The sequence below is a fragment of the Nerophis lumbriciformis genome, linkage group LG10 (genome assembly GCF_033978685.3).
Source record: "Nerophis lumbriciformis linkage group LG10, RoL_Nlum_v2.1, whole genome shotgun sequence".
Lineage (NCBI taxonomy): Eukaryota > Metazoa > Chordata > Actinopteri > Syngnathiformes > Syngnathidae > Nerophis > Nerophis lumbriciformis.
This window is the reverse complement of record NC_084557.2, coordinates 12,705,868-12,771,592: the sequence shown is the minus strand read 5'-3', so window position 1 is coordinate 12,771,592 and position 65,725 is coordinate 12,705,868. Positions and strand designations below refer to the sequence as shown.

Below are 65,725 nucleotides of genomic sequence, written 5' to 3'. Positions count from 1 at the left end.
TTAAATGTGTCAATCCCAAAATATTGCATCTAATCCCTTTTGGGCAACCAAGAGGGGTAGACCAAACCAAAAAGGGGTAGGATTGTATAAGCCCTGCTTCTTCCTACTCCTTTTCGGACGTGCTGAAATGAAAACATTGTATCGTATCCATGTTCGAAACAAACTGAAACTGAACTGAACTTGTAAAGTAAAATTAACAAAAAAGCCATTTTTTGAAAGGTCGAAGCTGTGAAAGTATCAGCTTCCTCTTTTATTTTGAAAGGTGATTGTTAGAAAGGAAATGGCGTATTCCAATCAGCGTTTGGTCACCGGCTAAATTATGCCTATTACCGAGATAATGTCACTAAAAGGTCTAACGAACAGCTAAATGTGTTTATATTTCATTGAAATATAATAATACAACATATGTGTGACCAAAATTACGCTACTTGGCTAATTAAATGTACTTGGCGGTGTCTAAAGTAGGTTAAAAAGCGAGGAGAAAGATCAAAGACTTCACCACTTTCTTCAAATTGGACACCAAGCTTCTATTAAATGAAGGTACTGTACCACTATTTGTTTATCTTCAGAGGATACATTGAGATAATTCAATTAAATGGCAACAGTACTTTGATTTATGTATTCTAATCATTGGACTAAACATTTAAATACAGCTTTTATTTCGTCATTTAAAAACGAAAGAGTGATAACATATTCAGCACACGTGTTCTGCTGCGTCCTAACATGTAGGCAGATCCCCACATCACTAGTTACCATAGAGCTAAATTAGATGTAGGCAGATCCCCACATCACTAGTTACCATAGAGCTAAACTAGATGTAGGCAGATCCCCACATCACTAGTTACCATAGAGCTAAATTAGATGTAGGCAGATCCCCACATCACTAGTTACCATAGAGCTAAACTAGATGTAGGCAGATCTCCACATCACTAGTTACCATAGAGCTAAACCAGTGGTTCTCAAATGGGGGTACGCGTACCCCTGGGGGTACTTGAAGGTACTTTCAAGGTACTCAAAGCGCTTTGACACTATTTCCACATTCACCCATTCACACACACACATTCACACACTGATGGCGGGAGCTGCCATGCAAGGCCCTAACTACGACCCAACAAGGGTGAAGTGTCTTGCTCAAGGACACAACGGATGTGACGAAGTTGGTAGAAGGTGGGGATTAAACCAGGAACCCTCAGGTTGCTGGCACGGCCACTCTTGCAACTACGCCACGCCGTCCCCAAGTTACTATGGTACTATGGTAATCTAGTTAGTTACTATGGTAATCTAAGTTACAGCAGCTCAGACGAGGCACCAAGCAGTGTGGGTGGGGAGCGTTTCCACAGAGGGTTTCCTGAGCGGCCAGCCTGAAATGCGGGTGTCAGGGACAGACGCGGAAGGAGATTTTTACAACAAAGTTCTAAAGCAGGGGTCCCCAAACTACGGCCCGCGGGAAGTCCCAAGTAAAAAAAAAAATTTTTTTTGTTGTTGTTGTTGTATTTATTTATTTATTTTAATCTTTCCTTTCTAATCCATTTTCTACCGCTTGTTACTCTCGGTGTCTCCTAGCCGCTCAGGCAAATCATATTGTCTAAAAATGAATTTTCCCATCGATAATGTGACAATGTTAAATGTTGATGAACATCAATGTGAATTGATGTTAAATGACAAAACGGATTATAAAGACAATGTATATACTGTATGTATATATACATATATATATATATATATATATATATATATACATTGCCTGGCCCCCGGCCAAATTTTTTTAACCCAATGCGGCCCCCGAGTCAAAACGTTTGGGAACCCCTGTTCTAAAGCTTGTAGGTGGGTTTTTTTTTACCCTTCGCGTTCATATTTCACTGTGTTTGTTGCATTTTTGTTTTCGCTTGATTGTAAAATATGTTAATCGAGAGGGGGTGTGATGTTCATATGTTTTCAATATTCAGTGTTTTATCCTTCATAGTTAATATTGTAAATCCCACATTCTTTATTTTCATGTACATTCTGAGTGTCTCATTCAGTAAAAAAATTTAAAATTCCATTCCGTTTTTTAAGGCGGTTTGTCATAACGTTTTTAGCATTCAATCAGACATTATTGTGAGGTTTTGTATTAGTGTTCCTAAAAATAGATGTACCGGCCCCCAGACACATTTTTTTCTCTAAATTTGGCACCCCGAGTCAAAATAATTGCCCAAGCCTGCCATAGAGGGTAGTCACCGACTTCGTCATTAAAAATAGTTTTTCGGAAAATCCATCTTTTTGTGAAAGTTTGTGGAGTGTGGACAATTCTAAAAAAGGGACGACTCTTTTTTAACAAATTATTTGGGCAAAAGATCTAACATGAAATAATATAAAAAATCAAACGTCTCCCATTTACTAACTTATCTAACCTTTCGACTACATTTTGGAGAGGGTCCCTGTGTCACGGCTGCGTCTCTCCTCATCACTTATGTGAGTGATCAGAAGAAAAGCTCTTGCTTGTGAAGGAGTCTTTTGGCGCCACTCGCTGATTTGCATGCATGGATCTTGAATATAAGACAATGCAACAAATATTTTGAGGGAGAAAAACAAACTTATATTTAGGTCAGTAGTGTATTTGTTCATTTCACACAGAACCTAATCAAGCGCCATATTTCTGTAACTGTGTGTGTCTTAACTCGCAAAACGGAATCCTGCTGTAAGATTATTAAATGTATGACGTGTAAAAAACTAAGTCAATTGTTTCAAATGCAACAGTGCAGGAAAAGTGAGTCTCAGCTGTCAAACCTTACCCCGGTTTGACATATTGCACAGGGTAAACTTTCACACCGGCGTCGGCCCACCTCTGTTACAGCTGTAATACAATACTTCTCAAGCAAAAATACAGTACAGGCCAAAAGTTTGGACACACCTTCTCATTTCAATGTGTTTTCTTTATTTTCATGACTATTTACATTGTAGATTGTCACTTAAGGCAGTGTTTTTCAACCTTATCTGAGCCAAGGCACATTTTTTTCATCGAAAAAATCCCAAGGCACACCGTGAGCGGAAAACATCGAAAAATTAAACTCAGCAGCCAATATTAACAATAAAAGGTCGTTCTCGCAATTGTTAGATATGAATTCAAACCATAACCACCCATGCATCCACTATAGCTCTTGTCTCAAAGTATCTGTACTGTCACGACCTGTCACATCACGCCGTGACTTATTTGGAGTTTTTTGCTGTTTTCCTGTGTGTAGTGTTGTAGTTATTGTCTTGCGCTCCTATTTTGGTGTTGATTGTCATGTACGGATGTACTTTGTGGACGCCGTCTGCTCCACACGCTGTAAGTCTTTGCTGTCGTCCACCATTCTGTTTTTGTTTACTTTGCAGCGAATTCAGTTTTAGCTTCATTTTGCATAGCCATCCCTCAGCTTCAATGCCTTTTCTTAGCGGCACTCGCCTCTTGTTTATTTTTGGTTTAAGCATTAGATACCTTTTTACCTGCACTCTGCCTCCCGCATATTGTGATCAGGACAAACCGTGTTCCCGACATCTACGAAGCAATTAGCAACGTGCTGCCACCTACTGATATGCCGACCTCTAGACAGTACAGACACTCAACAACGGCACATTATTTGCAGATTATAATTACTGGTTTGCATAAAATATTTTTAACCCAATTAGGTGAAATTACGTAATGTCCCACGGCACACCAAACAATATCTCACAGTACACTAGTGTGCCGCGGCACAGTGGTTGAAAAACACTGACTTAAAGCATCAAAACTATGACACCTGTGAAGTGAAAAACATTTCAGGTGACTACCTCTTGAAGCTCATCGAGGGAATGCCAAGAGTGTGCAAAGCAGTAATCAGAGCAAAGGGTGGCTATTTGGAAGAAACTAGAATATAAAACATGTTTTCAGTTATCACACTTTTTTTTGTTAAGTACATAACTCCACATGGGTTCATTCATAGTTTTGATGCCTTCAGGGACAATCTACAATGTAAATAGTCATGAAAATAAAGAAAACCCACAGAACAGCCATACAGCAAAAAATAAGATTTTAAGGGAAGTGTCAAAGGAGTAACACTGTAGATATTTAAGGACTACCTCATTCAGTGCCTCCTGCAATTACAGAGATGATATTACTCAACGTGGACAGTCATTTAGCAATATTTTGCATTTTTGTGGTCATAGTCTGAAGAGCTGGGGTTGTACACTGCATCATAATGATAGCTGATTCCTACATTGTGTTGTATTAGTTTGTGCAAGTGTGGCCTAATAAAAGCTATGTTGGGAAGGGCTACCCTTGGTATCAATGTAGGCCAATGTTAACATACTAAAACTATTTTTTTAGTCCTCTTCTGTTTATGTTCACAAAATCCAGGTTTTTGTTGTTGTTCGTTTTATTACATTTTTATATATGCTGTATGTATAATGACAAAACCCCACCTCATAGAATACGTTTTGTACATAGGACTGAAGGACTTTGGAGTTGAATGAGAGGTAAGAGTAGTTCTTGTTTTTCTTGACCTATACACTTAACTTTATTTTGCTGAAACAACTGTTTGCAATGAAAGGTAATAATTACCGTATTTTTCGGACTATAAGGCGCACTTAAAATCCTTTCATTTTCTCAAAAATCGACAGTGCGCCTAATGCACGGAATAATTCTGGTTATGCTTACCGATCTTGAAGCAATTTTATTTTGTACATGGCGTAATGATAAGTGTGGCCAGTAGATGGTAGTCACACATAAGAGATACGTGGAGACTGCAATATGACACCAGTAAACAACACCAAAACTTTAAAGGGGAACATTATCACAATTTCAGAAGGGTTAAAACCATTAAAAATCAGTTCCCATTGGCTTATTTTATTTTTCAAAGTTTTTTTCAAAATTTTACCCATCACGCAATATCCCTAAAAAAAAAAGCTTCAAAGTGCCTGATTTTAACCATCGTTATATATACCCGTCCATTTTCCTGTGACGTCACATAGTGATGCCGATACAAACAAACATGGCGGCTAGAACAGCAATGTATCTATGTAGCTCGGATTCAGACTCGGATTTCAGCGGCTTAAGCGATTCAACAGATTACGCATGTATTGAAACGGATGGTTGTAGTGTGGAGGCAGGTAGCGTAAACAAAATTGAAGAAGAAACTGAAGCTATTGAGCCATATCGGTTTGAACCGTATGCAAGCGAAACCGACGAAAACGACACGACAGCCAGCGACACGGGAGAAAGCGAGGACGAATTCGGCGATCGCCTTCTAACCAACGATTGGTATGTGTTTGTTTGGCATTAAAGGAAACTAACAACTATGAACTAGGTTTGCAGCATATGAAATACATTTGGCAACAACATGCACTTTGAGAGTGCAGACAGCCCAGTTTTCATCAATTTAATATATTCTGTAGACATACCCTCATCCGCTCTCTTTTCCTGGGGATCTGGCGGCAGATTTCTTTGACTTTATCGTTGGAAATGTATCTGCTTTGAGTGTCGCAGGATATCCACACATTCTTCCCATCTCTGTCGTAGCATAGCTTTCGTCGGTAAAGTGTGCGGAACAAACGTCCAATTTCTTGCCACTTTCGCATCTTTGGGCCACTGGTGCAACTTGAATCCATGTTCGTGTTGTTACACCCTCCGACAACACACCGACGAGGCATAATGTCTCCAAGGTACGGAAAACAGTCGAAAAAAACGGAAAATAACAGCTGATTTGACTCGGTGTTTGAGAAAATGGCGCATTGCTTCCCGATGTGACGTCGCTCCGAGAGCGAATAATAGAAAGGCATTTAATTCGCCAAAATTCACCCATTTAGAGTTCGGAAATCGGTTAAAAAAATATATGGTCTTTTTTTCTGCAACATCAAGGTATATATTGACGCTTACATAGGTCTGGTGATAATGTTCCCCTTTAAATGTTCCATTGAAAATAAAGAACATTACAGACGGCACTCAAAAATCTGTCAAAATGTTTTAGTGTGACTTTGAAGCCGCACCGCTTGATGGATTGTGGGCCCATTACGGCTACCGTAGTCAGAGATACAAGTATTACTATGGTGTGTGTATAAGGACCGCAAAATGGCACCCGTTAGCAGACATATTATCTGGCATTTTGTTTCACAATATTATACAAAACCAACTTTTCTTACCTTCTGGTACCTGCTGATGTGTATTTGAGATCTGCATAAGTCCTGAAAATTTGTGCACGTAGTCTGTAGTCCGTGCCGATGTCGTAGTCGATAATCTTCTTCTTTTTCTCTATCTTCTTGTTATGGGGCATTCACCCTCTGCTGTTGCCATTTCTAATATAAAGTAGTGTAAAGTTCTAACTTATATCTCGCTATAGAAGTGCTAAAAACTACCAGTGTAGTGAGTTTACATAATTCACCCACAGAACTTTAGCTATTAGAGAGTTCAGGTCGGACGGTTTTTCACGGGACACATTTCCGGCGTTGTTGTTGCACTAGTGAGCCACGGATGAGGAGATGCTGCTCCGTTATTGATTGAAGTAAAGTCTGAATGTCATTAAAACAGTTAGCTCCATCTTTTGACACTTCTTCCACTCCCGTCCTTGCACGCTACACCGCTACAACAAAGATGACGGGGAGAAGACGCTGTTGAAGGTGAGCCACGTAAATAAGACCGCCCACAAAACGGCGTATCCTGAAGAGACTGTCAGAAAGCAACTTGAAGATGATCTGTAAAACATAATCTATGCAACATTTTGACCAAAGAACCACCATTACATGTTATGTAGACCACAAGGAAGTGTTTTACATTTAGAATAAAATCATAATATGACCCCTTTAAAGCGCCCTAAAAAAAGACCTGAATAGACCCGTTCATCGGCAGTGCGCCTTATAATCCGGCGCGCCCTATGGTCCAGAAAATACAGTATATTATCTCGTAGCTGTTGTATATTGTTGTATTAATATATTGTTAAATGATGGTTTTATCAACCATTTATAGACAAAATCAAGTAATTGAAGGATCTTGAAAATGTTCAAATAAAAAGTATCTGTATTGACTTGGACTCGGATCAACACCAACATTTGCACTATCGCCCACCTTTACCATTGAGTGCAAATGCTGAAAGATTTTTTACCATTGTCACATCCTGTATGCTAAATACAAAGCTAAAGACAAATAGGCAGGAAACAAAGGAATGAATATGCTGGGAAATATTCTGTGGGTAAGACTAATGTATTTAACAGACCGTTAATAGTGCTACAGATAATTTGCATGTAGCAAAAATGTAGACATTTTCCAACTGCTGAATATCTTAACATTAATGTAAAATACACTGGAACACATTTGAGAGAGCGGCAACAGTAGCAAGCCATGTAAAACAATCAAAACAAAGGTGACACGTCTTGCTGAAAAACAGAACAGGAAGTGCATGTGATATGGTCATTTCTAAGGCATCTGGTGGCTCTTACCGCCCCCAGAGTGTGTTTTAATGGCAGATACCAGGGCTAGCAGTCAATGAGGCTGTCAGGTTCAATGAATTCACGTCAATTCACTTGTTTTTTTTAGTCTTCTTCCACGCTGTCACATGGGCACTAATCTGGAAGTAGCAACATTTTCCGGGATAGAAAAGTCAAGTTGTTGTCCTTAAAACGTGGTGACGTTGTCTTGGAGCATTAAGTCACAGCATCACTCACAAAACAACACCAACCCCAAACCAAATTGTGTTCTTGCTGCGCTGCCTTTGCCGTGCTGTAGCTCTTAAATTAGGCCGTGACAAACCACATGGGGATTACTAAAAGTCTGATCCAGAAACCAGCCTGCATTCATCCAAACATGAAATACTCACGCAGTCAAATCAACGTCCTCCCAGAAGGTTAGTCAGATGTTTAAATACACTGCGAGGCTTTGCAAGGTGTTGGAATGTTTGATAGAAACTTCCAGCAGTCACCTGCTGACTTTAAAACCCATCACAATCACACGCAGGGCAGTTGCTAAGAATTCTGGGCCGCCTGAAAGAATATCGGTGTGGGCCCTTCTACCCCATTCATTGCCTGTGTGTGTGTGGCGGTGTGGGCCCTTAGAATTGTCACCACCTTTCCCCCTTATACAACGGCACTGGTCACGATTACAGAGTATTCACCTGTGTAAAGTCTTTTAGAGGAATTATTTCCTACCAAAAAGCTTATGGTACTGTGAGAAATGGAAAATCTCACTGTTTGAATCCGATGACTCATCACTGTCTGTCTGCACGCCTACGGTGCAGCACTTTGTGATGGTCAACATCCACAGCTCAGTTTGTTGCCATTGGAAACAAAAAGGCTGCAGAACAATGGTCCTTTAGACTGCTGATGCTGCTTTTTCCTGCTTGAGGCAAACTGTATTTATATAAATGGTGGGGGATTAGATCCATCAATCCATAGAGAATATGACAGAAAGGGATGGTTGTCTCTCAGGCGCTCGGTGCTGAGTCTAGTGCCGATCATAGTTGTGGTTTGATTGACTTACTATACGTCACTATTTTTCACTCCTGAGTTGAAGCCGAGTGCTGGTCTTTTAGTTTGAGCCATGAGAGGTGTACACCCCATGATTTTGGCAGCAGATAGGTTTTATCGATATACTGTCACGTCTTAAGCCATGGTCCACATCCTAACATGAGGGAGTGATTTAATTGAATCTGTTATGATGCATCTCAAAAATGACCTTTTTAGCCTCTGTGGAAAACCCCCAACTTGTAACTGTTCAACACACCACAGTGTTTACGACTTAACCAGATTTCCATCCGATGTCCTTGAATGAGTTGGCATGTTCTTGCGCTATTTTCCCGGGAACACAGTGATTTTTCCAGCTTGAGCCAGTCTTTCAATGATCTGGGCTTCGAAGTCTGCATCGTGGACCCCCGTTTTTCGGAATTCTCCAGCATAACGGTTCTGCTCCCAGTAGTGGTGCCAGTTCCCACGACCGTCCGCCCCGAATCCAAACACGTTCACCTGTAGGAGAGTTGACAATGGAAGCGTATGAGAATTTTCCGAACAAGAAGACATTGAAGTTACCGGACGTCGAAGTTATTCACTGACCTCATCGCAGACGTGTAGTGCGAAGAAGAGCACTAGCATGCCTGTGGACGGGTAGCGACCGTGATGCCTGGTCCAGTGATCGTGGATGTATTTAAAGAATGCTGGGTTAAAAATTTGGACCTGTAAATAGACCAGAAGAAAATATTTGAAGAACTCAACATTTTGTACCAGGCTCGACTTGGGCTAGATTGCCTCTCCTCCTTGGCCTCCACCCACACTGAGCATTCGTCTTTCAGCATGTTTGCTTGTCTCATCATTTTTATACTGCTGTATTATTGCAATTTCCCTGATTATTTTGAGTCTTTTCAATAATTATATTGTTGAAGTTGGTAGCTATCATTAATGATGACGGTCTAAGTAGCGATTGCATGAATAATGTCTTTATTCTGCACACTAATTGGTGTCAAGGCTTAGCAAACATGCCGCAAAATTGACTTTTGGAGTATTTATAGTCTTAGTCTTTTGTTTCTACCTTGAAATGTGCTGTTATAATTACGTACTTGCAGGGAGCTATCGCATTCCAGTCATTCTCTGACTTGGCTATGTTGTGCGAGTGAAAGTGCGTGGGCATGTAATCCTTCCATGCTTTTGTAGGTTTGATTATGCTGTGGTTCTCCTGAAGTCTTTTTAAACACTGACTATTTCATTATTTGTAATACTAATGCTGAAGTGTGAATGGTTGTTTGTGTATACTGCTTGTGTCTGTACTGGAGACCAGTTCAGGGTGTAGAAAATCAATTAATCATGCAGGTATGCATTTATGCTGGTACTATTACAACATTTTCTAATAGGATATTATGATAGTAGCCAGGTACTATGCTAATGTAACACAATAACAGTTATTTAGCTTCATAGTATAATATATAATAGGGTGCGTGCATCAACATAAAAAGCAAGTTACCAGTAAACAAGTTCACCAAGTTCCTGAAATCATTCCACATCACTAAAACCATTGAATTATCCTCCCTGTCAAACACGAGTAGGGAAGGGCACCAAAACCCGGTGCTATAATGGTACTGTGCCAACATAAACGTGAGCAACCAGACCGGAAAAAGAAGAAACTATCAGTGCATCATTTTGGTGCCAAATGAGTGCTTGTCTGTAATATTGTACAAGTACCGACAGCCATCAGACTGTATAATGCATATGTTCCTTTTTGACTGTACTTAAATGTATAATAGACTGTATTTATATTATTCACATGTGAATAATGCTGTATAATAGACTTTATTTATGTTATTCACATGTGAATAATGCTGTATAATAGACTGTATTTATATTATTCACATGTAAAAATACCTAAATGTTTATTGTCTATTGTGAGCGAACTGTGGCGCTGAATTTCCCCCAGGGATCAATAAAGTACTTTCTAATCTATTCCAAGTATGTAATGTGGCGTCCCAAAAGACGCACAATGAGTCCAATGCTCTTTTAAAATTGTATTGCTGACCTTAACATGCTAACAACAACCCTCATAACCAATGTTCCCTCTAATTTTTCATGTTTGTGAGCAAACGCACAAACTCCCTGAGCATTCAGTGGAGCACATGTGAGCAACATCAGACGTGCACAATGTGGCCACACCAGCGTCACACCTGTCTCAAACCTGACATCATAACAATTTAAATGTTTTATTAAAATCATTTTCTGATATAAGTGATTTTGCCCTCTTACAATGACAATAACAAAAAAACATGTATTTCATGACCTATGTGCTAATATTGTATGTCTGGCTGTGGGTCCTGCCTTTAAAAGAAATGTTACCCCTTTCAGAGATTACATTTAGTTCTTGTAACTTTCTGTCTGTAAAATACATCTTTTTATTAGCATTTATGAAATCTAGTGACAATATTTCATGAATAATATCCTTAGATTAACATTCTTAATAAATGGCAGTAAAATAAGCACACATCTGATTGTGGAGTCAGAGTGTTACGACCTGGCATTTACACATTGTGTGGCGTTGAGGTTGTCCGACTTTTTGTGTGGCCATAAACGCAGCACTGGCTAAGTGCCATGAGTGCGTGTGTTGGTGCAGGTGAGAGAGCGATCGGCTTCTGTTGAAACGACGGATGATAACGTTGGTTTAAGCCTGGTTTGTATGGCAGAAAATGACCAGTTTTTATAGATACAAGTTTTTTTTCCTCATGTTTTTGGTGTGGTTACAAACAGTTTTGCTCAATAAAGTGATTGATGGAATTCCTGTCCGTAAAGTGTCTCGACAGACGATAATTGAACTGTGTTGACAAAGATTGTTTTATTCATTGGGGCCACTCTTGTTGTCACTTGTCTCTCACAGAGTTGCATTGCAAAATCATACAGAATAAATTGTAATGTGTTTATTTTGTTTAAAGTTCAGATGGGATTTTTGATTTCCTGCGTGGCATTAATTTGCTGGACACGTGAGCGGTGCGCAATTGCGCAGGCGCGCACCTTAGAGGGAACGTTGCCAGTAGCCACAACAAAGCAGCACTTCCTCATTATGCACTGACGGTTACAGCGAGCAAAGTTGCATTCATGAACCCCCTGGAATTATGAGCATCAATATTACACAAAAGTTGCTTTTTGCACATTCTCTATGTTCTGCATTGCTGTTTGCTGTGGATTTTATTTCTTGTTTTTGAATGTATTGCCTAGTTATTTCATTTATATAAGTGAAGTAATGTATTTCAATCACTAGTCTGTTCAACTTGAATGTCACAAAATTCTTAAAAAATAAATAAATAAATAAATAAAAATAAATAAATAAAAAATATGTTTACAAAAATAAAATGTTTAGCATTTTTAAGTACAGGTTCAGGTGCTGTTTAAGCACTGGTACCGTTTTTCAAGTGTGAATGTGGAGTGAATGAATGATGGGCTCTCAGTTCTGACTGTAAAGCGCTTTGAGTGTCTAGAAAAGCGCTATATGAATCTAATTCATCAAGTTAGCCATTATAAATTAATATTGAAAAACATGTCACGTTATAAGGGCAGCGCGGTGTAACAGGGGTTAGTGCATGTGCCTCACAATACGAAGGTTCTGAGTTCGATCCCGGGCTCGGTTCTGTGGGTTCTGCGTGGGTGACTGTGTGGGTTCCCTCCAGGTACTCCGGCTTCCTCCCACCTCCAAAGACATGCACCTGGGGATAGGTTGATTGGCAACACTAAATTGGCCGAATATTGTCTGTCTATCTGTGTTGGCCCTGTGATGAGGTGGCAACTTGTCCAGGGTATGCACCGCCTTCCGCCCGAATGCAGCTGAGATAGGCTCCAGCACCCCCCGTGACCCCAAAAAGGACATGCGGTAGGAAATGGATGGATGGATGTCAAGTTATACATATTTTGCACCTGACTAAGTCGCAGAACCAGCCTAACTACAAAAAAGTGTCCAGAAAATACTACATTACAACTTATTTCTTGCAAAATTACTCCTTAATCTCTTTATAAACTTTATTTTCTTAATTCTATGATGTTTTCTTCTCAATATGGCCCCAATATAGTGGAACCTAATCGACTTCCGTGTGTCACGACGGGGTCGCATGTTAATGCACGGATCGTTTTCCCAGGATGCAGACGGAACTCCAGAGGCAGCGTGCAGGTAAGACAATGATTTATTTACCATAAATCAGTCAGGAAATACAAATCAAACAGAAAAGAATGCCGATAGCATGGGAAGCAAAGGCAAAGCTTAAGTCCAAAAACAGGAATCACTAAGGTATTCACACGTAACTTGTTGCATACAGCAAACTAGACAGCCAGACTGATTGTGGCAAAAAAGCAGGAATAAGTAGCTCTCTGATTAGTGCCCGGGAGAAGGTGAGCGTCCCGAACACTTATCAGAGGCAGGTGAAAATAATCAGCACCCATGGCAACCATGAACACACAAACCCAGAACTACAGAACTAAGAGAGTCTTTAACTAAACAAAAACATGATCGCAACGGATCATGACACCGTGGGCACTGTTGGCCGAGACTTGATGAGTTGGCCTCCGTACGTTTTGCATGGATGGAAAAAGTGACAAAGAATCTTCACAGTCAACATAAACAGGTTGTCGTTAAAAAATGGCCCAATCTAAATAGGATCCTCTCTAGTCCTGTTTACAGATTATGAAACTATTTGACCCTTTAATATTAAGACCTTCGGAGGTTTTGGTCACTGTAAAGAATCAACCAGATGATGAGGAATGATTAATGAGGCTTGGGGCCTACATCCTACAAATCCTACAAATCTATATTGTTGACCGCATTTCGAAAAACACTGTAAAATGATGTCTGTGCTGAAGCGAATATATGCACCGTGAAGTCTCCACATGGTGAGGATTAGTTGAGAGTTTTTTTATTGTCACAGATTAAAGCAGAAGTAGAAGATTAGTTAAAACAATGGGATGGTTTCTTATCTAACTGTAATCCTTTGTCAACAATGTTGACATTATTGTTTTTGTATGTGTGCGTAGGCATTGCTGTCTGTTGTGTTAATGAGCAAGTAGCTACAAATAATGACTTACCTTGTCTTTATCCACGCGGAGAAACTGCTTCACTGGAGCGTAGGTACTAAAGAAGAGACGTGTTTAATTAGCATTTGTCAATTGGATTGGTGACTTGTCTGAACTTTACGCTGTTCTTACAATCGGATCTGGCCGCTGGACAGTGCGCTGGTGATCCAAACCAGATCCAGAGTTTTAAAAGGAACCAGGACAAAGCTGACATTGGCCGCCAGGTTCTTGGCGCTCTCCGGGTACATGAAGTGGTGAGTGGTGTGGCTGCCGGCGTCTTCCTCGTAACCCACCGTCGGGGCTAAGTTTATTCTAAGTGTGAGAGAGGAGCAAAGTGAATAGGTTGATATTATCCTTTTTCAGATAGTATTGTTTTTCAAAATGTTGACTTGATAATTTAACATGTTTGATCCTGGGTTCGATCCTGCGCTCGGGATATTTCTGTGTGGAGTTTGCATGTTCTGCCCGTGACTGCATGGGTTCCCTCCGGGTACTCCGGCTTCCTCCCACCTCTAAAGACATGCAACTGGGGATAGGTTGATTGGCAACACTAAATTGGCCCTAGTGTGTGAATGTGAGTGTGAAGGTTGTCTGTCTATCTGTGTTGGCCCTCCGATGAGGTGGCGACTTGTCCAGGGTGTACCCCGCCTTCCGCCCGAATGCAGCTGGGATAGGCTCCAGCACCCCCGAACGGGACAAGCGGTAGAAAATGGATAAAAGGATGGAAATAAACCCTTCATTATTTCCTTTATTCATAAAAGGCACCAAGCAAATAATAATGTCACAGAGTTTGCATTATACGGAACCATACTAAAAGCTGTTGAGTCATGCTGTTATTAAACTGCAAAAATAATGAGACTGGTGGTACAATCGGAAGAGTGGTAGTAGTGCTGTAGGTGGCAATAATGTACTTTTACTCTTAAACTCTGTGCATTAAAGAGCCATTTTGCTTGTTAAAGAAATGTCCAAAATGTTTCTTTATCATCAAGATCTAAAGCAGGGGTGCACATTACGTCGATCGCGAGCTACCGGTCGATCATCGAGGGTGTATCAGTTGATCGCCAGCCAGGCATTACAAAAATACACCTAAAAATTAGCAGTCACAAATCTTCACTATGACTTCACTTTCGTCACTTCATTGACATTCACGGCACCCGAGGGTCTTGTGAGCTCATTATTAAGAAAAAATGACCGAAAGGAAGGCGAGAAACACTTTTTATTTCAACAGAATGCGCAGTTCCTGTCTTCACAATAAAAGCCCTGTGTCATCCTGTCTGCGCTAATAAAATAGGAGTCTTAGAAAGCTAGAGCGCACAAGCTAGCAAGCTATGGAGTTTGCCGTCAATGTATTTCTTGTAAAGTGTATAAGAAGGAGTATGGAAGCTGGACAAATAATATGCCAAAAACCAACCACTTTAATGTGGTAATGGAGTTTTTTTCTCCTCAATTTGAAAATGCGAACGTTATCATCAGTACCGTCTGATTCCAATCAATGCAAGTCATCAGAATCAGGTAATACACCAACTTATATTCTTGTCTTCAGGAAAGAAAGGAATCTATATGTGTTAAACATGCTTAAACACCTTTCACTTGTTAACAAAAATGTCTCTTTCATAAATAAATAAATAAATATAAATTATATATATGAATGAGGTAGATCCCTTCAAATTGGTCAATTGAAAAGTAGCTCGCCTGCAGAAAAAGTGTGAGCACCCCTGGTCTAAAGCATGGATTCAGTTGAAAATTATACTGAGCGACTTACAACAAGTATATTACATCGATTTGATGGCACGTTTAGACGTCCATAGGCCTTTTTCTACCGCAGGACCATTTTTTTTACCCGGGTAAATAGAGTACTCCCTGTGTTTCCACCAAAAACTAGATTTAGATTTAGTTCTTCAGGAACTATGTGTAGTTCTTGATAGTGAGGTGGGACTTTCGGGAGTTCCTCAGGAACCTTTGAAGGGTGGCCTCTTCAGTTTTCTAAGTTTCAGCTGCCATTAGAGTATGCAAAGACAACTTGTTTATATATTATTTCTTGTGTATTTCTATTACAACATACTTGACAACGGATAGAAAGAAGAACAAAAGGGAACGTTTGACCTGCATGCATTATGTGGGGCATCTGTGTACTGAAGAACGCGGATTAGTGGCACTATCTTGCAGTGTTTTTACTCAGCCGTAATTTAAAAAAATTTATGAATCTTTTTTAAACATAATTTCAATACATGCAGCTACGAGAAATTAATGGACTCTTGCAAACTTGTTTACAGAGAAACATAAAGTATTCAGCCGGACTTTGAAACGGCGAGGCAAGCTGCTTCTTGGGACTTTGTTTCTGTTTTCCTAAAATTTGTTTGGTTGAGCTTTTTTCTAATGTTCTTTCTTGTTACGCTGATGTATAGCATCCGTATATTGCATAGCAGTTAGGACTGCCCACCTGTTCTAGGGTCATGGGGTTTTACAAGGTTAAGAAGAAGTAGTCAAGGCTGCTGTCTTCTATGGATTAGGTTTCTTTTGGTAAATGCAGGATTCTTCTGCAAGACAATGACCTCTGTCAATGTGCCACGCACATCAATACTGAATATAAAACAGGCAAAATCTGTCGTCTCCTTTTAATGCACAAAATCAATTCACCAAAGTCAGACTAAAAGTGAAGCTCCTGGCTGCGAAATGTGTTGAATAATGATGACGGCAATAATGTCACACTGATGTGCTCATATTTAGACAGTGACCAGAATCAGTAATCATGCTATTAGGATGAGGACATTGCAAGCAGGAACTTAACAATGTCCAAGAATTGATCACGGCATCAACATGTCATCTTGTTGCATTACAATATGTCGCAGACGAAACTGACCACAGCGAACAAAGCAGTTGTTTGTTCAGAAAAGGCAGGAGGTAGGCGGCAGTGGTGCTTGTGAGCTAGAGATGTTTTTTGTTTAATAATCAAACTTAAAAAATGCAAACGTCTAAGTTGTAAACTGCCCAGACACACGTACTCCAATGCTAATGTGTGCTAATTGATTTAGCACTAAGAAACATAAATTTTACTTTTTTGACCCGCCCTTTGTATACCCCCATAACGTACGCTTTACAACACATCTTAAAATACTTTTGAGCATTCCGTGGCTAGAGAAGGCTCAAAAACAACAAGGGTGCCAGCTCCCCACATAGGCACGTTGCTTAGCAGGCTGCTATAGCGCACACATATCTAGGGTTCTGATAGCGTCCGAAAATGATAAGCCAAGGGAGGAGCCTTATATACCAGTGACGTGCGGTGAGGTTCATGGCTGGTGAGGCACTGACTTCATCACAGTCAGATTTACAAACATATGAACCCTAAAGAGTATCTTATTCACCAATTGATTGGCAGCAGTTAACGGGTTATGTTTAAAAGCTCATACCAGCATTCTTCCCTGCTTGGCACTCAGCATCAAGGGTTGGAATTGGGGGTTAAATCACCAAAAATTATTCCCGGGCGTGGCGCCGCTGCTGCCCACTGCTCCCCTCACCTCCCAGGGGGTGAACAAGGGATGGGTCAAATGAAGAGGACACATTTCACCACACCTAGTGTGTGTGTGACAATCATTGGTACTTTAACTTAACTTTAACTTTACACATACAAACTGTAGCACACAAACAAGCACTTTTAATTAAAAAAAACGTTATTATGGTCTTACCTTTACTTATAAGTACGGGAACAGTGGTGTTCGTGTTGGAGGAGTTGTGAATGAATGAAATATGAAATCCGTGCTGCAGTCTGCAGGTGTACCTAATGTTGTGTCTCTGCAGTCGTTCACGGCTCCTCCGGCGCAAGCATTGTTGTTTTTGCACTTTTTGGCTTCTTGTTAAGTGACTATTTTGGGTGGATTTGGTCTTGCACGTGGAGGGTTTGGGTGTGGGCTTTGGTTGGTGTGGCGCTCCCGTCGGGGGGTGCATTCTGCGGCGGGGGTGCATTAACCGGCACCAGGAGGCGGGATTACTGCGAGCCTCACACAGTGCGTCTTCGCAGCAGTTTTATGATTGCTCAGCACAAGAAATACTTTACACACATACAGTTGTTGACAAAATACACTGTGCATTATATACATCAGCTAACTAAACTATGGAAATGTACAATATAGTTTATATAGCAATACGGTCTCACTGCACAGCAGGCCAGCAGTTAGCCGAGTCATTGCGCAATCCATGGTGAGGCACAACTCAGTGACGTGCCTCAACTGGCTGCTGATCACCGCACCGTCTCTTCTCAGTATTTGAACGGCAAATGTGAAAATTCAGCGATTTTGAATAAAAATAATCTAAAACTGGTGAAGTTAAATGGAAAATAACTTTATAGTATAATCACTGAATACATATAACAATTTAATTAATTTTTTTTTCTTTTTACATTTTTTTTGTTCACATGATGGCAGGTGAGGCCCCGCACGTCACTGTTATATACATATTATTTATTAAAGATAATTAAATCATATGAGACATGCACCTGGGGATAGGTTGATTGGCAACACTAAATTGGCCCTAGTGTGTGAATGTTGTCTATATATCTGTGTTGGCCCTGCGATGAGGTGGCGACTTGTCCAGGGTGTACTCCGCCTTCTGCCCGAATGCAGCTGAGATAGGCTCCAGCATCCCCCACTGTCAGGTTTGTCACTGACAGTTTAGTCATGTTTTAGTTTTTCCTCTGTCTGTCTTTATTTCCTGTCAGCACTCTTATTTTGTCTTTATTTCCTGCTTGTATCCCTGAGTGCTTTTTCCCCTCAGCTGTGGCTGATTGGCACCTGGCCACACCTGGTGTTAATCAGCCAGCTACTATTTAATCCTGCTTTGCCCTCCAGTCAGTGCTGGATTATTGTCATTATGATTGTCAATGTCATTAATACTTATCGTTGTAGCCGTGTCTACTTCTGTTCACTCTGCTCATGTCATAGTTCATTCGTGTCACAGTAAGTGTTTTTGTTTCTTGTCCACAGTTAGCCTTTGTGCGAGTTTTTGTTCATAGCCAAGTTTGTTCTCCGCCTTGTGCGCGCCTTTTGTTTGTACCCTTTTGTTTGTTCTTGTTTTAGTGTTAAATTAAATCATGTTTTCCTGCTCAATGCCTGCCGCCATCTCTGCATTTTGGGGTTCGTCACCAACACCCTGTGACACCCGCGACCCCGAACGGGACAAGCGGTAGAAAATGGATGGATGGATAATAATAATATACCATACAATAATTAAATATGCATAAATAATCAATTTATATTGGAATCATAGCCCCTGAATTGTAATCCAATCATTAGGTCCCTCCCTTAGTTAATGCTATGCTAGTAGTGCAAGTGTTAATGTTTGTGTCCCCCTCTCTACACCTTAATGTTACATTATTGTATGTGATGGTATGTATTACCTTGGACAAAAATAACGAAGTACAGAAATGATGGTAGTAGTGCACATTAGTGCTTCGTAGAGCCACACACAGGCATGGACAAACACAACTCATTAGCATTAAAGCTACAGACAGACCAGCCATTGTGTTCCACTCCAAGTAGGTCTTATTAAAAAAAACACTTTTAAATGTTTAAATTGTAACATCAAGGACATATTTCAATTTAGTCAATTCTTTAATTGACTGTGTGAAATGGGTTCCTGTCTGGATAGTATGTTGCCCGCGACCCCCGAACAAGACAAGCGGTAGAAAATGGATGGATGGATGGATTGTTTGGCACAATCCTGCTGACAATCAAAACAACCAAAAATAAACTTAACAGCCCAAATGGTAGATTTGCTCTTGGCACAATGCAACAGAGGGGATAGATTAAGTCCAAAGGATTTATTTTTTATATCCGTGCGAGCAATATAATTCAACTTCTTAGGATTCTTGACCTCCCAAGAAGCCCGTGACCCCCTCTGCCAACCATTTGAATCCAGGAGCGTATGAAATGTTAAGATTACATATAGCATTAGGTGCACATCTGTTTACTTTTCGTCTTTCAGTCGTGATGTAACTTTAATGACACATGCCGTGCTGAGTGATAAGAGTATCGTGCTCCTTCGTGACGCCCTCCAGCCATCTGCCGCCTTCTTTCCCTCTGCCTTAGTCTTCATCTTTTTCTTCCGCCATCCACATCCTCTCGTCTCTCACCTCATGACATAGTTGTGTTCGTCGATGGTGGCCCCATATGCAGCCCCACGTAGGTTTCCAGAGTTCCCCACCACGGCGCACCGCAGGCATCGTCCCGGATCCCATGAGCCGTACGGAGATCTTCCGGGAATCACCTTTGACAGAACATCGTTGTCACAACTATGAGCTTTCATTAGCAGTGAGATACAATATTCATTTGAAGAGTTTAATATTACATTAAATTGGTAGGATTTGAATTGTAATTTCAGGAAGTGGAATTAAGTTCATTGCAATTCAGGGAATTTCCCAACAGCCAAGTAACAGGAAGGGTTTCTCACATTGAACACAAGCTTTGACTTGTATACTAAAAATACTTTACAAACACTAAAATGAATCACAAACTCACTTCATTTTGAATAGTTACAGTATATACTGTAAATGAAATATTTTATTTCCCACCATTTTGTTCATAATTGTATATATATATTAGGGCTGCAACAACTAATCGATTAAAATCGATTATAAAAATAGTTGGCGATTAATTTAGTCATCGATTCGTTGGATCTATGCTATGCGCATGCGCAGAGGCAATTTTTTTAAATTTTTAATTTATAATTATTATTTTTTTATAAACTGCAACATGTACAAACAGCTGAGAAACAATAATCAAAATAAGTATGGTGCCAGTATGCTGTTTTTTTTCAATAAAATACTGGAAAGGATAGAAATGTAGTTTGTCTCTTTTATCTGATTATTAATCGATTAATCAAAGTAATAATCGACAGATTAATCGATTATCAAATTAATCGTTAGTTGCAGCCTTACACCATATATATATATATATATATATATATATATATATATATATATATATATATATATATATATATATATATATATTATATACTGTACAGGCCAAAAGTTTGGACACACCTTCTCATTCAATGGGTTTTCTTTATTTTCATGACTATTTACATTGTCGATCGTCACTGAAGGCATCAAAACTATGAATGAACACGTGTGGAGTTATGTACTTAACAAAAAAAGGTGAAATAACTGAAAACATGTTTTATAAAAATTCTAGTTTCTTCTAAATCGCCACGCTTTGCTCTGATTACTGTTTTGCACACTCTTGGCATTCTCTCGATGAGCTTCAAGCACACCTGTGAAGTGAAAACCATTTCAGGTCCTCTTGAAGCTCATCGAGAGAATGCCAAGAGTGTGCGAAAAAGTAATCAGAGCAAATAGTGGCTATTTTGAAGAAACAAGAATATAAGACATGTTTTCAGTTATTTCACCTTTTTTTGTTAAGTACATAAGTCCACATGTGTTCATTCATAGTTTTGATGCCTTCAGTGACAATCTACAATGTAAATAGTCATGAAAATAAAGAAAACACATTGAATGAGAAGGTGTGTCCAAACTTTTGGCCTGTACTGTGTATATATATAGACAAATTGAATGATCTGTTTATAAAAGAGGCTTATATCATAATTTCCGTTAACAATATTTGCTATGAAATAGCACAATATAGACATGAAGTTCATTTTAATAATAATTGTATGAAAAACAGTCATGTATGAATGGTATACTGTAAAGCAGTGGTCCCCAACCACCGGTCCGTGGATCGATTGGTACTGGGCCGCACAAGAAATAAAAATAAATAAATAAAATAAATAAATAAAATAATAATAATTATTATTTTTTAAATTTGTATTAAATCAACATAAAAAAACACAAGATACACTTACAATTAGTGCACCAACCCAAAAAAACTCCCTCCCCCATTTACACTCATTCACACTGATTCGCACAAAAGGGTTGTTTCTTTCTGTTATTAATATTTCTGGTTCCTACATTATATATTAATATAGATCAATACAGTCTGCAGGGATACAGTCCGTTAGCACGCATGATTGTATTTTTTTATGACAAAAAAAAAAAGAGGATAATTTTCAAGCGTTGACCGGTTCGCAGTTACAAAAAGGTTGGGGACCACTGCTGTAAAGGATGTTTCTGGAATAGACAGAAATTATCAATTGCAATTTTTAATTCTCCTTCCTTCAATTGAAATGGGAATTGCAATTCCACTTCCTGTTTGCAACGTCCATTCAAATTCATTGATTGCATCTGAATTTTTTTTTGATACATTTCCAATTCAGTTTAGGATTTTGCAAAAAATCATAACTCCACCATTTGGCATATTTATATTGAAAAAATTATTGATATAACAAATAGGAATGGGACAATATATCAAAACATTGCAATATGTAACCTTACAATAAAATAATCACATCTTTCCACCTTGGGATGGGCGATATGGCCTAAAATCTAACAAAATGTATAAAAAAGTCAATATTTTGCACAGATGGGAGCAATCCATTCTGCCTCTAAATCACTTTAAAAATGCAAACAATACTTCATTCACGTTCCGCAACTTGTCTAATAACCAAGATGTAGCAACATTGTTATTGTAAGAGCGAACACTGAGGAACTGTTTAGCGCCGTAACACATCGCCATGCTACGGCATTAGCCGTAAGCTAACTACGGCAAGAAGTAAGACAGCAATCGCGTCAACAGCTGAACGGCTTTTAAGTTTGTAATGCACAAAACAATGCAAAATACATTCATCTGTACTGACTGAAAAACATGAACTATCATACAGTAAAGTATTTGCACACATTTCATGTTTTATTTTCAAAGTTTCACCCTCTGTTAGTGCTCGCCTCTATAAGTTCATCCTATGTATTTTCAGGTTCAAAAAGATAACGTTGTGAAACCTCATTTGTCCAAAAATAGTCGTCTTTGTTGTTTGTTACCAAGTCTGCCATGTTTACAACACACTCGCGGTTGTTTCCGGAAGTAGGAACACACATTTGTTGCTGGAAGCCAGAAGTACGTTGCTATTGAAATGCGCAGAAGAAAGGAGATGTAGTATTGCTTCAAATGACCAAAATACGGTAAATATTGTACGTACTACCGGTACATATTTTAATGAACGTGTCTGTTACTACATTTTATATATATATATATATATATATATATATATATATATATATATATATATATATATATATATATATATATATATATATGTATTGCAGTGTGTATATAAAATGTTGATGGAGGGTTTTGAAGTTGTATTAGAGGGCTTTGAAGGCGATGACTCCCATTAGCCGCATCTTGCAAGTATTTATAATTTTTAAAATCCCCCTGTCCCAAAAAAAACATATGTCTTCTTGTAATGATTGTGAACGATAGGAAAAATGTAAATTTTTGTACAGTTCTTCATTAAGAAAATGCTCTGACTTCTGCTCCGGACTTTTCCTGTCTGTCCGATATTGTCATTACTGCCTCAAGTGGTGGACAAGTGTGTTACAACTGAGTACCCTTACGGACCACAGCTAGAAACAGATGTTTTTCGCGGCCCAACAATGGCCCTATGGTTAAGAAACATTGCTGTAAGGCACATTAACTTTGCTCCTCTCACGACTAGCAGAAGAAAGAGAAAGAAAGGGGCTACAACATGCAAAATTAGTTATAAAAATGAAAAATATGAGCTGTGAATTTTTTCCTTTGTTTTAACTGTATTGCAGAATCAACATATCGAGATATTATCGTTATTGTGAAGCAAATATCGTACATCATATGATCACACGGTGAGGTACCCTGAGGCTCCCAGCCCGAATAACAAGCAGCTCACATCCTTCTCATATACATGCCATTCATTCCTGGAATACTGACGCTTTTTGAAAAGTCTTGTAAGCTTATTTTCAAATGGAGCAGAGTAATAATGTGACAAGATGAATGAGTGGAATACCTGGAACAGCCTGAGCAGCACCTGCTGGATGCTGTGAGATTTAAACTGGGGCTGCAACATCTACAGGGAAAGAAAATATGGTTAGGAGGCTCTGCAGAGAAATTACATCATTGAAGTGTAGTACTTTGCGTGCGTGTGTGTTGTTTTTCTGATTTGATGAACATATCTAATAGGAAGGAACGCACCCATGTGGACCAACACCAAGTCCAAAATGAGGTCAGAAAAAAATAAAGGATGGACAAATGCAGGAGATTCCATTAGGTGACTTTTGCAGTGAATATTTACATTATTTCTTATGTGAAAATGTTAAAATTGTTGTTATTTTTTTTATTCCAATTTGGTTTTGACGAAGCCTTTGGAACCAATTACAGTACAATAGCTAAAACCGAGGTATCATTCCACTTGATTTTTTCTGTTACTTAGTTCTTGCAAGAGTATTCATTTTTGTTGGCCTTTTAAATATAGCTTTATGCTATTGTAGTTTACATAAAAAACAACTGCAGACAAATTGGAATTGGATGCATCAACTTTCAAGCTTATGCTTCTGTATAGTCACCGTCCCCTCCAACACCGTATTGTTCCTTTTATAGCGCTTTGTCAGGGTGGATGTGCAATTCTCTGCCAAAACGCTCAAGGCGGTGTTGTTAAGGAAAAGAAAGAAAGAGGCTACATATTGTATATACCCTGAAAATGTCAAAAAGGAGGGTTTTCCCCTCTTTTTTGCCTCCTACAACCCAATTATTTATCTAACTTCAATCTTTCAATCAATCAATCTTTATTTATATAGCCCTAAATCACAAGTGTCTCAAAGGGCTGCACAAGCCACAACGACATCCTCGGTACAAAGCCCACATACGGGCAAGGAAAAACTCACCCCAGTGGGACGTCGATGTGAATGACTATGAGAAACCTTGGAGAGGACCGCATATGTGGGTAACCCCCCCCCTCTAGGGGAGACCGAAAGCAATGGATGTCGAGTGGGTCTGACATAATATTGTGAGAGTCCAGTCCATAGTGGATCCAACATAATAGTAGTAAGAGTCCAGTCCATAGTGGGGCCAGCAGGACACCATCCCGAGCGGAGACGGGTCAGCAGCGTAGAGATGTTCCCAGCCGATGCACAGGCGAGCGGTCCACCCCGGGTCCCGACTCTGGACAGCCAGCACTTCATCCATGGCCACCGGACCTGTGCCCCCCCCCCCCCTCAAGGAAAAGGGGAGCAGAGGAGAAAAGAAAAGAAACGGCAGATCAACTGGTCTAACAGGGGGGCTATTTAAAGGCTAGAGTATACAAATGAGTTTTAAGATGGGACTTAAATGCTTCTACTGAGGTAGCATCTCTAATTGTTACCGGGAGGGCATTCCATAGTACTGGAGCCCGAATAGAAAACGCTCTATAGCCCGCAGACTTTTTTTGGGCTCTGGGAATCACTAATAAGCCGGAGTTCTTTGAACGCAGATTTCTTGCCGGGACATATGGTACAATGCAATCGACAAGATAGGACGGAGCTAGACCGTGTAGTATTTTATACGTAAGTAGTAAAACCTTAAAGTCACTTCTTAAGTGCACAGGAAGCCAGTGCAGGTGAGCCAGTATAGGCGTAATATGATCAAACTTTCTTGTTCTTGTCAAAAGTCTAGCAGCCGCATTTTGTACCAACTGTAATTTTTTAATGCTAGACATAGGGAGACCCGAAAATAATACGTTACAGTAGTCGAGACGAGACGTAACGAACGCATGAATAATGATCTCAGCGTCGCTAGTGGATAAAATAGAACGAATTTTAGCGATATTACGGAGATGAAAGAAGGCCGTTTTAGTAACACTCTTAATGTGTGATTCAAACGAGAGAGTTGGGTCGAAGATAATACCCAGATTCTTTACTGATTCGCCTTGTGTAATTGTTTGGTTGTCAACTTGATGTATTGTTACATTTGAAATGATAGTAATGGTGATAACAGAGCTAAATATTATCATTGATGATCGATATTGATGTGTACGGGTATGACAAATAAATAAACACAACATTTGTCAATTTAAACAAGTATCAAGTAGTTATATATCGTTGCATATTACTTGCACATACAAAGTCTCCAAGGGAACGTATCCAGTAACAAATGTGTCTGCATCATTCAACCTACTGCGTCATGAGCTCAACTTAATTATTTATATTATAATAAATAGCACGGTAGAGCAGGGGTTATTGCATGTGCCTCACAATACGAAGGTCCTGAGTAGTCCTGAGTTCAATCCCGGGCTCGGGATCTTTCTGTGTGGAGTTTGCATGTTCTCCCCGTGACTGCGTGGCTTCCTCCCACCTCCAAAGACATGCACCTGGGTATAGGTTGATTGGCAACACTAAATTGGCCCTAGTGTGTGAATATGAGTGTGAATGTTGTCTGTCTATCTGTGTTGGCCCTGCGATAAGGTGGTGACTTGTCTAGGGTGTACCCCGCCTTCCGCCCGAATGCAGCTGAGATAGGCTCCAGCACCCCCCGCGACCCCAAAAAGGGACAAGCGGTAGAAAATGGATGGATGGGATAATAAATAGGTTGGTGTTTTTCATACCTACCATTATTCTCTGTTTGACTAATTTCATGTGATGAAGCCTTTTTAATTTAAACATTTTTTTAAATTAATCAATCCAACAAAATGATATACAATAATACCATAATAATACAATTCCAATTCCAAAACCAAACGAGGCTCAGCCACATCGAGAATAGCAATCAACAGAGCAATTGAGAGGACACACAAACATAACACAAAACAATCCAAAAGAAGTCAAACAAAACATTAATAATATCAACAACAGTATCAATGTTAATAAGAATTCCAACATAACAGTGATTAGAAATCCCTCATTTATATTATCATCACAGACATTAATAAAAAATTAAATAAAAACATTTAAAAAATGAACAAAAGTGCTTGCATCGATTCGTATCTCATAAGTTTGACAACACATTATGTCCAATATTTTCCACAAAGATAAAATTAATAAAATTAAGCCTTTTCTAACATTCCACACTACAAAACATTACAGGTATGTGCTATTTTTGTTGATGTCATATTTGATTGATATCAGTATTTTCCAGTACTCAAGACTCCAATATTGGTATTGTATCGGAAATGACTATTTCGATACAACACACCTAATTTAGGTATTTATTTTTTGACCAAAAAAACAAACGTTTGGAATATCTTGTTGCATGATGAGATCATTGTAAAGTTGTGAATATATGTCATTGAATGCAATTTTCCTGAACAAATACATTGAGCAATACAACTGAAGTGCTTTGTCGAGGCACATTATTTCCAGGCTTTAGCAGGCCACATAAAAGATGTGCCCTGAGTTTGACACCTGTGGTTTAAAGGAAGAGGACAAAGATGGCGTAGCCGTAACACAGACTGAGTCTTATTGACATTTTACAAAGGGGTTGAGCTAGAAGTGCCCCACTTTCTAAACAACAGCTACCAAATGCTCTTCCGTACGTCTCGTAAAGAATCAAACATCCCCTCCTCGTCTTTCCTGTTATTTCCACTCAACAATCTTCTCTAACACTCTCCTCCACCAGCGGCCGAGTTCTGCTCCTCCCTCACATTTCCATTCATGCGTCTTCCCTGGCAGCATGCGTGCTCTAATGTCTAATTCTTTCTCTTTTAATTTCCCCCATTCCCCCTTTGCTTCTCCTCCACCCCTTCTTGTCCTCTCTGAGACGCCTGTACACTACGCAGCTCATCAGTGCCGATCAGAGAGCACTAAATCTATCTTTCACTCCACCATTACCTCGCTCACTCTCCGGCTGGTCTCTTCTTCCATGAGTCTCCCTATCCTTTTTTTCATCCCGCCATCCTTCGGCTTTTCCCTCTCTGAATCCGCCAAATCCAGCTTGGCACATTGTGCCGCTGTTGTTCAGGGACCATTAAACTCCCTGTAAGCTGACTACTAAAGTCTACGATACCTGCCAGCAACTTAGAACACACGGATATTGTCTTTTCTAGCAAGCGTAACAACACACACTCGCGTTACTCTTTGCATGCTTTCAAGCAGACCTGGGCAAAATACGGCCCGCGGGCCACATGCGGCCCATTAAGATTTTCAACATCTTCTACATAATTTTTTTAGACCTTTAACATCAAAACTGTAGCGGCCATGATGATGTGCAGTGCTGTTTTTAAATTACCGTAAGTCTTGAACTATAGAAAGTAGAGATGTCCGATAATGGCTTTTTTGCCGATATCCGATATTCCGATATTGTCCAACTCTTAATTACCGATTCCGATATCAACCGATACCGATATATACAGTCGTGGAATTAACACATTATTATGCCTAATTTTGTTGTGATGCCCCGCTGGATGCATTAAACAATATAACTTTACCATGAATTGATCAACGTGGACCCCGATAAGTTGAAAAACGTATTTGGGTGTTACCATTTAGTGGTCAATTGTACGGAATATGTACTGTACTGTGCAATCTACTAATACAAGTTTCAATCAATCAATCAAAAACAAGGTTTTCCAAAATAAGAGAACAACTTCAACTCCAGTTATGGAAAAAAGTGCCAACATGGCACTGCCATATTTATTATTGAAGTCACAAAGTGCATTATTTTTTTTAACATGCCTCAAAACAGCTTGGAATTTTGGACATGCTCTCCCTGAGATAATCCTGACACCCATTACAACTATGGGAAATACTATACTTTGACTTTCACAAAGTGCATTGTTTTTTGTTTTTTTTAAACTTGCATCAAAACAAGAGCTACAAAAGCAATGAAGGCACACAGCTTCAGTCCAGAGTATACTAGAGCATACTTGCCAACCTTGAGACCTCCGAATTCGGGAGATGGGGGGGCGGGGTTTGGTGGTAGCGGGGGTGTATATTGTAGCGTCCCGGAAGAGTTAGTGCTGCAAGGGGTTCTGGGTATTTGTTCTGTTGTGTTTATGTTGTGTTACGGTGCGGATGTTCTCCCGAAATGTGTTTGTCATTCTTGTTTGGTGTGGGTTCACAGTGTGGCGCATATTTGTAACAGTGTTAAAGTTGTTTATACGGCCACCCTCAGTGTGACCTGTATGGCTATTGATCAAGTATGCGTTGCATTCACTTATGTGTGTTTAACAGCCGCATAAAATATGTGACTGGGCCGGCACGCTGGAGGAAAAGCGGAAGTGATGACAGGTTGTAGAGGACGGAAGCAAATTTTTACGGGATAATACATCATATTGTAGGTGTTTATTACACTTTTCATACTTTGATGTTTGTTACATTTTTGTTGTTTTGCTTGATTGTAAAAGATGTCTATGGAGGAGCTGGTCTGAGAAGTAAAAGAGGATCGATGTTCATATTTTGTTAATATTCAGTGTTTAATTGTTCATAGCTAATTTTGTAAATCCCACTTTCTTTATTTTCATGTACATTTTGGGTGTCTCTTTCAGTAAAGAACTGTAAAATTCCATTAGTTTTTTTTGAGGCGGTCTGTCTTAACTTTTTTAGAACTCTATCAGACGTTGTGACTTTTGGTATTAGTGTTCCTGAAAAAAAGAGGGACCCAAACACACATACTGTACAGCAGATTTTTTTACAGCTAAATGTGTATATATCATTTATACACACATACACCTTGGCCCCCCCAAACACATTTTTTTCTCTCAATGTAGCCCCCCGAGTCAAAATATTTGGAAATATCAGGAAAAGATGCGGAAGCAAATTTTTATGTGATAATATATCATATTGTAGGTGTTTATTACACTTTTCATATTTCGCTGTTTGTTACATTTTTGTTGTTTTGCTTGATTGTAAAAGATGTTTATCGAGGAGCTGGTCTGAGAAGTAAAAGAGGAGCGATGCTCATATTTGTTAATATTCAGTGTTTTATTGTTCATAGTTAATATTGTAAATCCCACTTTCTTTATTGTCATGTACATTTTGGGTGTCCCATTCAGTAAAAAACTGTAAAATTCCATTTGTTTTTTTTTTGAGGCGGTCTGTCATAACGTTTTTAGAACATTGTGACTTTTGGTATTAGTGTTCCTGAAAAAAAGGGACCCAAACACACATACTGTACAGAAGATTTTTACAGCTAAATGTGTATATATCATTTATACACACATACACATTGGCCCCCCAGACACATTTTTCTTGCAATAATGTGAAGGTTTACAACACTACAGCATATGTTGACATAAAAGCAGGTGGGTAAAGTGTCTTGCCCAAGGACACAACGGCAGTGACTAGAATGGCGGAAGCGGGGATCGAACCTGGAACCCTTAAGTTGCTGGCACGGCCACTCTACCAACTATACCGCCCCAGCGGTAACAACATTATATTGTTAATGGAAAAACAGTACGACTTCTTTTTTTATTCTGGCAACTTAGCTGCCAGTTTTTCTACCGTAAAAACAAATGTACCGTCTTTCCATTTACAGTAATACACCGTTAAAAACAACAACCGTAGATTTTAAAGCCAAAAACTGGCAGCTCAGTCAACAGAATTTTAATGCAAAAAACAGTAATAGTTTTTTTAAATTTACAGTAATATGCTGTAAAGAACAACATAAAATGTATTGCCATTTTTATTAATTTGATGGGTAGTTTGCTGTAAAGTTAAGTATTTAAGACAAACATGTTTGGAATGTATGATAATATACTGTAGTTATTGTTGCAATATTGGATACAATTAAAGTTTAAAATGTATGCAATTTCAAGCAGTACATGTATTTTTTCTGTCAAAATGAAAAAAATCAATTACATTTAGTGAGAAAACATATATCATTTCCAGGACGTTTGCAGGCCAGATGTGGCCCCCGGGCCTTGAGTTTGACACCTGTGTTATAGTCTAACATGTACTGTCGGCATTCCTGTCTATTCATTCCATTCTTTCAGCACTGAAAATAAGATTTATTTCAAAGTGGTAAATTTTGCAGTTGGTTTGGATCGCCACACAATTCATGGCCATGAAGGTTTATAGATAATCATTCACCAGGTCTCAAAAAAGTTTTAGGACCCACAGAGGCAATACAAGAAGCTACATAACGTCTATAAATCCTTTGTAGTGATCTCACAGGTCTGCAGTCAATGCCATTTGTCTTTTTCTTTGCCTTTTCCTATACTTTCCTCCTCACTAGTTTGTCTCCCTGTTGCAGTATGACCTAATGACTTGGCAGCTGCTGGCCTATGTTTGGACTCATTTTGCCTTTAATGAGCTGGACTGAGCCTGAGGCAACACGCACTCCCACCACTTTCATGCTTAAAACTTGGATTTAAACTCGAGCCAACAAAGTTAATGTACTAACGCATCCATCCATCCATTTCTACCACTCTTGGCGTCGCGGAGGGGCTGGAGCCTATCCCAGCTGCTCTCGGGTGGAAGGCAGGGTAGACCCTGGACAACCTCATCGCAGGGCCAACACAGATAGACAACCGTTATTTATCACAAAATTAAAAAAATATTGCGTTAATCATGCATGAACACTGATTATTCAAATTTAGCTACAACATACACCCCGACGGGAATCGGGATAAAAGATTTTGAGCAAACAAAATTTTGTGCATTCAAGTAAAACATTTAAAAAACTTTCCTGGATGACATGGATGAAAGCAAAATTGCATTTGGGTGAAAATGTTGGAGTCTTTTTTTTTAAAGTTTAAATTTTGCAAGCAAGTTATTTACTGCGATTAATTTTGATTAATCATCATTCAGTAATGCGATTAATCTGACTTCAAAACTAATCGTTTGACAGCACTAATGTATATATACAAGACAGCAGCCAGTGAGGTAAAGTGATTACCGTATTTTTCGGACCATAGGGCGCACCAGATTAAAAGGCGCACTGCCGATGAGCGGGTCTAGTCAGGTCTATTTTCATACAAAAGGCGCACCGGATTACAGGGCGCATTAAAGGGGTCATATTATGATTTTTTTTCTAAATGTAAAACACTTCCTTGTGGTCTACATAACATATAATGGTGGTTCTTTGGTCAAAATGTTGCATAGATGATGTTTTACAGATCATCTTCAAGTCGCTTTCTGACAGTCGCTTGTTTGTTGTAGCGGTGTAGCGTGCAAGGACGGGAGTGGAAGAAGTGTCAAAAGATGGAGCTAACTGTTTTAATGACATTCAGACTTTACTTCAATCAATAACGAAGCAGCATCTCCTCATCCGTGGCTCACTAGTGCAACAACAACGCCGGAAATGTGTCCCGTGAAAAACCTTCCGACAGGAACTCTCTAATAACTAAAGTTCCTTGGGTGAATAATGTAAACCCAATACTGTTTTTAACGCTTTGATAGCTAGTCTACTGACAGATATACTGTAAGTAAGAACTTTACATTACTTTATATTAGAAATAGCAACAGTGGAAGATGAATGCCACATAAGAAGGTAGAGAAAAAGAAGAAGCTTATGACTACAGTGTCGTCACGGACTACAATTGCGGACGCGCGCACATTTTCAGGACTTATGCAGATCCCAAATACACATCAGCAGGTACCAGAAGGTAAGAAAAGTTGATTTTGCATAATATTGCCAAACAAAACGCCAAGTGATATGTCTGCTAATAGGTGCCATTCTGCGGTCCTTATACACACACCATAATAAAACTCGTATGTTTAATGCAGCGACAATCCATCAAGCGGTGCGGCTTCGTAGCTTACCAAAGTTGTACTAAAAACATTTTGACAGATTTTTGAGCGCCGTGTGTAATGTTCTATATTCTCAATGGAACATTTAAAGTTTTGGTGTTGTTTACTGCCATTATATTGCAGTCTACATTTACCTCTTATGTATGACTGCCATCTACTGGTCACACGTATCATTACACCCTGTACCAAATAAAAATTGCTTCGAGGTCGGCAAGCACAACCAGAATTATGCCGTACATAAGGCGCACTGTCGATTTTTGAGAAAGTTAAATAATTTTAAGTGCGCCTTATGGTCGGAAAAATCCGGTAATTGACAAAAACATATCAGATAATCTAATGTAATAATTTGGATTAATCATGATTAATCACACTAAGTTACTTACTTACTTGCATGATTTAGACTACCTTTTTGACAAAAACTTTTTTGTCAGAATCCATCCATTTTCTACCGCTTGTCCCTTTCGTGGTCGCGGGGGGTGCTGGAGCCTATCTCAGCTGCATTCGGGCGGAAGGCGGGGTACACCCTGGACAAGTCGCCACCTCATGTCATATACTAACATTTTTTTCATATTTATACATGATTAATGCAATTATTTTTTGTCATAAATAACATGCGCTACTGTTAACTTTGACGGGTCCAGGATAAAATGTAAAAAATAGATATCTCTAAGAACATGTATTTGTTTCAGGTTTTCAAACATTTTGGCATAATGGTGGTGGTGAAAAAGTTCTTCTTTTTTGCCAGCATCTTAACATGGATACATGGAGAGCATGTAGTGCTTGAAGCAGTGGATTAGTTGGCGTGGCGACAGCAGAGGATGAAGGGGATTTGTGATTACAGTTATACTACTTTCTCTATATTGGTGTAAAAGAAAAATCAAACTGGTTGAAAGGACAGCGTTCCTATGGACAATATATGTACAATTGCAGGCTTCAGTTTTAACCTGAGGGTGTATTTACGATATCATCAGCTGCAGGTGCAGCGCGGCCAGGAAATAGAAAGGTCGCTGCCCCTCAGGAGGTTTCCGGATGAAGGCCGATTGGCAGACAGTCCGCTTTTCTTTTCTTTTTTTTTTTACAGATAAAAGCTAAAGCAGCAGACAGAATCACACATAAGCGCTGTATAAAGGCCTTGAGATAAACCGAGAGCTCCTTCATAACTCATGAAGGGAATCCAACCCAGAGTGGTGTATAAAGAGAGTACGGCCAACTAAACAGGCGCCATGATTGCTACCAAGGACGTGTGTGGCTGTGCCTGGATGCATGCAATTGCTGTTGTTTTGACGTGAGTTTTTCTGATGAAATAAACCAAAATAATATGTTTATATATAGTTCTAAACCTCAGGTGTCAAACTCAAGGCCCGGGGGCCAGTTCTGGCCTGCCACGTCATTATATGTGGCCTGCGAAAGCATGGAAAAAATGGGTTTCAATAAAATACTTTTTTTTTTTAATTATTTTTTTTTTTTTACTAAATGCATTCGTTCTTTAAATTTTGACAGAAAAAAAAAAATCATATTTTAAACTTTATTATCTGATCATGCCCGGTGGCACAGGGGTTAGTGCATGTGCCTCACAATACGAAGGTCCTGACTTAGACTTAGACTTAGACTTTCTTTTTATTGTCATTCAAATTTGAACTTTACAGCACAGATAAGAACGAAATTTCGTTACATAAGCTCATGGTAGTGCAGGATAAAGCAATACGGTGCATATATAAATAAATAAATATATATAAATAATATATAAATATATATATAAACTAAATAAATATATATAAATATATATAAATAAATAAATAGATTACTGTACAGATAAATATATTGCACTTTTTCACATGCGTCCACGTTTATGGATGTATGTTATATTGTCTTTTTTATTCCAGCGAGTTAATCCATTTTGGGGGGAGTTGAGGGGATAATTTAATTATGATGCGTTCAAGAGTCTTACGGCCTGAGGGAAGAAGCTGTTACAGAACCTGGAGGTTCTGCTTCGGAGGCTGCGGAACCTCTTTTTAGAGTCCAGCAGTGAAAACAGTCCTTGGTGGGTGTGGGAGGAGTCTTTGCAGATTTTCTGAGCCCTGGTCAGTCAGCGGCTTTTTGCGATCTCCTGGATAGGTGGAAGAGGAGTCCTGATGATCTTTTCCGCCATCCTCACCACTCTCTGGAGAGACTTCCAGTCTGAGGCATTGCAGGCTCCAGTCCAGACAGAGATGCTGTTGGTCAGCAGGCTCTCTATAGTGCCTCTGTAGAATGTGCTGAGAACGGGGGGAGCGAGCTGTGCTCTTTTCATCCGACGCAAAAAGTGCATGCGCTGCTGAGCTCTTTTTACAAGAGCTCCGGTCCTGAGTTCAATCCTGGGCTCGGGATCTTTCTGTGTGGAGTTTGCATGTTCTCCCCGTGACTGCGTGGGTTCCCTCCGGGTACTCCGGCTTCCTCCCACCTCCAAAGACATGCACCTGGGGATAGGTTGATTGGCAACACTAAATTGGCCCTAGTGTGTGAATGTGAGTGTGAATGTTGTCTGTCTATCTGTGTTGACCCTGTGATGAGGTGGCGACTTGTCCAGGGTGTACCCCGCCTTCCGCCCATGTGCAGCTGAGATAGGCTCCAGTACCCCCCGCGACCCCGAAAGGGACAAGCGGTAGAAAATGGATGGATGGATGGATCTGATCATGCCAATTATATTATTATATACTGCATTGCAAAACTATTTTTGTGAGATAAAAACAAACAAATAGTTAAATATCTGCTATTTATGATTTTAAAGCAAGTTATACATAGAAATATCTAATAATCAAATTGCATTTCGAAAGTCTGAAAGCAGCCATTACTGCGATGTGGCCCTCAATGAAAAAGAGTTTGACACCCCTGTTCTAAACAGACTCCAGCTCAATAAAACATGCTTTTATTTTGCAAAAGTAGAATTTTGCGGCCGTATTTGACGCACTCTGCTGCTACATTTCTGCAGTGTTTCCACTTTGCATCAGTCCATCTTAGATGAGCTCAGACCCAGCGAAGCTGACTGCATTTCTGGGTGTTGTTAATAAACGGTTTTCGCCTTGCATAGGAGAATTTTAACTTGCACTTACAGATGTAGCGACCAACTGTAGTTACTGACAGTGGGTTTCTGAAGTGTTCCTGAGCCCATGTGGTGATATCTTTTACACACTGATGTCGCTTGTTGATGCAGTACAGCCTGAGGGATCGAAGGTCACAGGCTTAGCTGCTTACGTGCAGTGATTTCTCCAGATTCTTTGAACCCTTTGATGATATTACAGAGCGTAGATGGTGAAATCCCTACATTTCTTGCAATAGCTGGTTGAGAAAGGCTTTTCTTAAACTGTTCAACAATTTGCTCATGCATTTGTTGACAAAGTGGTGACCCTCGCCCCATCCTTGTTTGTGAATGACTGAGCACTTCATGGAATCTACTTTTATACCCAATCATGGCACCCACCTGTTCCCAATTTGCCTGTTCACCTGTGGGATGTTCCAAATAAGTGTTTGATGAGCATTCCTCAACTTTATCAGTATTTATTGCCACCTTTCCCAACTTCTTTGTCACGTGTTGCTGGCATCAAATTTTAAAGTTAATGATTATTTGCAAAAAAAAAAAGTTTATCAGTTTGAACATCAAATATGTTGTCTTTGTAGCATATTCAACTGAATATGGGTTGAAAATGATTTGCAAATCATTGTATTACGTTTATATTTACATCTAATACAATTTCCCAACTCATATGGAAACGGGGTTTGTACAATCCATTAAAGAACTTTTTTTTTTTTTTTTTTTCAGAAGTGATGGGATCAATACCACTCTCCTGTCTGAATGAAGTGAATGCATCAAGAGAACATGGAGGTGCATTAAGGTGGATGTTAAAAGTGAGAGGATACTTACCACCCACCAGTAGTAGACATCAGAGGGCAGCTGGATGTTGTCTCTGGTCCACACAGGTGAGACATCTGGGTCATAGTTTTCATCAAACCAGTCCGATACCCCGGGATCTCCAACACAACGAGGACAGGCACATGTTTTCTGTTGCTGGGAATCAGGGGGGGACAGTCTGTGCGCGCCCACGTAGCTGGGCACCAGCTTCACCCGCCGAGACTCCTCCCATCCGGGCGGCTCCAGGTAGTTGAATCCGACGCTCCCCCGAAGCGAGACGGAGAAGAAGAGCGAAGTGAGAAAGATGAGAACCAGAGAGCCGAGGACGACCAGGACTCTGCGGGAACATCTGATCCGTCCGCTCCCTTCCACGTTAGGACCTGAGGCCCCCGACCCTTGGGGGGCTCGGCTTAGCCAAGGCCTCAGCTCTGAGAGTCTGGATGCACCTCTGAAGGGGCCACCGCCCCAAAACCCCCAGCGTCTGTCCCGTTGCAGGGTGGAGGAAGGGATGCGGCCCCCCCATGGCCATGTGCCCACAACTGGGCCTGCCAGCGTACCCAGCCCACCTCTTCCTGCGCTTCTAAGGCCTGGTGAACGTTCTCAGGCCAACCTCTTGTGCAGCGCCTCGGACTACGAGGTCACACACCCTGTCATTCTAGTACAAACACACACACACTCAGTCACAGTTAATGTGCACTTGGCAGTCTTCTGACGTCAGCTTGATTTGTCTCTCGCCTCACACGCTAAAGTTGCATTTACTTAAAAGACACACAGCTGCAGTCTGAGAGGGTCGGAAGTTCTTTCTTTCCCATCAGGACACAAACCGCATCTGATTCTTTATCCTAATCGCTACCCTCGCTGCCCTCATTTCCTGCCTCCTTGATGCCTTCCCGGTTTTAACAGCAGTATCCAGGAGTGGAATCCAGCAAAAAGTGAGGGTCCATGCAGCCGGTCGTCTTCTTTCTCTCCACCATCCGCGCTCCGGCTCAAACGCTCTGCTTTCTCTCTCTTCGCTTGGTGTCTTTGGTCGCACTGTAGTCGGAGCCCGGGAAAGCTGGCACTCTAGTTGAGAGCAGGGGAGAGAGGGAGGGACGAAGGCTGGAGGAGGAGGAGCAGTAAAAGGGAGAAAGTCAGAACTGATGGGTATTCTGTCACGTCTTGAGCCATCCTAGACAAAAAGTAGCGTGATGTGGTCTTTCTTTTCTCCCACTGTACTGGCTCCCATTGCTACTTGCTGAGGGACTATTTTAAACTGACCCTTTTCTTTCCGTGCTCCGCCTGAGCATCTTTGCTTGGGGGATTGCCGGGTCACGATCTTCACATGCTCCTAAAAAAAAAAAAACACCACCTAGTCAGTCATGTCCTTGAGGGCTTCCAGAAATAAATCCAGACGACTTAATCAAAGGATCCCAAAAGCCTCGTAAGATGATGTTTCTACGTCTGTTTGGCTGCGGGATGGCAGGCCAGGGTGGGTGGAGTGACGCGGGCAAGTAAAAAAAAAGAATCAATCAATCCTAAATCTCATCTTCTCTCCAGATGGCTTTCAGAGGACAATAGGAGAAAGGGCGGGGGCAGCATCTGTCCGGGGGGGCCACTGTGTGTGTGTGTGTGTGTGTGCCACTTTGTGCCTTTTGATTTAATGTGTGTAAGCTAGGGTTGCACACCGTCTGCCCGTTGCATTGCTTTAATTGTGTGTGTGTGTCTGCTGCTGCGAACCTGTTCAGCTGGCATTTGAAAGCAGCACCACTGCAGCCAGCCCCTTTAGCTCCGTTCAATTAATCCAAAACCTTTTCAACACAGTTGCATGGTGTGAGTGTGTGAGATCAACGGCCTTTATCTAGTGGAACACCATGGTCGAATTTCTGTCCAACCAGTCTAACGCTCCAAGGCACAAAGCTAGTACAGACAGGAAACTACTTCATTCCATATCCAAGCTTTTGTGTGTTTGGGAATCCACGTTTGGGGGACACGCTGCTTCTTCCATTGACGACCTGAAACGATAGAAAGAGAGAGAAATTCAATCACCGTTAAGATTGATGTCCCGTCTTTAGGTAACGATTTTCATGAGGGGAAGACGGTGTCGAGTAGTATTTAGTGAGACATGGTTTCAGTCTTTCCCACAGGACTGCAACGCATTTATGGTGGTGGGTTACGTTTAATTTGCATAATTGGCCTTGAGGCATTTTTTAAAAGGCTAAAAAATAGTTATAATGTATTTAAAGTAGAGATGTCCGATAATGGCTTTTTTGCTGATATCCGATATTCCGATATTGTTCGACTCTTAATTACCGATTCCGATATCAACTGATACCGATATATACAGTCGTGGAATTACCACATTATTATGCCTAATTTTGTTGTGATGCCCCGCTGGATGCATTAAACAATGTAACAAGGTTTTCCAAAATAAATCAACTGAAGTTATGGAAAAAAATGCCAACATGGCACTGCCATATTTATTATTGAAGTTACAAAGTGCATTATTTTTTTTAACATGCCTCAAAACAGCAGCTTGGAATTTGGGACATGCTTTCCCTGAGAGAGCATGAGGAGGTTGAGGTGGGCGGGGTTGGGGTTGGGGGAGGTGGGGTTGCGATGGTGTGGGGGGGGAGGGGTTAGAAGGGGGTGTATATTGTAGCGTCCCGAAAGAGTTAGTGCTGCAAGGGGTTCTGGGTATTTGTTCTGTTGTGTTTATGTTGTGTTACGGTGCGGATGTTCTCCTGAAATGTGTTTGTCATTCTTGTTTGGTGTGGGTTCACAGTGTGGCGCATATTTGTAACAGTGTTAAAGTTGTTTATACGGCCACCCTCAGTGTGACCTGTATGGCTGTTGTCACTTGTGTGTGTGAAAAGCCGTAGATATTATGTGATTGGGCCGGCACGCAAAGGCAGTGCCTTTAAGGTTTATTGGCGCTATGTACTTCTCCCCACGTCCGTGTACCACTCCGTACAGCGGCGTTTTAAAAAGTCATACATTTTACTTTTTGAAACCGATACCGATAATTTCCGATATTACATTTTAAAGCATTTATCGGCCGATGATATCGGCAGTCCGATATCATCGGACATCTCTAATTTAAAGTAATGCTGTCAAACAATTAATTGTAATCAGATTAATCTCACATTTACATTTTCATTAACCGTGACTTCCGCACTTCCAACTTCCGGCAAAAAATGTGTGTTCCTACTTCAAACACACGTGTGTTTTAATTATAGCAGACTTGGTAATGGACAACGGCGATAGCTATTTTTGGACAAATGAGGACTCACAACTTTATCTTTTTGAACCTGAATATAAGGAAGATGAACTGCTGCCTACAGAGGTGAGCACGGCCAGAGGGTGAAACGTTGGAGCAGACGGAAGCCGAGAATGTTAAAGTTAAAGTCCCAATGATTGCCACACACACACACACACTGGGTGTGGTGAAATTTGTCCTCTGCATTTGACCCATCCCCTTGTTCACCCCTTGGGAGGTGAGGGGAGCAGAGAGCAGCAGCGTGCACCGCGCTCAGGAATCATTTTGTGATTCAACCCCCAATTCCAACCCTTGATGCTGAGTGCCAAGCAGGGAGGTAATGGGTCCCATTTTTATAGTATTTGGTATGACTCGGGCGGGGTTTGAACTCACGACCTCCCAGTCTCAGGGCGGACACTCTAACCACAAGGCCACTGAGCTGGCGTGTCACGACTGCCGTGACTCGACGCTGCAAATGTGGCATTTGGAGTTTGCTATGTCGACAGAAATGGAGGCTTTACCCAAAATGAACTGGAAAAAAAACGTCCCTGGCCAGCTGGACCAAACAGACAACTGTCCATCGAGTGAGTCACTTTAATATTGATCATGATACACGCAGCACGTCATGCTTGTTAGTACAACTACATACACTGTCGAGCTAGCTATGTACAAACAAAACATGAAATATGGGCTAATACTTTACAGATACTGTAATATGATTGTTCATGTTTTTCCGTCAATCCAGATTGGTGTCCTATCGTGTTGTGTTGTGCATTACAAACTCAAAAAACATTCAGCTGTTGACGTAGAAGCTAGTTTACGGCTAATATCGTAGCATGCCGTCGCAAAGAAGAAAAATAGTTCCTAGGTGTTCGTTCTTACAATAACAATGTCGCTCCAGCTTGGTTATTATACTTGAGGGGTGCCCATTACATCGATCGCGAGCTACCGGTCGATCGCGGAGGGTGTGTCAGACCTAAAAATTATCAATCATCAATCTTCACCAAGACGTCACTGTCGTCACTTGATTGACATATACGGCACCCGAGGGTCTTGTGAGATGACGCTGGCTGGTGCCAGATCATTATTAAGAAAACATGACCGACAGGAAGGCGAGAAACACTTTTTATTTCAACAGACTCTCCTGCCGTACCTGCCGTCAAAACTCTTAAGACTGACCGCACAGTTCCTGTCTTCACAATAAAAGCGCTGCTTCATCCTGCCTGCGCTTACAAAATAAGAGTCTCAAAAAGCTAGCGAGTTTTTCGTCAATGTGTTTCTTGTAAAGTGTATAAAAAGGAGTATGGAAGCTGGACAAATAAGATGGCAAAAAAGCAACCACTTTCATGTGGTATTGGACAGAAAGGAGGACTTTTTTTCTCCTCCATTTGAAAATGTGGACGTTATCATCACTACTGTCTGATTCCAATCAATGCAAGTCATCAGAATCAGGTAATACACCAACTTATATTCTTGTCTTCATGAAAGAAAGTAATGTATATGTGTTAAACATGCTTGTATTATCATTAAACAAATTTAACTTGTTAACAAAAACCTCTCTTTCATAAATACATAAATATAAATTATATATATATGAATGAGGTAGATCCCTTCCACTTGGTCAATTGAAAAGTAGCTCGCCTGTAGAAAAAGTGTGGGCACCCCTGCTATGCAGGTTACGGAACGTAAATAAAGTATTGTTTGGTTTTTTAATGCATTGCCAAAGGGATTTTAAAGGCAGAATGGATCTCATCAGCTGCATTACTATCCACCGAGAACAAGCCGATGAAAAAAACCACACCCTTTGTCTTCTTGTCTCTCATAATTATTGTGAATGAAAGGCAAAAGTCCCTAAAAAAGTGCATTTCCCCTTTAATATTATTTTGCATTGGTCAAAGAGTTGAAATGAAGTGTAGCAATAGAGGACATATCTACATTTGTCCAAATTTTTCTCTGAAAGTACACTTATGCATCTTGTTCAGGCCACGTCAGTGAGGTTGTTGTTTTTAATTAGTGCTGTCAAGCAATTACGATTTATAAAGAAATCTCCTTCCTGCACTGCGTACATAATACTTTTGTTTTTGTCTTTTCTTTTACTTACCGTATTTTACAGACCACAGGGCGCACCGGATTATAAGGCGCACTGCCGATGAACGGGTCTCGTCAGGTCTCTTTTCATACAAAAGGCGCACTGGATTGTAGGGCGCATTAAAAGGGGTCGCTTTTTTTTTTTTTTTTTTCTAAATGTAAACCACTTCCTTGTGGTCTACATAACATGTAATGGTGGTTCTTTGGTCAAAATGTTGCATTTATTATGTTTTACAGATCATCTTCAAGTCGCTTTCTCACAGTCTCTTCAGGATGCGCCGTTTTGTGGGCGGTCTTATTTACGTGGCTCACCTTCGACAGTGTCTTCTCCCCGTCATCTTTGTTGTAGCGGTGTAGCGTGCAAGGACGGGGGTGGAAGAAGTGTCAAAAGATGAAGGTAACTGTTTTAATGACATTCAGACTTTACTTCAATCAATAACGGAGCAGTATCTTCTCATCCGCGGTTCACTCGTGCAATAATTCAGGAAATGTGTCCTATGAAAAACCGTCCGACCGGAACTCTCTAATAACTAAAGTTTCTTGGGTGAATAATGTAAACTCACTACACCGGTATGTTTTAGCGCTTTCGTGGCAAGTTTACTGACACATATAAGTAAGAACATTACACTACTTTTTATTAGAAATGGCAACAGCGGAGGATGAATGTCACATAACAAGAAGATAGAGAAAAAGAAGAAGCTTATCGACTACACGGACACGGAAGCACGCAAATGTTCAGGACTTCAACATTTTACTTATCGTACTAAAACATTTTGATAACATTTTGATAGCTTTTGGAGCGCTGTGTGTAATGTTCTATATTTTCAATGGAACATATAACATTTTGGTGTAGTTTACTTGAGTCATATTGCAGTCTACATGTATTTCTTATGTGTGACTGCCCTCATTTTGCAGTCTACACATATCGCTTATGTGTGACTGCCATCTACTGGTCACACTTATCATTTCACCGTGTACCAAATAAAATAGCTTCAAGGTTGGTAAGCACAACCATAATTATTTTGTACATTAGGCGCACTGTCGAGTTTTTAGAAAATGAAAGGATTTTAAGTGCGCCTTATAGTCCGAAAAATACGGTAAATGTCTCATGGAGAAGACCAGTGTGCTGTTTAGCACCTTCCATCTTGACTTGTTTTTCTTCTCTACTTGTCACTACTGCACGCTCGCACATGCGCCACAGTAACACGACTTTGACAAACTGCCCGAAATGCTTCACCGGAAACGTTTCAGGGATTTTAAATCATTCTGCAAATGGGTTGCTTGTGTTAAAATGTTAAAATCGGATTAATAATGATGGATTAATCTACATTTATGCCCTACTTTATGTTTAATCCTGTTAACAGACAGCACCTGTAAAAACACAACCATGACACAAACCCACATCATAGATTTTAACACTGTTTGGACTCGCACTTTAGTGAGCTGCTAAAAGTTAAACCTCACAGTTTGCCCCCTGCAGATCTATGCAGTAGCTTGTTAGTTAGTGTCCCTATCATTTGTCAGCCACGCCAAGGGATACAATTAAGTTGAGTATGAGACGAGCATCTACTCCGTTGGGTTTATTAAGACCTGAATACAAGTCCAATTATTATTCATTTGCAGGGCAGTTGCAAACAAATCGAGAAAAGTGTTTTACTGACAGGATATATGCGCCCACTATATTTTCACTTTGGCTCCCTGGCGTCCTGTCGAGTCCCACACAGCTGTCGCAGCCTCTGTTCTGTGTGTGTTGTTTCCACGAAAGTGACTGTGGCTCATTGCTATTCCACTCTCATTGCTGTAACACAATGATGCAAAGCACAGTGCTGCTCACACAGAGCATGTTTTCCATCAGCGCAGGTGTTAAAGCCTTCTAGCTGTTAATGTGTTTATACGGCTCAGCAGCAGCTTTCACAGTGTGAACTTCACCTTTGTGTTTTCTTTTCTGTCGACTGCATTTCTTTTGAATTGATTTCACTCTGGCTCGATAGCACAAACTTGCCACTCTCAATTGCCACCTTGCTCCATTTTGAGCATACAGGTCATACTTTTTAAATCTGATGCCGTCTTATTTTTACAGCTAGGTGTTATGACTCACTTTAATTGTCTCTGTTACACCTGTGCAACAACAGGTGGTGGAAATTGTCCTAAAATAGTGAAATATGTCCAGAAGTCTTTTCATGTGTAAATATGTCCAGAAGTCTTCAAGTCATACTTGCCAACCCTCCCGGATTTTCCGGGAGACTCCCGAAATTCAGCGGCTCTCCCGAAAACCTCCCGGGACAAATTTTCTCCCGAAAATCTCCCGAAATTCAGGCGGACTCAGGTCCATGCGGACCTGAGTCCGCTAACCTACAATATAAACAGCGTACTTGCCCAATCACGTTATAACTGTAGAATGATCGAGGGCGAGTTCTTGGTTTCTTATGTGGGTTTATTGTTAGCCAGTTTCATTAACGTCCTCCCAGTGTGGTAATAACACACAACATCAGCAGTCACGTTTTTGTCTACCGTAAAGCAGTTTGTCTGCTGTAAACAGCAATGTTGTGACACTCTTAAACAGGACAATACTGCCATCTAGTGCATTTGATGAAAGCACTTTTGTGCATGCCACACAGCAATGCATCATCAGAGAGGGTGTTCAGCATGGTTCGAAAAATAGTGACAGAGAATAGAACAAGGATGGACAATTCAACCCTTAACTCAACAATGAGTAGATGAGTGTTATGTGTGTGTATATGTGTAAATAAATGAACACTGAAATTCAAGTATTTATTTTATATATATATATATATATATATATATATATATATATATATATATATATATATATATATATATATATATATATATATATCTATCCATCCATCCATCCATTTTCTACCGCTTATTCCCTTTGGGGTCGCGGGGGGCACTGGCGCCTATCTCAGCTACAATCGGGCGGAAGGCGGGGTACACCCTGGACAAGTCGCCACCTCATCGCAGGGCCAACACAAATAGACAGACAACATTCACACTCACATTCACACACTAGGGCCAATTTAGTGTTGCCAATCAACCTATCCCCAGGTGCATGTCTTTGGAGGTGGGAGGAAGCCGGAGTACCCGGAGGGAACCCACGCAGTCACGGGGAGAACATGCAAACTCCACACAGAAAGATCCCGTGCCTGGGATTGAACTCACTACTCAGGACCTTCGTATTGTGAGGCAGATGCACTAACCCCTCTTCCACCGTGCTGCCTATATATATATATATATATATATATATATATATATATATATATATATATATATATATATATATATATAATAAAATAAATATATATTTATAGCTAGAATTCACTGAAAGTCAAGTATTTCTTATATATGTATATATATATATATATATATATATATATATGAAATACTTGACTTAGTATTTTGTCAAGTATTTCTTATATATATATATATATATATATATATATATAATAAAAGAAATATATATTTATAGCTAGAATTCACTGAAAGTCAAGTATTTCTTATATATATATATATATATATATATGAAATACTTGACTTAGTATTTCGTCAAGTGTTTCTTTTATATATATATATATATATATATATATATATATATATATATATATATATATATAAAAGAAATACTTGACTTTCAGTGAATTCTAGCTATAAATATATATTTCTTTTATTATATATATATATATATATATATATATATATATATATATATATATATATATATATATAAGAAATACTTGACAAAATACTAAGTCAAGTATTTATTATATATATATATATATATATATATATATATATACACACACATATATATATATATACATATATATATATATATATATATATATGAAATTATTGACTTGGTGAATTCTAGCTGTAAATACACCCCCCCCCCCCCCCCCCCCCCCGTGTGTGTGTGTGTGTGTGTGTGTGTGTGTGTGTGAGAGAGTCCCCCCCCCCCCCAAACACACACCCCACCTCCCGAAATTGGAGGTCTCAAGGTTGGCAAGTATGCTTCAAGTAGAAGCATTGTTCCATAACAGAAGTACAGTTAGGTTCCCTATGTAGTGAGTCAACAATAATAATACAAACGATATAACTGGTAATAATGGTATACCGCCCAGCCCTACCGACTATCATCAGAAAATGAATTTGTCTGAGACAAATTTTATTAATGATTCTCGTCGACAACGCCTACTAATGATTGCATCCCTACTAGTACTTTAAATTTTAAACACTATGTATTGTTTTTGTAGGGAAAAATGAGACGTGTCCCTGGGACACAAGAAGAGTAGAGTTGACTCCGTCCTTTCAGATATTTATGCGTCAGGGACGCAGGACGTGTACCTAGCGCCATCACTGGAAGTGGAATTGATTTTCAGATAGATCCAAACATCCCCCATCCATTTCCTTCACTCTTAGTTTGTATGTTCCCCACACCAACTCATTCATCATTGTTTTTCTGTTTCCCTTTATTCAGCCCTTAATCTAGTTCTTTATTCCTTAGCCATTACCATGCTGCCCGTCCCAATACCCTCTATGTTTGTAGGATTTATAGAAGTGACAATATGTCAGGAGATATGTACGTACAATACAATAACATGTCAGCAACTCTGCTGAAAACAAAACTGCTCTGGTTTTCAGAAAACACCTCTCTGCAACTATAGAATCTCTGCGTATATTAGTGCTGGAATGCCAAATGTCAACGGCATGTCGGTGCCGTTCCGCGGCTGTTTCGTATCAAGTGGAAATCGGGGGTCTGACTGTTCATATGAAAAAAAAGTGACTCCGTGATACAAAGCGTGCAGCACACAGCAGGAGACAATTCAATCAATAAATAAAACACAGCAAGATGATTTTTTATTTTTTTTCCCCCAGATGAATAGAAGCCATTTGCTGATTAAAACAAATCAATCGCTCAGATTTGCTGTGCAACTGGGCTGTCGCCATGGAAACCACATGTTGATACTGAGAGATTGTTCTCTCATTTCTGCTTTCTTGTAATTATGTTTATATAATTTAGTCACAAAATTGCTGTAAATGGGAAAAAAAAAAAAAAAGAACCCTGCATGAACATCACCTTGTTCAAACAACAAAACCAACACAGTGCATAAACTCACAACAAATGACACACCTGCAAATCAGTCAGCTGTTGCCGTATTCGTACTACGCGATAGGGAGAAGTTTGTATTTACACGATGAGTCGGGTGTGTTTTGACCTCCGCCGAACCCCTGAGGCCGACTCACCGAACACCTAGGGTTCGATCGAACCCAGGTTAAGAACCGCTGTTCTATATTCTCAATGGAACATTTAAAGTTTTGGTGTTGGTTACTGGCACCATATTGTAGTCTACACGTATCTCTTGTTGTGACTGCCATCTACTGGTCACACTTATCATTACACCATGTACCAAATAAAACTGCTTCGAGGCACAACCAGAATTAATCCGTACATTCTGCGCACCGTGTTATAAGGCGCACTGTCGATTTTTGAGAAAATGAAAAGATTTTAAGTGCGCCTTATAGTCCGGAAAATACGGTATTATAAATTATGTTGACCCCAGTCAGCCAGTCTGAATGGTGTTGACATAAACCAGTTTTGATTTCTTTGTTTATTTTATTGTTTAACATTCAAATGACATTTAAAAAAATAATTACAAACATTCCAATTTGTTTGACTGACCTTCCCTCTTTCCCAATATTTGTTGTTTTCAGCATTTTGGTTGGTCACACAGATGGATCGGGGACAGGGAGAGATAAAGTGAGGAGAAAAAGGCACAGCCTATCCATCCCTCACACAGTTCCCCTGTGTCCAATTAAACACATCAGCCATCTCTCTGCTGGTGGAATGCCAATGAGCTATGTGTGACTTTTGTGTTGTGTGGATCAGTCTCTAATACTGTTTGGATAAATACGTGTTTGTGTGTGGGAAGTGGGGGATTGTGTTCAAATTATGTTGTAATACATATTAGCATTCATGTGTTTCAGATTTTCTCAAAGTTTTATCATCGTTAGAAAAATGGTCAATGACTGATGGCTGCTGTATATCACGATTAAGTAGAGGGCGCTCACGTTCTACCAAGCTGCAGGCATAACCCTATTTTCCAGACTATTAACTGCACCAGTATATAAGCCACACCCACTAAATTTTAGAAGACAAAAAAATATTTGTTCATGTATTTCACTAAATTTATCGTACTTTATCAGAGAGTCTTTTGGTTTAGTTTGGTTCGATATTTATTATAATATTACCTGGTTTTAGACGGCAGTTTTTTTTTAAAATTATTTTATTTTTTTCTAAATATAAGTAATCGTGGTGAAAGTGCAATTTCAGTGTTATGTGCATTATCAGAATCAGAATCAGAATCAGCTTTATTGTCATTACGCAAGGTAACGAGATTGAGGCCATTCCATACAGTGCGATGTGTGCATGCTAGAAAAACAATGTGCAAATATATAAAAATATAAAAAATGTAGAAGTGCAATGAATATGGTGTGAAATGAATATATACATGAAAAAAACAAAAACAAAAACAAAAACAGGGTGGTTGGTGGAATGGGTTATTGCACCGAAGAGAAGGCAGTTATGAGGGACAATGGGGCAGTCCGTTCAGGATGGTTATGGCCCTGGGGAAGAAGCTGTTCTTTAGCCTGTTTGTTTTGGTTTTAATGCACCTGTAGCGCTTCCCAGAGGGCAGCAGGTGGAACAGGTCAGAGCCAGGGTGGGTGCTGTCCTTGATGATGGCACTGGCTCTGTTGAGGCAGCGGGAGGTGTAGATGTCCGTCAGAGAGGGGAGAGGGCGGCCGATGATCTTCTGAGCCGTCTTGACCATTATGTCATGATCCGTGGCCGGATCATGTTTTGTTTAGTTATGTTCTGTTATTTTTGGACTCCCTTAGTTCCTGTTTTCTGCACCTCTGGGTTTGTTTTGGTTTCTATGGGGATTAGTTGGGTTCACCTGCCTCTGGTTAGTGGTCGGCACGCTCACCTGCAGTCGACCACTAATCAGAGAGCTATTTATTCACCTTTCTCGCCACGCTTAGTCTGGCTTCATTGTTTGCTCCATGCAACTGTTACGTTTGGATATTCCTGGTTCTTGCTTCTATGTTTCCTGTGCTAAGTTTTTGCCTTAGCTTCCGCGTGCGACAGGCACGCGTCCTTTTTGCTTGTTTTCTGTTTTGCTATGATTTATGATAAATAAATCATCTCCTACCTCACGCTGTCGTCCGGAGTTGTCTGTTTGTATCTGGGAGGAACGACCCCGCAGTAAGTTGCGACCCACACGTGACACATTATAAGAAGAAATAATAAGCGAGTCAGTAGTGATGGGTTGATGAGGCATCATGAAGCGTTTCAACACATTGCAAAACTGTATTGGTACTGTGTCGATACTGTGTCACTAAATACTGACATCTGCTGGAAATTAATTGATTTTATGACCTAGTACAGGGGTGCTCATTACGTCGATCACGAGCTACCGGTCGATCGTGGAGGGTGTGTCAGTCGATCACCAGCCAGGCATTAAAAAAATAGTCCTAAAAATGAGCGATCATAAATCTTCACTATGACGTCACTTTCGTCACTTTATTGATATTCACGGCACCCGAGGGTCTTCTGAGATGACGCTGGCTGCTGCCAGCTCATTAAAATTACCGACTGGAAGGCGAGAAACACTTTATTTCAACAGACTCTGGCGCCGTACCTGTCGTCAAAACTCCAAAGACCAACTGCACAGTTGCACAGTTGCGCTAACAAAATAAGAGTCTCAGGAAGCTGGCGTGCACAAGCTAGCAAGCTACGGAGTTTGCCGACAATGTATTTCTTGTAAAGTGTATACAAAGGAGTACGGAAGCTGGACAAATAAGATGCCAAAAACCAACCACTTTCATGTGGTATTGGACAGAAAGGAGGACTTTTTTTCTCCTCCATTCGAAAATGCGGACATTATCATCACTACTGTCTGATTCCAATCAATGCAAGTCATCAGAATCAGGTAATACACCAACTTATATTCTAGTCTTCATGAAAGAAAGGAATCTATATGTGTTAAACATGCTTGTATTATCTTTAAACACCTTTAACTTATTAACAATATTAACTATATGTGTTAAACATGCTTGTATTATCTTTAAACACCTTTAACTTGTTAACAATATTAACTATATGTGTTAAACATGCTTGTATTATCATTAAACACCTTTAACTTGTTAACAATATTAACTATATGTGTTAAACATGCTTGTATTATCATTAAACACCTTTAACTTGTTAACAATATTAACTATATGTGTTAAACATGCTTGTATTATCTTTAAACACCTTTAACTTGTTAACAATATTAACTATATGTGTTAAACATGCTTGTATTATCTTTAAACACCTTTAAGTTGTTAACAATATTAACTATATGTATTAAACATTCTTGTATTATCATTAAACACCTTTAATTTATTAACAATATTAACTATGTGTTAAACATGCTTGTATTATCATTAAACACCTTTAACTTGTTAACAATATTAACTATATGTGTTAAACATGCTTGCATTATCTTTAAACACCTTTAACTTGTTAACAATATTAACTATATGTATTAAACATACTTGTATTATCATTAAACACCTTTAATTTTTTAACAATATTAACGATATGTGTTGGCCCTGTGATGAGGTGGCGACTTGTCCAGGGTGTACCCCGCCTTCCGCCCGATTGTAGCTGAGATAGGATCCAGCGCCCCTCGTGACCCCGAAGGGAATAAGCGGTAGAAAATGGATGGATGGATGGAACTATGTTTGTTAAACATGCTTGCATTATCATTAAACACCTTTAACTTGTTAACAAAAACTTATATTTCATAAATAAGTAAATATAAATTATATATATGAATGAGGTAGATCCCCACGACTTGATCAATTGAAAAGTAGCTCGCCTGCAGAAAAAGTGTGAGCACCCTTGATCTAGTACAGGGGTCGGCAACCCGCGGCTCTAGAACCGCATGCGGCTCTTTAGCGCCGCCCTAGTGGCTCCCTGGAGCTTTTCCAAAGATGTATGAAAAATGGAAAAAGATGAGGGGAAAGAATTTATTTTTTGTTTTAATATGGTTTCTGTAGGAAGCCAAACATGACACAAACCTCCCTAATTGTAATAAATCCCACTGTTTATATTAAACATGCTTCACTGATTCGAGTATTTGGCGAGCGCCGTTTTGTCCTACTAATTTTGGTGGTCCTTGAACTCACCATAGTTTGTTTACATGTATAACTTTCTCCGACTTTCTAGGACGTGTTTTATGCCACTTCTTTTTCTGTCTCATTTTGTCCACCAAACTTTTAACGTTGTGCATGAATGCACAAAGGTGAGTTTTGTTGATGTTATTGACTTGTGGGGAGTGCTAATTGGGCATATTTGGTCACTGCATGACTGCAAGCTAATCAATGCTATCATACTATTTAGGCTAGCTATATGTACATATTGCATCATAATGCCTCGTTTGTAGGTATATTTGAGCTCATTTAGTTTCCTTTTAGTCCTCTTAATTCAATTTATATCTCATGACACACTATCTGTATGTAATATGGCTTTTAATTTTTTTGCGGCTCCAGACAGATTTGTTTTTGTATTTTTGGTCCAATATGGCTCTTTCAACATTTTGGGTTGCCGACCCCTGACCTAGTATATACAATAATATAAACCAAGTCATTGTATTTCATTTAGGATTATTTCATATCTTCATTTAAATAAAAATATATTTTTATCTTTTTTAGATACAGTCAATAAACAATGTGAACATGTATCATAACATGGAAATCTAAGAACGTGTTGTGAATGAGGATGCTTGTGGACTGGGATATTTTGTATATATATATTTTTTTTTACACATTTTTATAAAAAAACAAAACAGTTTTTCCAACGTATTAAATTTTAGACGATTTCTCTTCTTAGTTATTATTTCTCCGGCTTTAGAAAAGACCCGCTCACAGGGCACAGAGGAGGCGTCAGTGAGACACCGTTCACGTATCGGTCACGTGACCGAAACAGCTCATGATCGGTCACGTGACTTTCTAAAAGCGGTACGCGCACCGACACAGGGTTTTGCTCTATGAGCTCGACGCATGCGCCGATGCATCGGTGTTGCCGGACCCATCACTACTAGTCAGAAAAATCCTTGCTTATTTCAACTATTTTCCCTAAAAGACGCTTTGAGGCTATAAAGTGTGTTTTAGCCGATAACTTGTGTATATATATATAAATAATCAATAGCTGCAGCCATACTTGTGTGTATACATGCGCACAACGAGCATGTGCATTAGCACTAACCAGCCCTGACGGACAGCCTGAACATGATCTTATTTGGGCCAAACTGTGATGTTTACAAAGTTTAACTTCTAATTGAGACAGATACATTTATTTAATGCATCTCTTCTCTTAAACCACTGCTGGTAAAATATGCTAGCCGCTGGTGGTGTTGTAATATGTTTTGGTTTAAAAAAGTGCAATTTGGAGCTGGGGACACATCAGCTTAAAGTTCCACCCATGCCCCCTGTAATGACATTTCTTACAGGGGGTGTTTTGTAGAGTGGTGTGAGACATTTTAAGCTACTGTGACTCCTACAGCACTGCCATGGAGTGTATGTGCACAAGCAACACAGTAGGTGTCCATGAGTAGGGGAGTTAGCGTACACAAATCATAATGCCGTCAGTTATAATACATACCCCCCATTGGGAGTCCTCGTTTTTTCACATGACTGTAATTGACCACAGAAGCATGTGAAGAAAGAGAACATGGCCGTTATCTCATTGAAAAATTATGATGGTGCACTTTGCTGGCAGCCAGAGATAAAAGGTGTCACTGCAAAGCCATTACCTCTTCTGGTTTCATATACATGTACCTGTACCATGGAGCATTTACCAAACATCCTATATTTTTCTCAGTTTTAATCTTTCAGACATTTAACTTCCTGTCCTGTTTTTATCATTGGCTTTGTAGATATCTGCTCCAGATAGAACAAGCCTGCCAAGAAGTAAACATGCCCACACACCATTTAACTTCCAATCATATCTTCTTCATTGGTTTCTGCTTGGCTGCCAAACAAAGGGATGCCTTTCAAGGTAAGTGACTACTTTATGCAACAAATTAAGTCCACAGATTTACAGTACTGTGCCAAAATATGTTGTTCTTTTTGTTTTTGCAATACTTTAATGACCACATATAACCAATACGTCGCTTAGTGAAGCACAGTCCTCCACCAAAATTGTTTGAAAAATAGTTTGTTAGCTTGCAAACTACTTCTTGGAAAAAAGTCTGATCAACTGCCCGCTTAAAGGGGAACTGCACTTTTTTTGTTGTAATTTTGCCTATCGTTCACAATCATTATGAAAGTGTGTGTACCACGGGGCACTGAGATTCATCACCAACTACGCTCCCCTTACTCACCATTGTGTGTTATAATCAATGGTTAACTCGACATCTTTATGTGCTCGACGCCTCAATCATTGGTATGTTTTCATCGACAAAACCATTCTGGGTATCACTCCATCTTATCTGTCTTGTCTTTTAACAAAGAAACAAGGAAGTCACAATCTTCATACTTGCCAACCCTCCCGGATTTTCCGGGAGACTCCCGAAATTCAGCGCCTCTCCCGAAAACCTCCCAGGACAAATTTTCTCCCGAAAATCTCCCGAAATTCAGGCGGAGCTGGAAGCCACGCCCCCTCCAGCTCCATGCGGACCTGAGTGACGTCAGGTGCGCAACACCACGTAAATCGTTGGCCAACCAAAAAGTAACCCCAGTACGCTATAGCCAACATTCACCAGGAGATGGCAACAGACAAACATAGATCACTATTACATTCCTCCCCTTTTAGAAATGTATAGAAGTTACTCAAAATAAATAAACAACCCAACCAAAAAATGCAGCAGCTCAATTAAAAAACTGTACTTAAGCCACATTCTTTTCTTTTTTTTTTAGTACTGAACTCTTAACCCTCATTTGTAAAAAATAACATGCTTATTATACAAACAGTATTTGTACACCTTTAACACAGATTTTTATACTGTCTTCAGAGATTCCGTTTTTTTGGTGGTACTTGAAACCTTTCTGGGTACCTGCGAAAGGGTGTTCAGCATGGTTAGAAAAATAGTGACAGAGAATAGAACAAGGATGGACAATTCAACCCTTAACTCAACAATGAGTAGATGAGTGTTATGTGTGTGTATATGTGTAAATAAATGAACACTGAAATTCAAGTATTTATTTTATTTATATATATATATATATATATATATATATATAATAAAATAAATATATATAGCTAGAATTCACTGAAAGTCAAGTATTTCTTATATATATATATATATATATATATATATATATATATATATATATATATATATATATACATATATATATATATATACATATATATATATATATATATATATATATATGAAATACTTGACTTGGTGAATTCTAGCTGTAAATATACTCCTCCCCTCTTAGCCCCGCCCCCAACCACGCCCCCGCCCCACCCTGACCATGCCCCCCACCTCCCGAAATCGGAGGTCTCAAGGTTGGCAAGTATGCAATCTTCGTTCAATGAATGTTCTGCAATTTGTCGTCCCCAAAGTAAGAACTGAACTGGGCAAGAAAGCATTTAGGTTTTCAGCACCGAAGGTTTGGAATAACCTACAATCGAATATTAAACTTCAAACCCTAGTTACGTTGAATGAGTTTAAAGCTTCTGTGAAAGGACTGCAGTCTACCTTGTCTGTATGCACATGTGTCATGTGAGCAAGTTTTAATGTTGTAAATGTGATGTTTTATGTATTTGTTTACTGTTTTAAATGTAACCTTGCTGCTGCCCTCTTGGCCAGGTCTCCCTTGGAAAAGAGATCTTTGATCTCAATGGGATTTTACCTGGTTAAATAAAGGCTAATAATAATAAAGACAGGGTGACGGATGAACTTTTTTTAATGCATTCTGAATATTAAATAAACATAAATAAAAGTCTGCATATACCATACCATACCAACTTTATTTATAGCGGAGCCAATGTGAGCTCCACTATTCCACCCATAAAAGCCAATAAATAACCACCCAAAAAGCGCCAACAATCCTCCATTTACATTTCGTGACTTGAATATTAACCAACTATTAGTGATATTGTTATTATTTGCGCTAACGCAGACAAACAGTTTATAGTAGATAGATAGATAGATAGATAGATAGTACTTTATTGATTCCTTCAGGAGAGTTCCCTCAGGAAAATTAGAATTCCAGCAGCAATGTACAAAATTGAGATCGAATTTAAAAAGTAAAAAGTAAATAATGGGGGTATAAATGGAAACAAAATAGAATAAATAGAAATATTACAATAGAATAAAAATAAAAAGCAAAATATAACAGTAAAATAAGAATATAACAAGAGAAACTAGGCAGTAGTGACCATGTTATGAAAAAGTATTGCACTGTTATTGTTTTGCATCCCCTGCCATCCTAGTACCCCCTTCTCCCCCAGAGAGGAGTTGTACAGTCTAATGGCGTGTGGGACAAAGGAGATTTTTAGTCTATTAGTCCTGCACTTGGGATGAAGCAGTCTAGCACTGAACAGGCCGTGATCACAAGCTTGTGTACAATTTGATCGACTGGCGAGGTGTTTCCTTGCTTCCTTGCTCCCTGGAAGTTTATTGTCGATCATAAATCATGTTTCTCACCTGGACAGAAGAAGTATAAATATGTATTCCGACAAGTTGGTACACTTTGACAGCCATCTAGGACCTGGAGATGGCGAGAACAACACGAAGAGATGCTTGGTCTAAGGGCTTTATAGAAGGAATAGAGCGGATACCATAGGCTCCATTGTAAGCAGACTTTTAATCGCATTTATTTAATATTTAGTTGAGTTGAGTTTGAGTTTATTTCGAACATTCAAGCATACAACATGATACATCACAATTTCCAGTTTCTCTTTTCAACATGTCCGAAAAGGAGTAGGTAGAAGCAGAGCTTATTTAATCCTACCCCTTTTCTTTTACACAACAGTTGCCAAAACTTTAGTTCACTTCCTGTTCTCAATTTATTCACAATATACTCCATAAGTAATCACAATAAAAAATAAATAATAATTGGTGAAGTAAGTTATATTTCATATGATGAGATAAGTAAGATTATTTTGAGAGTGAAAGAATGGATGAATTAAATAAATTCAGAATGTTTATCATGGTTCTTCTTCTTTGTACTTTGTAAACACTTTAAGTTTGAAGAGTTTCTTGAAGTGGATCATATTAGTACATTGTTTGATTGCTTCGCTTAATCCATTCCATAATTTAGTTCCACATACTGATATACTGAAGGTCTTAAGTGTTGTACGTGCATATAAAATGTTTTAAATTACATTTTTCTCTAAGATTATATTTCTCCTCTTTTTTTGAGAAGAATTGTTGTATATTCTTGGGTAGCAGGTTATAGTTTGCTTTGTGTATAATTTTAGCTGTTTGCAAATTCACTATGTCGTGGAATTTCAGTATCTTTGATTCAATAAATAAAGGATTTGTATGTTCTCTATATCCAACATTATGTATTATTCTAACTGATCTTTTTTGTAACACCGTTAATGAATGAAGTGTACTTTTGTAGTTATTTCCCCATATTTCTACACAGTAACTCAGATATGGTAACACTAGTGAGCAGTAGAGAATATGAAGTGATTTTTTTGTCTAGAACATGTTTTGCTTTATTCATTATTGACGTGTTTCTTGATACTTTATGTTGTATATTTTTTACGTGAGATTTCCAGTTCAATTTATCATCAATCATTATACCTAGAAATTTGCTTTCATTTACTCTTTCAATTTCTATTCCGTCTATTTGTATTTGTGTTTGACTTTCTCTTCTACTGTTACCAAATAGCATTATTTTAGTCTTACTGAGATTCAACATTTAGAATGCAAAAAAATAACATCCGTCATCATGTCTCTTATAATGATTGTGAACGTGTTTCCTTGCTTCCTTGCTCCCTGGAAGTTTATTGTCGATTATAAATCATGTTTCTCATCTGGACAGAAGAAGTATAAATATGTATTCCGACAAGTTGGTATACTTTGACAGCCATTTAGGACCTGGAGATGATGAGAACAACACAAAGAGATGCTTGGTCTAAGGGCTTTATAGAAGGAATAGAGCGGCTACCATAGGCTCCATTGTAAGCGGCCTTTTAATCGCATTTATTTAATAATTAGAATGCAAAAAAATAACATCTGTCGTCATGTCTCGTATAAGGATTGTGAACGATAGGCAAAATTCCCCAAAAAGTGCAGTTCTCCTTTAAGACATGATGAAATTACTGCAGCAGCATGGCTAGCTAAGAGCTTAAAATATATAAAAACCAGAATCTAAATAGAAATATGCGCAAATGAAGGAAAACGATAACAAAAAGTCCTTTATTATCTTTATTTTTATTATCTTTTTTATTTTTATTTTTTTAATACACTGTAGCACTTTGAGGTTGTTTACTCAATGTAAAGTGCTTTTTACAAATAACATTTATTATTATTATTATTATCGCCCATTGTCCTTATGTCTCTAGTAAAAGTCACAAGTAAACGTACAAGTAGGGATAAGTACCAGAACGAAGTCCGTTGACAGTACTAGGTACCGATTCATGTAAAATCAAACGCTGCCATATTTTGATATCTTTGTTGCACGTGTTGCCACGTCCGGTTGCAGACTTGCACCCGCTCAAAGCACTTGGTCAAGAAACAAGCATCCAAGCATTCAGAGCAAACTCAGTCAGACTGCTTCTTGGCAATGTTACAATATATAACATAACGTTAGAATGAAATTGATTCCCGTGGTATTGGAAATTGGTACCAATCGATTCAAATGCGAAAGGGTACCCATCCCTACATGCAAGTAATTGATAGTTACGGTTTTGGTTATGTCGACATCAGTCAGCCAGTCTGAGGGGCGTCGACATAAACACATTTCCACTGTAATAATATGTAAATAATGCATGTTCTTGGTTACCGTATTTTTCGGACCATAGGGCGCACCGGATTATAAGGCGCACTGCCAATGAGCAGGTCTATTTTCATACAAAAGGCACATTAAATGATTTTTTTCTAAATGTAAAACACTATCTTGTGGTCTACATAACATGTAATGGTGGTTCTTTGGTCAAAGTGTTGCATACATTATGTTTTACAGACCATCTTCAAGTGTCTTTCTGACAGTCACTTTAGGATGCGCCGTCTTATTTACGTGACTCACCTTCAACAGCGTCTTCTCCCCGTCATCTTTGTTGTAGCGGTGTAGCGTGCAAGGACGGGAGTGGAAGAAGTGTCAAAAGATGGAGCTAACTGTTTTAATGACATTCAGACTTTACTTCAATCAATAACGAAGCAGCATCTCCTCATCCGTGGCTCAACGCCGGAAATGTCTCCTGTGAAAAATCGTCCGACGGAACCCTCTAATAACTAAAGTTCCGTGGGTGAACTCACTACAGTTTTTAGCATTTTGATCGCTAGTCTACTGACAGATATAAGTAAGAACTTTACACTACTTTATATTAAAAAATGGTAACAGCGGAAGATGAATGTCACATAACAAGAAGGTAAAGAAAAAGAAGAAGCTTATCAACTACGGTGTCGGCACGGACTACAATGGCGGACGCGCGCGCATTTTCAGTACTTATGCAGATCTCAAATACAGATCAGCAGGCAGTAGGCAGAAGGTAAGAAAAGTTATTTTCGCATTATATTGCGAAACAAAACTCCAGATAATTTCTGCTAATAGGTGCCATTTTGCGGTCCTTATACACACACCATAATAATACTCGTATGTTTAATGCGCCGACAATGCATCAAGCGGTGCGGCTTCATAGCTTACCAAAGTCATACTAAAACATTTTGACAGATTTTTGAGCGCCGTGTGTAATGTTCTATATTCTCAATGGAACATTTAAAGTTTTGGTCTCGTTTACTGGCATATCTCTTATGTGTGACTGCCATCTCCTGGTCACACTTATTACACCATTACGCCTTACATCAGGCGCACTGTCGATTTTTGAGAAAGGATTTTAAGTGCGCCATATATTCCAAAAAATACGGTGCAATATCTGACCGATTTTATTCAGTTTCAGGGATTTCACAGAAAAAGTCCTGTTTATTTCCGGTGTGGTTGAAGGTCACACTGGCACCTAGTTTCAACAAATTTCCCCCTCTGCACACTATCTATTGTCTGTGAGACAGCTACTTTTATTTTAGAAAGTGCTGCAAAGACACAGATTGAAACCCAAAACTCTTTTTCTGTGGTGCAGTATAAGTAACCACTGGTCCCATTGCTACTCTGCCATGCAGCTAGTTCCTATTCAGTGCAGATGGTACAAGTGAAGTGTATAAAAAAACAACAACAGGATGCTTGACAAAGCGGTGTAGACAGGTCCTCGCTATTGGATTTCCAAGCCTGCTTTTATGTGCCAGCATATAAAACAAGTTGATTAGATGGATGCAAAGATGGGCAGCATAACCATCTTAGTAGAATATGGTAGTTTCAAAATAAAATCCTGACTGAACAGATAGAATAAAGTCCATGTCTGTGTCACGTTGCTGCAGATCACGCTTATTTTCTTAGACAACAATGGATCTATTGAAACCCAACAACGAGTCATTATTCTCACATCAGCGTTCTTTGCAACCACCTGCCCGCACATCGTTGAATCTGCCATTATGCCTCACTTTGAGACAGCCTTCCTTTTACCTGAATTCTCCAATATTTCCGTTAAAACGGCAGGGGTGACACACTGTTTCCCTCCTATTGCTACTCATTTCGCTCTTTTCATCTCCTCTCAGCTGCAATTTGCATTCAGGTGAGTGGTGCGTAACCTATGTGAACCTTGCAATCTAATTGGATGCTCACTCTCCGTTTCCACCTGACCTTTTCACACTGCAAGGAAGGCAGAAGGTGCGTTTCACATGTGAGAGTGAAATGCAATTTAGTGATATTATGTGACAGTGCACCTGGCTTGTCTAAAAACGACATAAGAGTAGAGTCAAACGTGTCCAAATGATTGCCCTTGCGGGCCTTTTTCCGCATACAGCTTGTAGCACTGCATATGCTAAAAATACAATTAATTCATTAAAAATGAGATGCGGCAGGAGTATTCAACTAATAGGTCCAGATAAAGAACAATTCTTCAAGCTAAAGTACAGAAAACTGGGGCAAATAGAATATGACCAAATGCCCCCCAGACATCCTGGGTTAGGATTAAAACATTGATTGACAGACTCAAGATTCGGGTGGATTGTTCATATTGGACTGTGAGACTGCTTATTTTCTGATTAGTGAGTGTTTGTTTGGTCAAACACTTCACATTGCCACTTTATATACAGTACAGGCCAAAAGTTTGGACACACCTTCTCCTCATTCAATGAGTTTTCTTTATTTTCATGACTATTTATATTGTAGATTGTCACTGAAGGCATAGCTTCCCATGCTATCGGCCCGCTTTTCTGTTTATTCTTGTTTTATTGACTGATTTATGGAAAATAAATCATCCTCTTACCTGCATGCTTTGTCCGTAGTGGTCCGTCTGCATCCCGAGGGAACGAACCCTGCAGTAAGATGCGACCCACACGTAACAGAGTAGGAATGCAATGATTATAGCTTTTTACTGTATGATTAATGATCCGAGTAATAACCTCAGTTTCCCGATCAGATTTTTTTTAAAATCTAAATTGGACATAACACCCTGCAGTGGGAAAGTAGTGCCTCAACAAGGTTTTTAAAGGGGAACATTATCACAATTTCAGAATTGTTAAAACCATTAAAAATCAGTTCCCAGTGGCTTATTTTATTTTTCGAAGTTTTTTTCAAAATGTTATCCATCACGCAATATCCCTAAAAAAAAGCTTCAAAGTGCCTGATTTTAACCATCGTTATAAATACCCGTCCATTTTCCTGTGAGGTCACATAGTGAAGCCAACACAAACAAACATGGCGGAAAGAACAGCAAGATATAGCGACATTAGCTCGGATTCAGACTCGGATTTCAGCGGCTTAAGCGATTCAACAGATTACGAATGTATTGAAACGGATGGTTGTAGTGTGGAGGCAGGTAGCGAAAACGAAATTGAAGAAGAAACTGAAGCTATTGAGCCATTTCGGTTTGAACCGTATGCAAGCGAAACCGACGAAAACGACACGACAGCCAGCGACATGGGAGAAAGTGAGGACGAATTCGGCGATCGCCTTCTAACCAACGATTGGTATGTGTTTGTTTGGCATTAAAGGAAACTAACAACTATGAACTAGGTTTACAGCATATGAAATACATTTGGCAACAACATGCACTTTGAGAGTGCAGACAGCCCAGTTTTCATCAATTAATATATTCTGTAGACATACCCTCATCCGCGCTCTTTTCCTGAAAGCTGATCTGTCCAGTTTTGGAGTTGATGTCAGCAGGCCAGGGAAGCTAGGGTCGATAGGGGGTTTAGCTCGCTCGTCTGCGGGAACACACTGCCGCCATTGCTTGCCGTGCTACCGAGGTCCTTTGTCCCTGAATTGCTCACACACTCCGGCAGATTCAATGGGGGTCTGGCGGCAGATTTCTTTGACTTTATCGTTGGAAATGCATCTGCTTTGAGTGTCGCAGGATATCCACACATTCTTGCCATCTCTGTCGTAGCATAGCTTTCGTCGGTAAAGTGTGCGGAACAAACGTCCAATTTCTTGCCACTTTCACATCTTTGGGCCACTGGTGCAACTTGAATCCGTCCCTGTTCGTGTTGTTACACCCTCCGACAACACACCGGCGAGGCATGATGTCTCCAAGGTACGGAAAACAGTCGAAAAAACGGAAAATAACAGAGCTGATTTGACTCGGTGTTTGAGAAAATGGCGGATTGCTTCCTGATGTGACGTCACGTTGTGACGTCATTGCTCCGAGAGCGAATATTAGAAAGGCGTTTAATTCGCCAAAATTCACCCATTTAGAGTTCGGAAATCGGTTAAAAAAATATATGGTCTTTTTTCTGCAACATCAAGGTATATATTGACGCTTACATAGGTCTGGTGATAATGTTCCCCTTTAACATAATGTATGATAACCAAATTTTCACTTAAAAATGGAATTATCCGAAAAGTGGGGCCAACAAAAAATGGGAAAAAATCTGTAAATGGACACTGGAACATAAAAGGGGTAATTAATTACTCAAATAAAATGTAGACATACATAACCAACATATATTACAGAAGAAGCGCTTACAAAATATATACTGTACAGTGTGTGAGATTGTGGGTGTTGCCATGGAAATGACAGATCATGTTATTTACTGCACAGGGGCAGTTCATTGTGTTGCAAAAACACTATAGTGGAAAATGAAAATTAAATAAGGACCATCTGGGAGAAGATAACTAAAAACTAAACATATTCCAATTGTACTTTGTTCAGCACAATAATTGAAATCGATTTAGTGCAATAAAATTAAGTGGAGGTTGATTAACTAGGCTTTAAAAGCAGACAAAATATATTTGCTCCTCTGGGTGCAGTTTTATGTTCCATAGAGAGGGAGAGGAGGGTTTCTGCTAGACAGGTGAAATGAGGTTGTCACCTGACTCCACAAAAAAAAAAAAAAGTTTTTCTAACTTGAGGAACACATCCAGGAGCTTATTATGTGTGGGATTAACGGGGAAAATTGTGTCGAGGGAAGCATGAAGATCAGTTGACATAAGCGTTTCTTCTGTCTCCTGAGTGATGCGCTAAGACTCTTTAACGTTAACATTTCAGTGGTTGCTCAAAAAGGACTGTGGAGCTTCCACAAAAATAGCAATGCCAAGTTAACATAACTCAAGCCCACAGGGACAGTGCAACATGTATTTTAATTAGAGATGGGCATAAAAAGCCATTACTCGAGGGCTTGCATTGGTCTATATGTGTTTTACTGGTGACCTGTACAGCGACCTGACTCGCCGAAATTGAGCTGGGATAAGCTCCAGCAACCCTGAACAGGCGAGGCGGTAAAAAATAGATAGATGGATGTTGTGTAGTCAAGCAATGGAAGCGAAATCAGCCATGAGTATGTTGTAAAAAAAGGTCAAACTTAACCCTGTCATGCATAGTAGACTTCTATTTTTATCTTATCTGCAAGAGCCTTAATGTCAAACATGTGCATCAATTGGCCACCTATTAGTCAGCTGTTGGAAATGCAAAAAAACAACCTCAAAAACAAAACAGTCAATGCACAGGCAGAAGGGTACCAATATCTGTCAAATCTTTTGCAAAAGATCCGCAAATGTTTAAAAATGTGGAACATTAGGCAGCAAAGAGAGAAATAAAGACTCAGAAAAGGGAGTGCCACAGAGCCAAACGGAAATGGTTCAAATCAAAGCTCCAAACTCATTATGAGATTTACAAATGGTAAATGGATTGTACTTGTATAGCCCTTTTCTACCTTCAAGGTACTCAAAGCGCTTTGACACTATTATCTCCACATTCCCTTTTTTTGTATTTTTTATTTAACCTTTATTTAACAAGGAAAACAAATCCCATTGAGATTAAAAAACTCTTTCAAGGGAGTCCTGGCCAAGAGGGAGCAAAGTTACACATAAAATTACATTCACGTTATTGTATTTTCCACAATATAAGGTGCACTTAAAATCCATTTTTCTCCTCAAAACTCGACAGTGCGCCTTTTTAACCCATTGCGCCTAATGTACGGAATAATTCTGGTTTTGCTTACCGACCTCGAAGCTATTCTATTTGGTACAGGGTGTAATGATAAGTGTGACTAGTAGATGGCAGTCAAACATAAGAGATACGTGTAGACTGCAATATGATGGCAGATCAATATGACTTAAGTAAACAACACCAACATTTTATATGTTCCATTGAAAATGAAGAACATTACACACGGCGCTCAAAAATCTATCAAAAATGTTTCAGTACGACTTTGGTAAGCTATGAAGCCGCACCGCTTGATGGATTGTACTGTGCTTCAACATACAAGTATTATTATGGTGTGTGTATAAGGTAAGACATATTACCTGGCGTTTTGTTTCACAATATTATGCAGAAGCAACTTTTCTTACCTTCTGGGACCTGCTGATCTGTATTTGGGATCGGCATAAGTCCTAAAAAATTGCGCGCGTCCGCCTTTGTAGTCCGTGGTGACACCGTAGTCGATAAGTTTCTATTTTTTCTCTATCTTCTTGTTATGTGACATTCATCCTCCGCTGTTGCCATTTCTAATATAAAGTAGTGTCAAGTTCTTACTTATATCTGCCATGAAAGCACTAAAACATACCGGTGTAGTGAGTTTACATAATTCACTCAAGGAACTTTAGTTATTAGAGAGATCCGGTCGGACGGTTTTTCACAGGACCCATTTCCGGCGTTGTTGTTGCACTAGTGAGCCACGGATGAGGAGATGCTGCTCCGTTATTGATTGAGGTAAAGTCTGAATGTCATTAAAACAGTTAGCGACATCTTTTGACACTTCTTCCACTCCCGTCCTTGCACGCTACACCGCTACAACAAAGATGACGGGGAGAAGACGCTGTCGAAGGTAAGCCACCTAAATTAGACCCCACACAAAACGGCGCATCCTGAAGTGACTGTCAGAAAGCGACTTGAAGATGATCTGTAAAACATCATCTATGCAACATTTTGACCAAAGAACCACCATTACATGTTATGTAGACTACAAGGAAGTGTTTTACATTTAGCAAAAAAAATAATAATATGACTCCTTTAATGCGCCTTATAATCCGGTGCGCCTTTGTTCCAGAAAATACGGTACATATTAAAATGACAGGATGGACATCAAGTAAAACAATTACAGATAACTGAGGCTCCTTCAAATGCTCTCAGTTTAGATTTAAAAGCATTTAAGGATGCAAATTCAGTTAGCTGCCAGTCTCTTTGTAGCATGTTCCAAGCACAAGGCGCTGCATAGACATAAGCTTTTTCCCTAGCTCAGTGCGAGCAAAAGGGACAGAGAGCAACAGCTGATCGTTGGATCTCAGTGCATAAGAGTTCGTACTTCTCTGTGAAATGAATGTACAGCACCCAAAACCAGTGAAGTTGGCACGTTGTGTAATTTGCAAATAAAAACAGAATACAATGATTTGTGGTGATATCCTTTACACACTGATGTCGGTTTTTGATGCAGTACCGCCTGCGGGATCGAAGGTCACGGGCATTCAATGTTGGTTTTCAGCCTTGTGATTTCTCCAGATTTTCTGAACCTTTTGATGATATTACGGACCGTAGATGGTGAAATCCCTAAATTCCTTGCAATAGCTCTTTGAGAAATGTTCTTCTTAATTTGCTCACGCATTTGTTGACAAAGTGGTGGCCCTCGCCCCATCCTTGTTTGTGAATGACTGAACATTTCATGGAAGCGGCTTTTATACCCAATCATGGCACCCACCTGTTCCCAATCAGCCTGTTCACCTGTGGGATGTTCCAAATAAGTGTTTGATGAGCATTCCTCAACTTCCTCAGTCTTTATTGCCCCTTGTGCCAGCTTTTTTGAAACACGTTGCAGGCATCAAATTCCAAATGAGCTAATATTTGCAAAAAATAACAAAGTTTTCCAGTTTGAACGTCAAGTATCTTGTCTTTGCAGTCTATTCAATTGAATATAGGTTGAAAAGAATTTGCAAATCATTGTATTCTGTTTTTATTTATGATTTTACACAACGTGCCAACTTCACTGGTTTTGGGTTTTGTACAAATGTAATCGGGCAATAGTTCCAGAAGAGCCTTGTAAATAAAAGTGTACCAATGACACTGTCCCCTAGTGGACAGAGAAGGCCATCCTACTCGAGAGTACACTGATGGCGGGAGCTGCCATGCAAGGCCCTAACCACGACCAATCAGGAGCAAGGGTGAAGTGTCTTGCTCAAGGACACAACAGACATGACTAGGATGGCGGAAGCCAGGGATCGAACCCTCAGGTTGCTGGCACGGCCGCTCTACCAACCAAACCTCGGTTAAATGTGTTCAACCAAACTTTGAGTCGAACAAGGGAAAAATATTTTTCTGAAATCAGAATCTATGAATGTTTTCGTTCATCCGGGTCATTGTAATCCCAGGGCATTCAATCGATCCCAACTGGACTGCAGTTTTCAGGACTGCAACACCCTGAGAACGAGACTAGTGCATCCTAAATGCACCCCACGCCCACAAAAACAATCTGGTGTATGCTATCCAGTGCCTGGCTTAGACAAGGTGGAGGATGTATGCTATATAATAATAATAATAATAATAATAATAATACATTTTATTTGTAATGCACTTTACACTGCAGATACATATCAAAGTGATACATCATTTAGGTGTTGGCTAACAGTTAAGATTACTTAGAAGAGATTAAAACAACAATAAAAGTTACGGGAAGAAAAGAAACATAAG

The 65,725-nt window shown here is 39.6% G+C and overlaps 1 protein-coding gene across 1 annotated transcript; it reads right to left on the bottom strand.

Annotated features, from left to right (window-relative positions):
- Positions 1-6,762: 6,762 nt before the first annotated feature.
- Positions 6,763-59,902, bottom strand: st3gal2 (ST3 beta-galactoside alpha-2,3-sialyltransferase 2). Its single transcript, XM_061970483.2, has 9 exons — positions 59,870-59,902; positions 37,224-37,293; positions 35,979-36,565; positions 23,431-23,490; positions 19,631-19,764; positions 13,639-13,818; positions 13,519-13,564; positions 9,031-9,150; positions 6,763-8,943 (listed from the first exon to the last, which is right to left on the bottom strand). Exons 1-9 carry the CDS (start codon positions 59,900-59,902, stop codon positions 8,770-8,772), a joined length of 1,404 nt encoding a protein of 467 aa, XP_061826467.1. The 3' UTR covers positions 6,763-8,769.
- Between the last annotated feature and the right edge of the window lie 5,823 nt (positions 59,903-65,725).

Coding starts and splice junctions, on each gene's coding strand:
- st3gal2 (XM_061970483.2), bottom strand. CDS start 59,902: ATGCAGACGGACCACTACGGACAAAGCATGCAG. Junction 37,294..59,869: donor ACTACGGACAAAGCATGCAG/GTAAGAGGATGA, acceptor TTTTTTTTTTAG/GAGCATGTGAAGATCGTGAC. Junction 9,151..13,518: donor TCCGCGTGGATAAAGACAAG/GTAAGTCATTAT, acceptor GTCTATTTACAG/GTCCAAATTTTTAACCCAGC.